The sequence below is a fragment of the Phyllobates terribilis genome, unplaced genomic scaffold (assembly GCF_046119375.1).
Source record: "Phyllobates terribilis strain yellow unplaced genomic scaffold, ASM4611937v1 Scaffold_2__4_contigs__length_985480577, whole genome shotgun sequence".
Lineage (NCBI taxonomy): Eukaryota > Metazoa > Chordata > Amphibia > Anura > Dendrobatidae > Phyllobates > Phyllobates terribilis.
The window spans coordinates 547181861-547253949 of record NW_027362762.1 but is presented as its reverse complement, the minus strand read 5'-3'; the positions used below and the strand labels follow the sequence as shown (position 1 = coordinate 547253949).

At 45.2% G+C, this 72089-nt stretch overlaps 1 protein-coding gene across 4 annotated transcripts; it reads left to right on the top strand.

The window, feature by feature from the left end:
- Positions 1-16323: 16323 nt before the first annotated feature.
- On the top strand, positions 16324-49000 carry EDN2 (endothelin 2). Of its 4 annotated transcripts, XR_012288702.1 has the most exons (6): positions 16324-16471; positions 17977-18124; positions 18522-18641; positions 43896-43994; positions 44365-44912; positions 46084-49000. XR_012288702.1 is itself a non-coding variant. In XM_073666390.1 (5 exons), exons 1-5 carry the CDS (start codon positions 16429-16431, stop codon positions 46187-46189), a joined length of 516 nt encoding a protein of 171 aa, XP_073522491.1. In that variant the 5' UTR covers positions 16324-16428; the 3' UTR covers positions 46190-48987. The 4 variants fall into 4 exon arrangements, 3 of the variants coding, with proteins under 3 accessions (XP_073522491.1, XP_073522493.1, XP_073522492.1); XM_073666390.1 differs by lacking the exon at positions 44365-44912 and having other exon boundaries at positions 46084-48987; XM_073666391.1 differs by lacking the exon at positions 44365-44912 and having other exon boundaries at positions 16376-16471; positions 18001-18124; positions 46084-48991.
- The last annotated feature ends 23089 nt before the right edge of the window (positions 49001-72089 follow it).

Sequence of the window (72089 nt, the reverse complement as noted above, 5' to 3'; positions counted from 1 at the left end):
GCCAAGGGGCATTAAAACCGTCTTGTTAAACAACTCTGAACTCCACAGCTCTTCCAAGGGCCATTGAAATGTTGCTTTTAATTACCTCTAACCTCCACGACTCTTCCAACGGGCATTGCATTTCCTCCTAATTTTAGTCAGCTTTTGATTTTCAATGCATAGGTGAACACTAATGGAGACCCACTCCCCAACAATGGGTAGAAGGCTATTAGTACGCTGTAATCCACGTCTGTTTCAAGGGGCATTGCAGTTCCTCATAATTTTTGGAAAACCTTCCATTCACTGCTTAGGCCAACAGTGTACAGGAGACCCAGTTGCTATAAATGGAAAAAACCGTTTAATTAAGGCCCTCTGACCTCCATGTCACTTCCAAGGGGCATTGGAGTGCCTCAAAATTTTTGGTAGGCATTGCACTCACTGTATGCCCTATAACTGTGTAGCCGAACCGCTCCTTTTAGCACAGAAACATATCCTACAAGACATGTGTGGTTGACTGGCCTGATATTGATGTGAATGGTCCCTGTTCTTCCTTCTCTTTCTCCTTTGCCATCACCTCATCCATCATTCATCACCTGAAGCTTTGTTTTAACGGGAGTCATAGAACTGGGATAGTAGCAGGAAATCATCCAGCAATCCTCGGAGGAGGTAGGATATGCGCCAAAACGCTGACCACCTCAGGCCTAGCCGCTACTACATACATGCGCTTGCATTCCAAGGAACAGAAAGCTAAGAAGATGGATGGCCTCATGATCATGAATAATTTACTCGTTGTGTAGGAGGCTGACCACTGCTGCTGTCTACCTTCTGAACTTTGTGTTGAAGCCTGATAGACCCAGGAACCACAATCCTCTATGTCTGGAGGACGTGTTGCATCCCAGTGTCCAACTGTGTCCCGGCTTCCACAATATTAACCCAGTTTGAAGGCGTCAGTGAGATGGACCATCCCTGGCCACATTCACTTGTCCACGTGTTTGTGGTTAGGCTGTCCTTTCCACTAAATGCACTGGGGAGGGCATAGGTAATGTTTTGGTATGCGCGCTTGTGTATAAGGTGCACCGGGACAAAGAGGGGCGGCTGGGGACCGAGTATGGACACCCGGCCGCCCCCTGGGGATACCAGGCCGCTGACCCAGCCATGACGTGGTGGCCAGATTCCGCCTCCACAGGCCCAATTCAAGTGCAAGCAAGCAAGCAGTATGGTATTGCAGCCTAGGGGTGGGTGGTTGGCAGGCTGCATACTTGCGCTTGCATTGCAAGGAATGGGGGAGGTACAATTGAACACTGCCCTGGGACAAGGACTTGAAAGGGGATAGTTGCAAGTCTGCAATGACAGATGCAGGGCAGGAGGCATCTTCACATGTGCCATGAACAGGGGGTTGGCGTACACACACTACAGTGGAATAGGCTGTCCTTCCCACTAAATGCACTGGGGAGGGTACAGGTAATGTTTTGGTATGCGCGCTTGTATATAAGGCGCATCGGGACAAATAGGGGCGGCTGGGGACTGAGTATGGATACCAGGCCGCCGACGCAGCCATGACATGGTGGCCGGAGTCTGCCTCCACAAGCCTAAAAGGCCTCATTTCAAGTGCAAGCAAGCTAGCAGTATGGTATTGCAGCCTGGGGGTGGGTGGGTGGCTGGCTGCACACTTACGCTTGCATTCCAAGAAAACAAAGCAGATGCTAACTTCTATCATCATCATCAAGTTCCTCACCTTGGCACTCTCACCTCCCCTGATGGAGAGGCCAGGGCCCACCGGAGGAGTCTGGTTGTCTGGTGGGCTTGTCCAATGCTGCCCTAAAGTAGGCCAGGCTAAGAAAAGTGTGGGGAAGGTTACCCGGACAAATAGTGGCGGCTGGGGACTGAGTATGGAGACCTCGCCGCCGACGCAGCCATGAGGTAGTGGCCAGCTTCAGCCTCCTCCAATTCAAGTGCAAGCTAGCAGTATACTATTGCAGCCTGCGAGTGGGTGGGTGGCTGGCTGCATATTTGCGCTTGCATTGCAAGGAATGGGGGAGGTACAATTGAACACTGCCCTGGGACAAGGACTTGGACGGTTGCAAGTCTGCATCTTCTGATGCGGCAAGGATCACTTCTGATGGGCACACTTTTAGGCAGTGACCTGGGTGTCAGAGATGCTTCCAGGGGTCTTCCCCATGCTGTTCCCATGTCTTTTCAGCACTGTCTGCATGTGTCACACAGCACATGGCTAGATAAGGTTGTAAAATGTTAAAATGACATTTCCCGGTGAATGCATTTTTCACGGTTGAAAGCAATACAAAAGTGCAAAAACGCATAAAAAATGCTACTTGTGAACATAGCCCAAGGTGTGGAGGAGTATTTTTGTTTTTGGTTATTTATTTTACCTGATACACAAGTCTTTACCCTGGAAAGGATGTTCCCTAACATATTGCACAGGAAAAACGTTTCAGTTTTGTTTTTGAACGTTTTATTGTGAGCCCGTAAAAGTGGCTTAATACCTCTGACCACGTTGTTGACAGCAGTGACCTGGGGGTCAGAAATGCTTCCAGGGGCGATCCCCATGCTGTCCCCATGTCATTTGAGCACTGTCACTATCGTTTTTGGCACTTTTTAGACTTTCTGCAGACTGCCGGGGGTGCCGCCGCAAAAATGCTCGGGTCTCCCATAGACTAACATTGGGCTCGTTGCTCGGGTCGAGCACCCGAGTATCATGGTGAGATCGGCCCGAGCTTCGAGCACCCGAGCATTTTAGTGCTCGCTCAACACTAAACACCAGCATCCAACACTTTTCCTGGCTCCAGACCAGAAGGGGGAGCTCTAACCCGGTTTCAGGGCCGCTTCCCCTTTAAATTGGGGCCCGGAGGCGGGGGTTAGGGGAGTCAGTTGGATACGGAGGAGATTCAGTTGGAGACGCAGGAGAGTCAGTTGGGGATGGAAGAGAGTGAGTGGAAGATGAGGGAGAACTTGGGGAAGGGAGCTGTCACCAAGCTCGCCCCAGAGAAAAGACCCAGAAACCGGACACCGGAGTCCGTGGTTGCTCGGTACTGATGTCCCGGCAGCTAAATCCGGAGGGCAGGAGACTGCAGGTCTCCTGGCCCCACCAAACACCCGGTGGCTCAGCAGCATACTAGAGCACGGAGCCGCCACGAAGGAGCGACACCTGTAAAAGGCTCGAGCTGACTGCCATACGGGCTAGGATTTAATGATCACTCAGGAAAGAGGGTCGCAGCATAGCTTTAGGCAGCAGGGCCAAAGAGGACAGCGCAGAAGGAAGGCCTACAACCCCACCTGGCGAGGTGGATCCCAAATTGCTTCTAAGCTGCCCGGATCTCCATTACCTTCTGTTACCAGTGCACTGGTCTGCACCATCAAACATCAAGTAAAGGTAGAGGAAGCCACCATTCCTGTGTCGTCTGGTCATTATCTTCACCCTCTGTCCTGCAGCTTAAAATCCACAATCCCCTACATAAACCGTACCGGTAGCCCTGGGGCCCCGATCTTCCCGTGGGGAGCAAATCCATCCCAGCTGTGTCACCAACGGCCCCAGCAGTCTCTTTCAGCAGCGGCGGCCATCTATAGCCACATACCACTGGTGCCATCACAAAACTTTTCCCCTAAATAAACTGTCCTTTTTATTGACCGCCCAAGGCCCCGGACCGGGTCACGCCCCCGTGACTATCCCAAGGAACCAAATGACCCGGTGGCGAGTTGCCCGTGGTCCTAGGGGGCGTGTCAAGTACATCCCTAAGAACATCGTCACATCCGTGAAGCATGATGGGGGAAACATTATATTTTGGGGGTGCTTTTCTGCAAAGGGGACATGGCGACTGCACCGTACTGAATGGAATATGGATGGGGTCATATATCATGAGATTTTGGACAACAACCTTCTTCCATCAGTAAGAGTATTGAAGATGGGTCGTGGTTGGGTCTTCCAGCAAGACAATGACCCAAAACATACAGCCAAGGCAACAAAGGAGTGGCTCAAAAAGAAGCAAAGTAAGGTCATGGAGTGGCCTAGCCAGTCTCCAGACCGTAATCCCATAAAAAACATATGGAGGGAGTTGAAGCTTCGAGTTGCCAAGCGACAGCCTCAAAATCGTAATGATTTAGAGATGATCTGCAAAGAGTAGTGGACCAAAATTCGTCCCGACGTGTGTAAACCTCATCATCAACTACAAAAAATGTCTGACTGCTGTGCTTGCCAACAAGGGTTTTGCCACCAAGTAATAAGTGTTGTTTGCCAGAGGAATCAAATACTTATTTCTCACTGCAAAATGCAAAAAAAAAAATCTAATTTATACAATGTGATTTTCTTGTTTTCTTTTGGATATTCTATCTCTGAATGTTAAAATTAACCTACCCTTAAAATTACACACTGTTCATGTCTTTGTCAGTGGGCAAACTTACAAAAACAGCAAGGGGTCAAATACTTATTTCCCCCACTGTATCTATGTATCTCTCTATCTATATCTATCTATTGATCTATCTATCTACCACATATCTATCTATCTATCTATCTATCTATCTATCTATCTATCTATCTATCTATGTTATCTTCTATCTATCTACCTATCTATATCTATATCTCTCTCTATAATATCTATCTATCCATATCTATCTATAATATCTATCTATCTATCTACAGGTGCTTCTCACAAAATTAGAATATCAAAAAGTTAATTTATTTCAGTTCTTCAATACAAAAAGTGAAACTCATATATTATATAGTCATTACAAACAGAGTGATCTATTTCAAGTGTTTATTTCTGTTAATGTTGATGATTATGGCTTACAGCCATTGAAAACACAAAAGTCATTATCTCAGTAAATTTGAAAAATTAACAAAAAACACCTGCAAAGGCTTCTTATGCGTTTAAAAAGGTCCCTTAGTCTGTTTCAGTAGGCTCCACAATCATGGGGAAGACTGCTGACTTGACAGATGTCCAGAAGGAAGTCACTGACACATTCCACAAGAAGGATAAGCCACAAAAGCTCATTGCTAAAGCAGCTGGCTGTTCATAGAGTGCTGTATCCAAGCATATTAATGGAAAGTTGAGTGGAAGGAAAAAATGTGGTTGAAAAAGGTGCACAAGCAACCGGGATAAACGCAGCCTTGAAAGGATTGTTAAGAAAAGGCCATTAAAAAATTTGGGGGAGATTCACAAGGAGTGGACTGCTGCAGGAGTCATTGCTTCAAGAGCCAACACACACAGACGTATCCAAGACATGGGCTACAAGTGTCGCATTCCTTGTGTGAAGCCACTCATGGCCAATAGACAACGCCAGAAGCGTCTTACCTGGGACAAGGAGAAAAAGACCTGGACTGTTGCTCAGTGGTCCAAGGTGTTGTTTCAGGATGAAAGTAAATTTTGCATTTCATTTGGAAATCAAGGTCCCAGAGTCTGGAGGAAGAGTGGAGAGGCACACAATCCAAGCTGCTTGAGGTCTAGTGTGAAGTTTCCACAATCAGTGATGGTTTGGGGAGCCATGTCATCTGCTGGCGTAGGTCCACTGTGTTTTATCAAGACCAAAGTCAGCGCAGCCGTCTACCAGGAAATTTTAGAGCACTTCATGCTTCCCTCTGCCGAAAAGCTTTTTGGAGATGGAAATTTCATTCTCCAGCAGGACTTGGCACCTGTCCATGTGGCACCCCAGTGGTCTGGTTGCCACAGTGATAGAAATATCACGTCTGGGAGCAAGTGGGAGGTTCCCTGGTCAGGAGTCCTGGAACATGCAATACCTCCTGTCCCAGATCAGATAGGGGAGGAATCTGCCCTATATAAACTGGATCTGGGGCGGGGTTAGTTCAGTTAGAGCCTGGAGTGAAGTTCCAGACACAGGGAAAGCAACAGCTAGGATCTCTGTAGGAGCAGGAGCTGAGTGCCAGGGACTGGAAGCAGATATTGCTCGTCCTGGCTGAAGACACTATGACTGGACACAGGAGTCCGAGGCTGTGAGGACTTATATATCCAGCAGCAGAAACCAGCCGGCGGGGGATTTCAGGTCCTCTGGCCATAGGAAGCCCGGAGGCTCAGTCACAGATAAGGGACCGGTACCGCCATCGAGGAGCGGAAGCTACCAGAGGGTCCAAGTCACCAGCCATAAGGGTGAGCACCACACGGTATACTCAGGGACGTGGGCTACTTCCTCTCGCTTACAGCAAGGTAGCCAGGAAGAGTGCAGATAGACGGGGAGGCCTACAACTCCACCTGGCCAGGGGAACTCCTGTTTGTTCACAGACTGACCAGGCCCCTTATGCTAGTACTCCTGGGAGGGTCTGCCTTATTATCATCAGTAAAGACCCTGAACTGCACTGCAAAGACTCTGAGTCGTTCCTGCTTCACCCGTGCACCATCACTCCCATCATCCACACTCACTGCCCTGAGGCTATACTCCTCCCGTGGGGAGTTGTCCCATCCTCTGCTGCGCACACCACATCAGCCTCAGTGGTCTGCCTCGCAGCGGTGGTACACCCTGACGGCAATCCACGGGTGGCGTAGTCGGACATTAAATCATAAAAACCCTATAAAAGACGGCCACTGGTCTGACCACCCTGAGCCACGGACCGGGTCACCGCCACGGAGACTACAGCCCCCAGAGACCCGGCTCCGGGTAACCCACACACGTGCACACACGGCCCAGGGGGCGCGTCAACTTTTTGGTGTAGTCGGCAGGATTGTGACCAACCTGCCACAAACGGGTATTGCGTGCCTGAAAAAGACTTTGTACTTACCTGAGTGAAGTTTCCCGCCATCCGGAGCCGCTTCCCGCCATCTTCGGTCGTTTCCCGCCGTTTTCCCGCCATCGGACACCATCTTCAGGACGCCGCGCGGGATGAAGAGGGGCGTGGACGTCCAAACCGCGCGAGACCTGAAGCCCCGCCCTATGCACCCACACTGCGCAAGGTCCTGGAAGGAGAGAGAGCGACGTTGACGTCACCAGGACGCAACGCAAGGTCCTCGCCCGGAGCAGCACCGGTGGAGCCGCGGCCTACGGAGGAAGAGCAACAAAAGGTAGGCCACGGTTAACTAGGGGGGCGGAAGATACCAGGAATGGAGGGAGCTCCCACCGCCAGCGCGGCCGCTGCCGCAGTAATGCCATTTACAATGCCTTACATCCCTGGAGCGGCCTGGCTGCCCCAATACTCAGGGGAGTCGCATACCCTAAGCGACTTTAAAAATAAACTGTACAGCCTATTTAAAGTGTACCCCCTGACGGAGGGAGAAAAAGTGAGCATATTGGTAGGCCAGCTAACCGTCGCAGCCCAGCGTGAAGTAAAGTCCTGGTCAGTCAGGGACAAGGAGACTGTGAAGGATATCTTAGCCCGTCTGAAGGACACTTTTGATACCCGTACCTCAGCAGAGATCAAAATGAGATTTTATGGGTGCAAGCAGCGGGCCCAAGACAGTATAAGAGACTATGCTTTAAATTTGCAAGAGGCCCTGGGAGTCATTAAACAGGCAGACCCTGACAGTGTGCGGAATGCAGATGAACTGTTGACTGAGCAATTCATTGAGGGTCTGCTGTCCAACGCCCACCGAACCCAGTTACGTGCAATGGCCTTGCAGAACCCTGGGTTAGACTTTGCAAAGTTCAAAGACAGGGCCATCCGGGTGCTCCGAGAACCGTCACCGGGTAGCGCTGTAACCCACCGGTGCCCTGCTATTACCTATCACCAGGAGGTGGCGCCCTTGTCTGCAGAGCCTGTGGGAGCTGGTGCGCAGGCTTTGGATAAAGACCCGGCTGCAGACCTGCACCATCAGGTCCAAGAACTGACCAAAAGCGTTGCCGCATTAACCAGGACTTTGCAGTCGTTACAGGTATCCTCTCCAGGAAGGATCAAGCTGGCCACCAGTCCGGAGGAAGTCCCGTGGCACCGACAGAGGAGGATCCCATCGTCCAGAGGAAGACCCAGCGACAGATACAACGAGGACGGACAACCCATCTGCCGCCGCTGCAATCAACCCGGACATATGGCAAGGTACTGTCATTTAAACGGGCACAATCTGGGGCAGACGGCCAATCCCCAGGCATAAGATCATCAGGCCCATCGAACTGGCGTGATAAATACGCAGGGGGACGTCCAGTCTTGCCTGTGGTACTGGATGGCATTCCTATGAGTGCCCTACTAGACAGCGGGTCACAGGTAACTACCATCCCTTATGTGCTCTTTAAGCGGTACTGGAATGACTCGGACATAACCCGCTACCCAGATGACGACCTGAGTATCCTCGCCAGCAATGGTCAGCCCGTGCCGCAGGTGGGATTCAAAGAGGTGACCATTAAAATCGGTAAGGTCGAACTAGCGGCACAAGGACTGATTATTGTGGACATTGATTGTCGTGAAAGTAACCCTAAAATAACCTTGGGTACTAACGTTATTGAGAATTGCCTTTCAGAAGTAACTGCCATTTTACAGCAGGTTGCCAAGAACGCCAGCTCCAGCCAGCAGCGGGTCCTGCAAAAGGAGATCCGGGCACTGATGAAACGGCAACAGGTAGAACTGTCGGGTGGTGAGATTGGTAGCGTTAGGATGAGTGACCCGTTCCCTATTGCCATGCCCCCAAAGAGTGAGATGATGATCTGGTACCGGGCAGCTATTGGTCTGAGAGGTAGAGACTACCAAGCAATGGTAGAACCCGTCTACTCAGACAGTAGGCCCACCATTTTGACAGCATGGGGGGTGGTCGATGTACGCCATGGGAGGGTACCCGTCCGCATCATAAATATCGGGGAGAGAGAAGTATACCTGCCCCGGTATGCCACGCTAGCCAAATTGTTCACCATAACCCAAAATTCTGTAAAGGCCGTAGAACCCTTGCCTCCATCTCAATCAGAGGAAGGTAATGGCTCTAAGAAACAAATGGAGGACTGGTGTCAGCAGCTGCATTTAGGTACTGACTCCACTCCCTCACACCAAAAACAGGGAGTCTACCGGGTGGTTCAGGAGTACGAAAGAGTCTTTAGTAAACACCCGCTAGACTTCGGGTGAGTAAAGGGGGTAGAACATCACATCCCCACAGGAGACCATCCACCCATAAAGGAAAGATACCGACCTGTACCCCCTGCACACTATCAACATGCAAAGGGGATGTTGCGAGACATGAAGGAGGCTGGGGTAATCAGGGACAGCTGTAGCCCCTGGGCAGCTCCACTAGTTCTAGTGAAAAAGAAGGACAACACAATGAGAATGTGCGTAGACTACAGAAAGGTCAACCGTATCACACACAAAGATGCGTACCCGTTACCTAGGATAGAAGAATCTTTAGCTGCATTAAAGTCTGCTAACTTCTTCTCCACTTTGGATCTTACTAGCGGGTACTGGCAGGTTCCTGTAGCAGAGGCGGACAAGGAGAAAACTACGTTCACCACCCCGATGGGTCTCAGCGAATTCAACTGTATGCCGTTCGGGCTCTGCAACACACCAGGAACCTTCCAGCGGTTGATGGAATGCTGTCTGGGACACCGGAACTTCGAGACGGTCCTGTTATACCTGGACGATATCATCGTTTATTCCAAAACCTATGAGGACCATCTGAAACACCTGGCAGAGGTGTTTGACGCCCTGGCAAGCTACGGCCTAAAGGTGAAACCCTCCAAGTGTCATCTGCTGAACCCAAAGGTACAGTACCTGGGACACGTGGTGAGTGCTGACGGAGTGGCTCCCGACCCCGATAAGATCACCGTGATTAAGGACTGGCCAAGACCCTCCAACATAAAGGAAGTGCGGCAGTTCCTCGGGTTGGTAGGCTACTACCGAAGATTCATTCCCGGTTTCACTAAAATGGCAGCTCCTATGCAGGACCTCCTGATAGGTCAATCCAGGAAGGCCAAAAACCAGAAGCCACCCTTCAGGTGGGAAAAGCTGGAAGAGGAGTCCTTCCGCCAGCTGAAGATGGCCCTCACGGGGGATGAAATCCTGGCGTACCCTGACTACAGCCAGCCCTTTATCCTCCACACGGACGCGACCAACATCGGGCTAGGAGCCATACTGTCCCAGATCCAGCAGGGGAGAGAACGGGTAATCGCTTATGCCAGCCGAAAACTACGGCCCACAGAGGGAAACCCTGAGAATTATAGCTCATTCAAGCTAGAGTTCCTGGCAGTGGTGTGGGCAGTGACGGAACGTTTCAAGCATTACCTTGCCTCCTCCAAGTTCACCATGTACACGAACAACAACCCGTTGACACATCTGGACACTGCAAAACTTGGTGCCTTGGAGCAGAGATGGATGGCCCGCCTGTCCAACTATGAATTCACCATCAAATACCGGGCGGGGCGCACAAATGCCAACGCAGACGCCCTGTCCAGGATGCCGAACTTACCGGACGGAGGGGAAGATCCAGAGGAACTGGAAGAGATCGAACTCCCTGCGTTCCACCGTCATGGGATTACCCAGTATTCCCACCATGTAAGGGACAGGCACTCTGCTACGTTCACTCCCTTACCCCACTACAGCTGGGCAGAGACTCAAGACAGTGACCCCGCAGTCCATCTGGTGAAGGAAATGCTGACACAGGCTGATGCCCGCCTTGACCCAGATGCCCTGGAGGAGACCAAACAGCTGTGGAAGGAGAAGAGTAAACTGTTTCTCTACAAGGGGAAGCTGTGCCAGAGAACTGTCAACACCCGGACACATGAGCTGACCTGGCAGGTAGTGGTCCCGAGAAGGGACCGGCTATGGTCCTGGAGGCATACCACGACGGAGCAGGGCACTTCGGATGGAAGAAGCTGGAGTTCCCGTTGCGTGACCGGTTCTTCTGGGTAGACATGAGAGGGGCCATTGAGAGAAGGTGCAGAGACTGCGGCCCGTGCAACCTGAGGAGGAAGGACCGTGCCAGCCAAAAGACCACCCTGCAGCCCATCATCACGAAGCAACCACTAGAACTGGTAGCCCTGGACCATGTGAAGCTGGCTCCGAGTAGGTCCGGGTACGTCTACGCCCTCACCATCGTAGATCACTACTCCCGGTTCCTGGTGGTGGTCCCTGTCAAGGACTTAACGGCTCAAACAGCAGCTAGAGCCTTCCAGCAGCACTTCTGCCGTCCACACAGGTATCTGGAGCAAGTGTTGACTGACCAAGGTCCAGCCTTCGAAGCAGAGGTCTTCCAGGAGTTCTGCAACTTGTATGGCTGGCAAGAAGATAAGGACAACGCCTTACCACCCCCAAACCAACGTGCTGTGTGAGAAAATGAACAATATCGTCATTGATCTCCTCAAGACGTTGCCCCTGGAAGAACGCAGCCTGTGGCCGGAGAAGCTGCCAGACCTGATTGACTTGTACAACCATATCCCGGTGAATGCTACAAATTGCACCCCGGCTTACCTGATGCGCGCCAGACCAGGTAAGCTGCCAATTGACCTGGAGATGGGAGTCCTGACACCCGAGGACACCTCACCAGAAGCAGACTGGGACACGGAACGGCAGCAGCAGTACAGGAGACCGTGGAGCGAAGTCTGTCTCAAGCAAGAGGAAGGCAAGAGAGGACTTATAACCAACATGCTCCCGCTGTTCCCCTGGCACCTGGAGAGCAGGTCTTGAAGAGGAAGAGATGGCTCCACAAGTTGGATGACCAGTGGAAGAAGGACCTGTACACCGTACTACCCTCAAGCCATGAGAACCCAAAAGTATGTGTCATCAGTAAGGATGGAGGAGAGACCACGGCCACTGTCTCCAGAGACCACCTGAAGAAGTGTCCCGAGCAGCTACAAGGTGCTGAAGAAGACCAGAATATCCTTCAACCCGCAGAGGAAAAGGAAGAAATGATCAGTACCGTACTCGGAGACTTTCCCCGGTCCTGGACTCAAATCAACAACGCAGTCGTGGTACCCATCCTCACCTTTCTCCAGCCAGCCCCTCGAGGGCCTACAGAAGAACAGGGAGTGTCGGGAGAGCAGCCAGCCCAGGAGGCAGAAGGATCCATACAAGCAGCTCAGGAGAATCAACCCTCTGCTAGTAGTGAGCCTGTCGTGCCCCTAGTAAGCCAAAGAGTACGCAGGAAGCTGCCACGCCTACCCGCAACACCTCCTACACCCTGTAGTGCAGAGCCAGATAGTGGGTTACGTAGGTCCACCAGGAGCACTAGAGGACAGATGCCCGCTCGCTGGAGAATCTAAAATATAATGTGAAGTTGCCTGTAAATTGCCAATGTTGAAATGGTTTATGTTTTTGTTGCCTGTTTATTGATTATGTTTCTCTAGTTACCTGAAGGTTTATTTGGACTGACAGGTTATGGACGCTGAATAACCGGAACTACATTGTAAATAGTTGCACTTGGTGCCTCTTGCGAAGACAGCCACAGTGATAGAAATGGTTGCCACAGTGATAGAAATATCACGTCTGGGAGCAAGTGGGAGGTTCCCTGGTCAGGAGCCCTTGAACATGCAACACCTCCTGTCCCAGACCAGATAGGGGAGGAATCTTCCCTATATAAACTGGATCTGGGGCGGGGTTAGTTCAGTTAGAGCCTGGAGTGAAGTTCCAGACACAGGGAAAGCAACAGCTAGGAGCTCTGTAGGAGCAGGAGCTGAGTGCCAGGGACTGGAAGCAGATATTGCTCGTGCTGGCTGAAGACACTACAACCGGACACAGGAGTCCGAGGCTGTGAGGACTTATATATCCAGCAGCAGAAACCAGCCGGCAGGGGATTTCAGGTCCTCTGACCATAGGAAGCCCGGAGGCTCAGTCACAGACAAGGGACTGGTACCGCCATCGAGGAGCGGAAGCTACCAGAGGGTCCAAGTCACCAGCCATACGGGTGAGCACCACATGGTATACTCAGGGACGTGGGCTATTTCCTCTCGCTTACAGCAAGGTAGCCAGGAAGAGTGCAGATAGACGGGGAGGCCTACAACTCCACCTGGCCAGGGGAACTCCTGTTTGTTCACAGACTGACCAGGCCCCTTATGCTATCCAGTACTCCCGGGAGGGTCTGCCTTATCATCATCAGTAAAGACCCTGAACTGCACTGCAAAGACTCTGAGTCGTTGCTGCTTCACCTGTGAACCATCACTCCCATCATCCACACTCACTGCCCTGAGGCTATACTCCTCCCGTGGGGAGTTGTCCCATCTTCTGCTGCGCACACCACACCAGCCTCAGCGGTCTGCCTCGCAGCGGTGGTACACGCTGACGGCAATCCACGGGTGGCGTAGTCGGACATTAAATCATAAAAACCCTATAAAAGACGGCCACTGGTCTGACCACCCTGAGCCACGGACCGGGTCACCACCACGGAGACTACAACCCCCAGAGACCTGGCTCCGGGTAACCCACACACGTGCACACACGGCCCAGGGGGCGCGTCATCCACACTGCCAAAAGTACCAATACCTGATTTAAAAACAACAGTATCACTGTACTTAATTGGCCAGCAAACTCCCCTGACCTTAACCCAATAGAGAATCTATGGGGTATTGTCAAGAGGAAGATGAGAGACACCAGACCCAACAATGCAGACGAGCTGAAGGCTGCTATCAAAGCAACCTGGGCTTCCATAACACCTCAGCAGTGCCACAGTCTGATCGCCTCCATGCCACGCCGCATTGATTCAGTAATTCATGCAAAAGGAGCCCAGACCCAGTATTGAGTGCGTGTCTCATGCTGCACATAACACATCTGCATCTCTGGCTGCTGTGGGCATAAAAGGGGACAAACTTATGGTGTGGCCCCCATGCTCCCCTGACCTCAACCCCATTGAGAACCTCTGGAGCATCATCAAAAGGAGTGTCTATGATGGTGGGAGGCAGTTCACATCTAAGCAACAGCTCTGGGAGGGTATTCTGTCCTCATGAAAAACAATTGAAGCAGAAACCATCCAAAACCTGACAAATTCAATGAATGAGAGAGTTCAGAAACTCCTTTCGAACAAGGGGTCATATGTGCAAATGTTACATCACCTAGAATAAAGTTTTGAGTTGAAAACTGTGTGATTTCAGTTTGTAATAACCTGCTAATGCTTATAATTTCAAAAATGACCATTTTTTTGCTCTTTATTAAAATGAAAAGGTTGAAAACTCTGCTGTGCATAATAATTTGGAACATGCATTTTGAGTGCAGTTTGAGTATTTTATTTTTTAAAAAATATACTGTTATCATAAGCAGTTTGTACAAAAACCTTTCAATTGTACTCTAATAGTTATTTGACTGGAAAATTACAATGACTGCAATTCATATAGGTAATTTGGGAAAATCTGAGAAAATATTATTCGCATAATAATTTGGAACACAGTGTATACAGTACAGACCAAAAGTTTGGACACACCTTCTCATTTAAAGATTTTTCTTTATTTTCATGACTATGAAAATTGTACATTCACACTGAATGAATCAAAACTATAAATTAACACATGTGGAATTATATACTTAACAAAAAAGTGTGAAACAACTGAAAATATGTCTTATATTCTAGGTTCTTCAAAGTAGCCACCTTTTGCTTTGATGACTGCTTTGCACACTCTTGGCATTCTCTTGATGAGCTTCAAGAGGTAGTCACCGGAAATGGTTTTCACTTCACAGGTGTGCCCTGTCAGGTTTAATAAGTGGGATTTCTTGCCTTATAAATGGGGTTGGGACCATCAGTTGTGTTGTGCAGAAGTCGGGTGGATACACAGCTGATAGTCCTACTGAATAGACTGTTAGAATTTGTATTATGGCAAGAAAAAAGCAGCTAAGTAAAGAAAAACGAGTGGCCATCATTACTTTAAGAAATGAAGGTCAGTCAGTCCGAAGAATTGGGAAAACTTTGAAAGTGCCCCCAAGTGCAGTTGCAAAAACCATCAAGTGCTACAAAGAAACTTGCTCACATGAGGACTGCCCCAGGAAAGGAAGACCAAGAGTCACCTCTGCTTCTGAGGATAAGTTTATCAGAGTCACCAGCCTCAGAAATCGCAGGTTAACAGCAGCTCAGATTAGAGACCAGGTCAATGCCACACAGAGTTCTAGCAGCAGACACATCTCTACAACAACTGTTAAGGGGAGACTTTGTGCAGCAGGCCTTCATGGTAAAATAGCTGCTAGGAAACCATTGCTAAGGACAGGCAACAAGCAGAAGAGACTTGTTTGGGCTAAAGAACACAAGGAATGGACATTAGACCAGTGGAAATATGTGCTTTGGTCTGATTCCAAATTTGAGATCTTTGGTTCCAACCACCGTGTCTTTGTGCGACGCAAAAAAGGTGAACGGATGGACTCTACATGCTTGGTTCCCACCGTGAAGCATGGAGGAGGAGGTGTGATGGTGTGGGGGTGCTTTGCTGGTGACACTGTTGGGGATTTATTCAAAATTGAAGGCATACTGAACCAGCATGGCTACCACAGCATCTTGCAGCGGCATGCTATTCCAACCGGTTTGCATTTAGTTGGACCATCATTTATTTTTCAACAGGACAATGACCCCAAACACACCTCCAGGCTGTGTAAGGGCTATTTGACCAAGAGGGAGAATGATGGGGTGCTATGCCGGATGACCTGGCCTCCAGTCACCAGACCTGAACCCAATCAAGATGGTTTGGGGTGAGCTGGACCGCAGAGTGAAGGCAAAAGGGCCAACAAGTGCTAAGCATCTCTGGGAACTCCTTCAAGATTGTTTGAAGACCATTTCCGGTGACTACCTCTTGAAGCTCATCAAGAGAATGCCAAGAGTGTGCAAAGCAGTCATCAAAGCAAAAGGTGGCTACTTTGAAGAACCTAGAATATAAGACATATTTTCAGTTGTTTCACACTTTTTTGTTAAGTATATAATTCCACATGTGTTAATTCATAGTTTTGATGCCTTCAGTGTGAATGTACAATTTTCATAGTCAGGAAAATACAGAAAAATCTTTAAATGAGAAGGTGTGTTCAAACGTTTGGTCTGTACTGTATATATATATATATATATATATATATATATATATATATATGTATATATATATATATATATATATATATACTATTTATCTATATATATATATATATACATATATATATATACATATAGTTTATCTAGCTATATATATATATATATATATATATATATATATATATATATACAATATTTATCTAGCCATACATATATATATATATATATATATATATATTATCCATGTATCCCTATCTATCTGACTCTCTTACCTACAGTCATGTATATTTTCTAGTTATCATCCATCATGTGTACTTGCTCCCTATAATCCATTCAGCTGTTAAACACTTGCTGTAAGGTCGCTGTAAGGGTTAAGTGGCTCTTATTCTCGGCCTCCTATACTTCCTTCCCTGGACGATTTCTCGGACGATAAGGAGCTGATTTCTCCAGAATAGGAGGGATGTCTGTGGGAGGCAGGCCCTGGCGGTAGGCAGCAACCTGTCGCTCACCTTGTCCACAATGGAGGGGCGTGGACGTCCTGGGGGCTATTTAAGCGCTGGCAGGACAGGCAGACAGCACTTAACACCTGGTGACAGCCGAGATGCTGGGAGCCGGCTGTGCGGCCATGTTCCTCGCTGTGGCAGGTGAGTCGCTGGTGCAGTCCTGCTGGAGTCCTGTGTGTGCAGTCCGGCTGGTGCAGTAGTCCTGCTGGTGGAGTCCTGTGTGTACAGGATGAGTGGCAGAGAACTATTGCCTGGTATTCCCCCAAGGCAGTGTCATTGTGGGAGGTGTCACCTGGACAATGTGTACTCACTGAGTGGTGCCATAGCTGCAGCATGGCATGTACCTGTGGGAAGGTCCAATCCGTGTGTCTGCCTATACAGCAGTTGTAGCTAATGGCACTGCCATGACAAGTAGATCTGAAATCACAGGCTCCCAGGACCATAGATGTAATGTCAATGCCTAGATTGGGCATTTCTTTTGGTAAAGACTTGTAATAAAGATTAGGTTGCAGGCACTGAAAGCTTAGAGATCACTAACTTATTTTACTGGAGGTTTTGGACATTTTCGATTGAGATTGTTTTGCTCCTGGGAGCATGAGAGAGGAGGCTGGATGCTCAGGTCTGGATGGGTTATTTTAAGGACATTTATTAAATTGAATAATTTCTAGCGCATTCAGCTACACACTGTCAGAGATGAAATCCCCACAGATTTTATCCTCTGAACATCATCATAACTTTGCTATCTTCCGGCTCGCCTGTGTGGATATCCCGGATGCCTGGATCCTCAGCATCCCTGACAGGTTCTGTCTGTCCAAATAAACCCAAATAGCACAGAGCAAATGCCTCCGAACAATGACCTGGTGCTGAAGTACGCTGTAATGGTGTGGAATATATCACTGGGGTTACCTATGAAATGTGCCCAAGTAGACTGGGATATAGGATCTCTGCGCCAGCCTCACTGTAGGGCACTGCGGGCACAGACCGAGAGGCCCCTGGGCAAGAACAGTATATAGGCCTTTGCTGTTCGATATCTCTCTATATTGCAGAATTACACCAGCTATAGAGGTGGACATTTGCCCCGTAAGCTCTTGGGCCCCTGTGCGGTTGCACCAAGGATATGTCCGCCCCTGCTGTGGGGTGTTGAGGGGGTGGGGGGTGTTATAGCGAGCTATCCTTGATCAGGGCCATCTGTAATACACACCCTGTGTACCATTCTGAGATGTCTGTACTGCTGTGCTATACTACATACAATACACCCTATTACTGAGGTCGTCCATACAAATAAATTATGTACTTGACACCCACATTGCTTTAAATGACCAAAATTCTTTGTGGGTCTTGACTATGCAATTCTGAATTTATTTTTAAACTTCCCAGTGAAATTAGACCACAAACCCTTCTAATGTGGAGAATTGTAGTTCTACTGTTTTAAGAATCATTTTTATGCAGGCAGCAATGCATTTTCTGAGAAAGTTTTCAACCAATCTATTAATTTTCATGGCTAAATAATGGACAATGCTTGTGAGCATGAACCGCTCTTTACATGGCGTAGAAATAGGACTATCCAGCCTTGTGTTACTGAGCTGCGATGCACTGCTGTCAGCTTTCCCAGCAGATTACTTAACTTGCACTCTTCATTTTTCTAGCTACTGCCACCATTTCTTCCCCAGACATCTCTTCAGCTGTCCCAGCCGGCACTCACATGCGGGTAAAGCGCTGCTCCTGCAATAACTGGATGGACAAGGAATGCATATATTTTTGTCACCTGGATATTATTTGGATAAACACAGGAAGGTGAGTGCTGTATAATGAATTGTAAGCACTGGCGGACACAGACAGAAGAGGTTCCTGTGCAAGAACAGAATATACAGTCTTTCATCATAATGCACAACTCCACCTGCTTTGGAGGTGGAACTGGGCCCTCTGACCTTTTGGGCCCCTGTGCAGATTCACAGGTTGCACCAATGATACGTCTGCCCCTGATTGTAAGCTGGGATGGTAACGTATACTGTAGACTATGACCTGGATCATACTGCTGGTAGTTGTGCTCCTTAGAATGTATTCCTTGTCCTATATGAACTCAGTTCAATCTTCTGCTTTGCAAGGCTTTTGTATGTAAATATATACATATCCCATAACAGTCCAGCTGCTACAAATCCTAAATAATTCATCTGTTTACCTGTTATCACAGCCAAATGCTTCCTTATGGCTTAGGGAACGCAGGAAGACGCAGAAAGAGAGCATCTGCACGGTGTCAGTGTGAGGATGTAAAAGACAGCACCTGCAACAGTTTTTGCCAGAATCCAGTAAGGTAAGGGAGGTTATACTTGTGATTTTCACATCTTGTTTTGTGACATGTGATCATTATTATCCCTTAACAGGCCAAGCTGTTTTGCTGTGAGAATGTTTAGCATGTATATTAATTTGGTTCCTATAGGTAAAGTTTGAGTAAGGTTGGTGTACAGCAGGGTTCCCCAACTCCAGTCCTCAAGGCCCACCAACAGGTCATGTTTTCAGTATTTCCTTAGTATTGCACAGGTGATGTAACTATTGCCTGTGCTGATGATGGAATTATCACCTGTGCAATACTAAGGAAATCCTGAAAACATGACCTGTTGGTGGGCCTTGAGGACTGGAGTTGGGGAACCCTGGTGTACAGGATTGAATGAAAAAACAGGTAGACAGTGGTTTACAGGTCTAAACAAGGTTGCGTATCTCATGCTTTAAACACCTGTTTTTTTGGTATTTGGCTTTGGTATAACTTTCTTGATAGTGAAGTGTGGATTAGATGCATTTTTAGTGAGTTTCCACAGCAGAACTCTATGGGGAAAACCCGCTCGTAAATCTCACAAGAAAAGTTGACACGTTGAGGATCTGAAACACTCACTGCAGGTGCGTGGGCATGAGATTTCTATAAATCCCTTCCACGTTGCTGGAACTGTAAGGCGCGGTGTTTTTGCGCTGCAAAAATATGCCTCATCAAAAACTCATCATGGAAAATTAACCTAATAGTCTTCTTGTATTAACGGTAAATGAGGTTTCCCAACTGGATAATAAATCCTTCATGTTATTTTGTCACTACAGGGTTACATAACATTTATAAGATTTCAACATTTGCCAATCGAGAGTTGACAACATGTTGGGCTGATGTAGGACTATAGAATTCATGCAGGTGACTGATAAACTTAAAGGGGTTGTCCACTAGTAGTACATCTCCTTCTCGCTCTGAATGTTTGGCACTCTGAGTCCTGGGGCTCACTTGAGGTTGTTACGTCACATGAGCACTGCACCCAATCAGAGCCCACTATAGCTCTCACTTCCTCTTGTCCTCTTGATTACTTGTATGTCTGAAGGAGACAGTTACGCCAGCAGTGATTGGGCGCAGGGCTCACGTGGCGTAACAACCTCATGTGAGTTTCAGGAACGCGAGTGCCAATGCCGCTGGAACGACGCTGGCACGGGAGGTGAGTATAGGTGTTTTTATTTCAACGGGGGAAAACATTCAGATTGAGAAGGGGTTGTCATATTAGTAGACAACCCTTTTAATATCATAATTACTGATATCCAGCTAATACATACTTCCACCATGACACTTATACCACTTCTATATTAATGATTTCCGTGGTAACTTAACTAGTGATGAGCGAGCACTCAAATGCTTGGGTACTCATTGCTCGAGTCGAGCAAATTGGAATGCTCGAGTGCTCGGTCCGAGCAACGAGCCCAATGTAAGTCGATGGGAAACTCTTAATAGATTCCTATACTCTTGAGTCACATTAGATGCTATGTTTAATAGTGTGGTAGAGCACCTCAGACAACCTTATTAAAACCAGCAGGAGTACTTATGGAAGATACAACGATCTATCTCATTCTATAATGTGAATATTCTACCCTCAGTAGAAACCTGTAGCCTCACAATTTATGAGAACACTTCACAGTAAAGGCAACAGTAAATACATTTAATGATACAGCTCTGGCAAAAATTAAGAGACCACTGCAAAATTTTCATTTTCTCTGATTTTTCTCTTTATAGGTATATTTTTGAGTAAAATGTACATTGTTGTTTTATTCTATAAACTACTGACAACATGTCTCCGAAATTCAAAGCTAAAAATTTTGTATTTATTTGCAGCAAATGAGAAATCGTCAAAATAATAAAAAAGAAGCAGTGCTTTCAGACCTCAAATAATGCAAAGAAAACAAGTTCTTATTCATTTAGAAACAACAATACTCATGTTTTAACTCTGGAAGAGTTCAAAAATCAAAATTTGGTGGAATAACCATTATTTCTAATCACAGCTTTCATGCGGCGTGGCATGCTTTCCACCAGTCTTTCACACTGCTTTTGGGTGACCTTATGCAACTCCTGGCACAAAAATTTAAGTAGTTGTTCTTTGTTTGATGGCTTGTGACTATCCATCTTCCTCTTGATTACATTCCAAAGGTTTTCAATGGGGTTCAGGTCAGGAGATTGGGCTGGCCATGACAGGGTCTTGATGTGGTGCTTCTTAATCCACACATTGATTGTCCTAGCTGTGTGGCATGGGGCATTTTCCTGCTGGAAAAACCAGTCCCCAGAGTTGGGGAACATTGCCTGAGCAGAAGGAAGCAAGTGTTTCTCAAGGATAACCTTGTATGTGGCTTGATTCATACGTCCTTCGCAAAGATTAACCTGACGAATTCCAGCCTTGCTGAAGTATCCCCAGATCATCACGGATCCTCCACCAAATTTCACAGTGGGTGCAAGACACCGTGGCTTGTATGCCTCTCCAAGTCTCCGTCTAACCATTAGACGACCAGGTGTTGGACAAAGCTGAAAATTAGACTCATCAGAGAAGATTACCTTACTTCGTCCTCTGTGGTCCAATCCTTATGGTCTTTTGCAAACTTCAGCCTGGCTCTCCTTTGCTTCTCATTGATGAAAGGCTTTTTTCTAGCTTTACATGACTTGAGGTCTGCCTCTAGGAGCCTGTTACGAACTGTTCTTGCCGTGCACTTCACCTCAGCTGGCATTTGCCATTCTTTTTGTAGGTCACTTGATGTCATCCTGCGGTTGCTGAGTGACATTTGAATAAGATGACGGTCATCCCGGTCAGTGGAGAGTCGCTTTCGCCCTCTGCCAGTCTGTAGCTTTGTTGTCCCCAATGTCTGCTTCTTGACCTTGTTGTAATGGACTGCTGTCTTCAAAAATTTAAGGATGGAGGCAACATGACGCTCACTGTATCCCTCTGCTGGTAAAGCCAAAATTGAGCCCTTCTTTTCCTCACTCAAGACTTTTCTTTTAAACTCCTTTTGGCATGGTTAAAAGTTATTTTTTCATTCAAATTACTTTTGGGCTATTCCTAGCACTTGTTTTGCTATCCAGCTTGTCCTATTGCAAGAGGATTGTGAAGACCGCAGCAGTGTTTTTCATACTTTCCCTCTTTACATAAGATTTGGTTCAGGTGATCACCTAATCAGAAGTACATTAAGTAGAATGAGGTGTACTTTGGTTGGAATTCAACTGATCCTGGAATGGAATGGCTGTCAGACATGTAGAGATGGTGATTTTTAAAAAAACTGTGCAGTGGTCTCAATTTTTGCCAGAGCTGTATATGCCTATGACTCTACATAGAAAGGGTATATTAATAGACGTTGATGAAGAAGGTAACCAAAACCTACAAAATAAGGGATTTGCCATATAAATACCATGTTCTCAGTCTATCTGGCTCAAGTATGCAGGTTAATCAGACTGATTCAAGAATAAATATATAGTCATGGGTATAATGCAGATAATTCCTTCAGTTATAGAAACCCTAGATGACTTATCTTGCAGTTATGGAGTGGTCATCCCATGATGTAGGTGTTTGTTGTGCTCCCTCAGCAGGCGCCATTTCATCTTGCCCATGGCCTCACGGGGGTTGCAGTCATAGACGGGAAATGATGGAGGCGTGCACTAGTGTTTTTGTAGATTCGTGGTTGAGGAATGTGCAGATACAGGAGATTTTTTTTACTTGGAGTCAGCATCTTCCTCACCCTGATCCTTCGTCCTCCCACCATTCCGAGTGCCATAAGACAACTGATCCCACACTTGGACACTCCGAAGAGCTGTTTTGTTCACATTTCCATTTATAGATCCTGACTGCTCGGTCTGCTCTGAAGTGGAAAGAACTTGGATATGTGGTTTGAAGGAGAGATTAGAGTCCAGGGTTACCCCAAGAGCTGTTCACTTTTCCATTGATAGATTCGGGCCTCTCACCCAGCCAGCTTCAAGCAGGGTAACAGAAGATCACATGTAGCGATGTGAAATGGGGAAACCTTCAAAAGAATTCTGAATACTCAGTGCGAGAGGTATATACCGTATGGGAATAAAAGGGCCAGAAATAAGAGGAAACCAATATGGTTGAACAAGAACGTAAAAGGGGCGTTAAATAGCAAAAAAGAGGCATTCAAGAGATTAAGGCTGAGTTCACACGATGCGTTTTTCATGCGTTTCCGCGGCGTTTTTGCAGTTGCGGAAACGCCGCGGAAACGCATGAAAAACGCATGGTAGAAGGGCAGCAATGTTCCCCAATTGAAATCCGCATGTGCTGTGCCCAATCCGCAGCATGTCAATTAATTTTGTGGAAACGCTGCTCTTTTGCCGCCATTGACTTGCATTAGACCGCATGGAATCCGCATCACTGTATATGTTGATACGTTTTTAATGCGGTCTAATGTGCGGATGGTACCCGGGTGTGGATGAGAGGACTCTCATCCAGACTCGGGTACCATTAAAAAAAAAAGAATAAAATAAAAAATATATATATTCTCACCTTCTGACGGCCCGCGCAGCGCTCCTGCTTGGTTCCCCGCACTTCGCGGTTGAATGAAGAAGGACCTTCGCTGACGTCAGAGTCATGTGACGGGTCACGTGACGCTGACGTCGGAAGATCCTAAAGTCTTCACTGCCGGCAGCCGGGACCGAGCGAAGCAGGACACCGGGGGCCATCAGAGGGTAAAGTATATATTTATTTTTTATTTTTTGACATTCACACACTATATAAATCCATGCCGGTTGCATGGATTTATATAGTGTGAAGTTGACAAGCACCTTCCAAGTGATGCTAAAATTTCTTGGGAAGCGCTTGTCAACCCGCATGCGGAAATGAAAATGAAGACCGCTTCATTTCCACATGTCCCTGGCAGGAAACCGCATGTACAATCCGCATGCGTTTTTTCCTGCCAGAGAGATGCAGAAACGCTCAGGAAAAAATCCTGAGCATTTCTGCATCGTGTGCACATACCCTAAAACAGGAAAACAGTAAGGAGGCACTAATGTGTTACAAGGAAAAAACGAGAATCTGTAAAAAACAAATAAAAATAGCGAAGGAGGAAACAGAGAAACGTATTACTAGGGAAAGTAGATCAAATCCCAAACTGTTCTTTACGTATATAAATAGTAAAAGGATTAAATCGGATAATATTGGACTGATAAAAAGTGAGGAAGGCAAAATCATAGAGAAAGATGAGGATAAAGCTAATCTATTAAAAAATTTTTTTTCGACAACTTTCACAAAGGAAATAGAACTAACAGGCGAAATGAGAAGTGACAAGCTTAATCCTCCACTAAGTATGACTAATCTAACCCAAGTTGAGGTACAGAAACGCCTCAGTAACATTAAAATAAACAAATCACCAGGACCTGATGGCATACACCCACGGGTACTAAGGGAACTAAGTAATGTGATAGACAGACCGTTATATCTTATATTTAAGGACTCTGTTGTGACTGGGTCTGTACCACTTGATTGGCGACAGGCGAATGTAGTGCCAATATTCAAAAAGGTAGCAAAAAGTGACGCCGGAAACTATCGGCCGGTGAGTCTGACGTCCGTTGTGGGCAAAATTTTTGAAAGCTTCATTAAAGAGGCAATTACGGAGCATCTTAATGCTAATAATCTTTTAATCCCGAACCAACATGGATTCATGAGGAATCGCTCCTGCCAAACAAACCTGATTGACTTCTACGAGGAGGTTAGCTCTCGAGTAGATCAGGGGGAACCAGTGGATGTCGTGTATCTCGACTTCTCAAAAGCGTTCGATAGCGTGCCACATAATAGGTTGGTATACAAAATGAGAATGATGGGGCTGGGGGAAAATGTCTGCAAGTGGGTAGCTAACTGGCTAAAGGATAGAAGGCAGAGGGTGGTTATAAATGGAATATTCTCAGATTGGGTAAACGTCACTAGTGGGGTACCACAGGGGTCTGTACTAGGCCCAATGTTATTTAATATCTTTATTAACGACATAGTCAACGGGATAAATAGTAAAATATCAATATTTGCAGATGACACAAAGTTATGTAAAACAATTAATACAAAAGAGGACAGTGCAGACCTACAGAGGGATTTGGATAAGCTGGGTAGGTGGAGCATTAAATGGCAAATGAGGTTTAACGAGGAGAAATGTAAGGTCATACATATGGGAAGGAAAAATGGAAGTCACCAGTACTCACTGAATGGGAAATCATTGGGGAATTCAGAGATGGAGAAGGACTTGGGCATCTTGATTGATGGCAAATTAAATTGGAGTGCCCAAAGTCAGGCCGCTGCTGTAAGGGCAAACAGGGTAATGGGATGTATCAGAAGAGGTATACTGCAAAAGATGAGAACATTGTTCTTCCACTGTACAAAGCACTGGTCAGACCACACTTGGAATACTGTGCTCAGTTATGGGCCCCAATATATAGATATAAATGAGCTTGAAAAGGTACAAAGGAGGGCAACAAAATTAATAAAGGGAATGGAGGGACTGCAATACCCAGAGAGGTTGGCAAAACTAGGACTATTCAGCCTGGAAAAGAGAAGGTTGAGGGGGGACATAATAAATGTGTACAAATATGTTAGGGGACAGTATAGAGATCTTGCCCGGGATTTGTTCAAAAGGAGGGATATTACGGTAACAAGAGGGCATTCACTAAGACTGGAAGAGAAAAGGTTTCAGCACCAGCATGGGTTCTTTACGGTAAGAGCAGTGAGAATATGGAATTCACTGCGTGAGGAGACGGTAATGTCAGATTCACTACACCAGTTCAAGCGGGGACTGGATGCATTTCTAGATACCAGGCAGATTTCAGCATATGCTATAAAATAAAATGGTAGGTTGATACAGGGATTTATTCTGACTGCTGGTTTCAGAGTCGGGAGGGAATTTTTCCTCCGGTGAAGATTGGCTAAATCATTTGGGGTTTTTGCCCTCCTCTGGATCAACTTTAGCAATTACAGAACTAACAGGTCGAACTTGATGGACGCAAGTCTTTATTCGGCTTTACAAACTGTTACCCAGCCAGCTTCAAGCAGGGTAACAGAAGATCACATGTAGCGATTTGAGCAACCATGGTCACCCGAAGGTGGGAAAGTCCAATTACTGTCGCAAGAGGTGGAGAATGATGTGACACAATGGACAAAGTTAGGAGGAGGATCATGGTGCGGAAGTGGAAGATGAAGCGGTGGACGATTAAGTCACTGACCCAGCCTGGCAATGGGACATGCAGAGCGAGGACAGCAGCACACAGGGGGAGGGAGACTTAGCACCACAACAGGCAGGAACATGCAGTGTGGTGGCCACAGATTCAAGGCGGGCAACTGTTCCCTGGAACATCAACACGACGGAAGTTGCCAGTACAACTGTTAGGTCTTCCCAAATCTGGTTATTTTTTTAAAGCCTGTTTAGATAACCCCAAAAAGGCCATTTGCAACATGTGCCAGGCCAGGATCAGCAAGAGCACCAAAACTACCAGCATGCTCTGGCACATAACAGCAAAGCACCAAACTAGCTGGGCCGAATGTCAAGTTCTAGAAACAGTGCCTGCGGGTGACACCAATGCCCCTTCTGCTGTTGTGTGTGCACCTCAATCCCCTGTCCATGACGCATGCAAAGATACCGCCTGCCCTGCACCTATCATTGCAGACTTGCAACTATCACTGTCCACGTCCTTGTCCCAGCGCAGCATTCAGTTGTCCCTACCCCAGTCCTTGGAATGCCAGTGCAAGTATGCACCGACCCACAGGCCGCAATACTAAATTGCCATATTTCTGGACTGCTTGCACTTGAAATGCTAACTTTTAGGCTTGTGGAGGCAGAAGCTTTTCACAACCTCATGGCGGCGGCCAGGGTTCTATACTCGGTCCTCAGCCGCCACTATTTCTCTGGGGACCGTCCCCGCCAGTGCCCTCCCCAGTACACTTAGTGGGAAGGACCACCTAACCACAAACACGTGGACAAGTGAATGTGGCCAGGGACGGTACATCTCACTGACGCATTCCACTTGGTTAATATTGTGGAAGCCAGGACCCTGGGACAGAATACGTCCTCCCGACACAGAGGATTGCGGGTCCTGGATCAATCAGGGTTGTCCCCACATTCTACAGCTCCTGCACCGCCTCCATCTCCATCACTTTATTCATTTTTTTTTTTTTCAGGAGATATTCCACATTATGTACTTAAACTTCATGGGTGCCAATAACAATAAGCAGGACTGTATGCTTAGGAAACAAACTGCACACCATTGAAGAGTTGTTGAAAGCTGTATCAGAGAACCTGGTGGTGGCTCTGAAGCTAGGTAAGCTCGCACACATACCATGCCTGGCCCATGTGCTCAACTTAGTGCTTCAGTGGTTTCTCAAAACTTACCCAGATCTGCCACAGCGGCTTGTGAAAGTACACCGCGTGTACCAATTTCAGAAAGTCAGCTACAGCTTCCACCGCCCTGGCAAGGCTTTAGCAGCGTTTGCAGCTTCCAGCTCACCGACTGGTGTGCGATGTGACCGCACGTTGGAAATCAACGTTGCAGATATTTGGAATGATTTTGAGCAGCAGAAAGCAGTTCAGTACCAGCTTCAACACGCCCGTTGGCATTCAGGTCAGCCTCCGCACATAAGAGCTGATGAGTGGGCATGGATGTCTGACATCTGTGTCGTCCTCCAAAACTTTGAGGACTCCACCAAGATGGTGAGCGGCGATGATGCCATAATTAGCATCACCATCCCGCTTCTGTCTACTGAAATGCTCACTGCTCCCAATTAAAGAGGAAGCATTGCAGGCGGAGCAAGTAACTATACAGGGTGATGCTACTCAGCCCAGCCTCATCTCATCTCAACACGGATTGGGTGATAGGAGGAGGAAGAGAACATGGGCAGTCATCCTCTTGGTAAGAACAGGGAAGTCTTGGCTGTTGGCTGTCTGGCATACATGACCAACTTTGTTCCGCTGACTTTACCGTGACCATCGCGTTGTGCGCATTTTGGGCATTACAGAAAACTGGCATGGCACGAGAGAATGCTTTGAGACAGATGTGAGGTTCTGATTAAGGAGGATTAAGGTCAGTCTTTGATCAGTTTCAGAATGGAGGGCACGGGAGGGGTGGTGATACACAGAAATGAGGGATGAGATATAGTGCGGTGTAGAACTGTGGACAGCTTGGTGGGTGAGAGAAATGAGTTTGTATTGTATTCTGTAGTGATTGTTTAACCTAACCAGTGTAATCACTGGCACAGGGTAGAGGCGTTTGAAGCGGCTTGATAGAAATACGACCCTGGCATGAACTGTCTCTCTACGCCGCTAGCGTTTTGTCAGATGGTTTTTAGTGCCGCCGAGGGCATTATAACTGATGGGCGCATCCGCCTGTCAACTGAAAATGCTGACAGGCTGACTTATCAAAATAAACAAGGGCTGTATTGGGCCAGACTTCTTAACACCACCAGATGATAACATCAAACATAAACTCAAATCCAGTGGTTATTTTCTTGAGGTCTATTTCCATGCACCCCTTCACACCCAGACATGGGTATACGCTTCATGCATTCAGAAGGGATTGGAGAGGAGACAGTTTGTTTGGAGGGAGACCGATTTTTAGAAGAGTTGCAGTAGTGAATAAGAGCGACAGTAAGAGTTTTTGCAGTATCAAAGGTCGAATTGTGGAGATGTTTTTTTAAGGTACAGGTGACTTGAGCAAGTGAGTGATTTTCCACGTTGAATAAAGGAAAGTTGTGTGTCAAAAATGACTACAAGACAGCAGGTGTGCCGAGTGGGAGTTATGGTGGCACCACCTAAAGGAAATTGCTAAGTCAGGTATAGTTAAGTTAGTAGAGGGAGGAAACCGAAGGAGTTAATTTTTGGAGATTTCAGTTCAGGCCCTTGTTGAAGAATTTAAAAAAATTCCCATCTGACAATGCTGGCGGCAGAGGTCAGACCGCTCATTGGTCAATCAAGGAGTACAGGCGAGGGAGACACAAACCTGATGCGGCAGAGGCAGGGGAACGCTGTCAAAGGTCTGGGACAGTCTTCTCAGACCCTCCCAGCACCCAGGCCCTGATACACGGGGTACTCTGACAAGCAGGGAAAAGTTTTAGAAGATGCTGAAGGACTACCTTGGCGACCATACCAGTTTCCTACATGATTCCTCTGCCTTACAACTGTTGGGTATCCAAGCTGCAAATGTGGCATGAACTGTCTCTCTACGCCGCTAGCGTTTTGTCAGATGGTTTTTAGTGCCGCCGGGGGCATTATAACTGATGGGCGCATTCGCCTGTCAACTGAAAATGCTGACAGGCTGACTTATCAAAATGAACAAGGGCTGTATTGGGCCAGACTTCTTAACACCACCAGATGATAGCATCAAACAAACTCAAATCCAGTGGTTATTTTTGAGGTCTATTTCCATGCACCCCTTCACACCCAGACATGGGTATATGCTTAATGAATTCTTCTATTTTATATCGCCCTCCTTCTCCTAATCCTCCACCACCATATCGCCAGGGTGACCATCATGCCATGCCCACATAATTTTTTTAAGGGTGTTTCTGATTAGAGACGAGCGAATATTTCAATATTCGTTTCGGATTACGATCGCCGTTTTTGCAATATTCGCCAATGTAGTTGCCGAACATTGCCGAACGCCATTGGATTCAATGGGGTCAAAACAAAATGCATACACAACACCTTCAAATGGGACCAAAAGCTGCCAAAACACATCAATTTAGGGGCAGACACCAGGAAAATGCCATCAATTGACCCAGAGTACAAGTAGTATAATAATTAATTATAGTGCTATTTATTCCATGGCGGTTCACATGTGAAAAAGGTCACCGACTGGTACAAGAGGAGAGAAGACCCTGCCTGTGAGGGCACACAAACAGTCTATAAGGGATGGGTGAGGGTACAGCTGGTCGTGCAGCGGTATGGTGGTGCGAGGGTTACTGCAGGTTTTAGGCTTGTCTTCAGCTTCCTTTTAAATTTTTCAACAGTAAGCAAGAGTCTGATCTCGTTGGGGTACAGAGTTCCATAGTAGGGGGGATGCACGGGAGAAATCTTGTATGCGATTGTGGGAAAAGGAGATAAGAGCGGAGTAGAGAAGGAGATCTTGTGAGGATCGGAGGTGGCGTGCAGGTAAGTACCGGAAGACTGGGTCACAGATATATGAAGGAGACAGGTTGTGGATGGCTGTTATGCACACGCCCGGACTGACTGGCGTGTGCGGGTGTTGTGGTTCCACTGGACCATGGACTGGAGAGTGCCTGGAGGGGCGTGACTAAGTATCTGGCCGATCCGACCAAGGTGGCACGACGGCATACGACGCCAGTGCACCAGGGAGAAACCGGGCAGAGGGACCAGGTGCTACTCCAGGTCAAACTCCGGACACGGGGGTTGACCCACACTGGGATTACTGGAACAGGCAGGTTAGGCTGGCACAGACTGGTGGATATAAGCAAACACGGCAGGTATGCAGATGGGTGGATACAGGCGAGTATGCAGGCAGGGAGGTACTGGCCGTAAGGACGAGCTGGAGCACAGAAAGGTTAAGACCCAGTACAGACTGGGTCACAGAACCGCAGATGCGGTAGACAACCACAGCAGAGAGGGAACGCCCGAAGCGGTGGGCAAGAACAGAGCAGGACGGGGCTGCAGGAGCAGCGAGCACAAGCAGGGCAGGACAGGACTGCCGGAGCAGCGGGCAGAAGCAGGGCAGGACAGGACTGCCGGAGCAGCGGGCAGAAGCAGGGCAGGACAGGACTGCCGGAGCAGCGGGCAGAAGCAGGGCAGGACAGGACTGCCGGAGCAGCGGGCAGAAGCAGGGCAGGACAGGACTGCCGGAGCAGCGGGCAGAAGCAGGGCAGGACAGGACAGCCGGAGCAGCGGGCAGAAGCAGGGCAGGACAGGACTGCCGGAGCAGCGGGCAGAAGCAGGGCAGGACAGGACTGCCGGAGCAGCGGGCAGAAGCAGGGCAGGACAGGACTGCCGGAGCAGCGGGCAGAAGCAGGGCAGGACAGGACTGCCGGAGCAGCGGGCAGAAGCAGGGCAGGACAGGACTGCCGGAGCAGCGGGCAGAAGCAGGGCAGGACAGGACTGCCGGAGCAGCGGGCAGAAGCAGGGCAGGACAGGACTGCCGGAGCAGTGAGCAAAAGGGACAGAGCGGAGCAAGGCTGCGGAGCAGTGAGCAAGGAGTCAGAGCAGGCTAGAACCGCCGAAGCGGTAAGCAAAGGAGTCAGAGCAGACTAGAACCGCCGGAGCGGTGAGCAAAGGAGTCAGAGCAGGCTAGAACCACCGGAGCGGTGAGCAAAGGAGTCAGAGCAGGCTAGGCTGAGTAGGGGGGACAGGGCTCTGTTCACACGGAACAGACAGGAAGGGAAAGGCAGAGCCAGACACCCACAGGGTACTTGCAGAGAAGTAGCGAGTGGACCACAAACTCACAAACGGGAGTACAGAGACAACAAGCAGGAGTTATGTACGAGTTCAGACTCTGCAGAAAAAGGAAGGGAACGGACATAGAGGCAAAACAGGTAAAGGATAGGAGAGAGTTCAGACTGGAACTGAGTGTACGGAGGAGACCGACACTGCAGCGGAATACAGGAGCGGGTCTGGGAATACGGCCCCCAGAGAGGCAGGACGAACAGGCAAGGAGCGTGTTCAGACAGGACAGACAAGATACAGGAGCGGGTCTAGGTAATCGGCCCCTAGAAGGCGGGAGGAACAGGCTAGGAGCGTGTTCAGACAGGTCAGACAAGATACAGGAACGGGTCTAGGTAATCGGCCCCTAGAAGGCAGGAGGAACAGGCTAGGAGCGTGTTCAGACAGGCCTGGAAATACAGCCTCCAGGATAGGCAGACAAGAGAACACAGAACGGGACCTGGCACCTTCAGAGTGCAAGCACACACTGAATGAAACACTATGCTCAGGCGCCATCTTGAGGAAGAAGGTGGTATAAATACCCAAAGATGGACAGCAATAGGCTGAAGGTGCAACAGGGGCGTGTCCGCAGCAGGTACAAGAAACAGGAAGTTCAGCGGGCGTCGCCCTATGCAGCCAAAACAGACAAACAGACAGCAAGGAGGGAAGCCAGAGAGACATTCTGGACAGGAGATCAAGTGCGCGCTCTTGCACAGTGGGAGATGGACCACTATGCAAGGACGCCGCCAGGTATGTTACAATGGCTTTGCATGTCATGGTTAGGGTTTTGAACTGGAGTCTCTGGGCAATGGGGACCAGTGAAGGGATCTTATAGATTGCAATCTTATAGAGTCCACAGTAAAAGAGCAGCCATAGTGTCCTTCCCCCACAATATTCTTAGCCAGGGCTGCTTCTCGGCAGTGATGGATGAGCCCACCAGAGAACCGGAGACTCCTCCGGTGGGCCCTGGCTTCTCCTTCAGGAGAGTTTATAGTGCCGAGGTGAGGTTGTGATGATGAAAGAGGCCACCATTTCCTTAGCTTGATGCTGGTACTTTTCTGTGGGAATCAGCTTGGCTCCTACCAGCCTGGAATATTTCCAGTGAACAATGGCACGACGTCATGTTGTTGGCAGTGCCCCCGCTACCAGCAGCGAAGCTATCCACAATTTTCTCGGGAATTTTATTTGGTAGACTGAGTGGCTGCTCAAATACATTAGTTTCTCACAAAGAAGCTGAAGATACTGAGTGGCAGTAGGTGCAAGTTTCACCAGCATGTTAGATATCAGAGGGAGAACAGAGGGCAGCACAGTGGCTCAGTGGGTAGCACTGAAGCCTTGCAGCGCTGGGGTCCTGGGTTCAAATTCCACCAAGGACAACATCTGCAAGGATTTTGTATGTTCCCCCTGTGTTTGCGTGGGTTTTCTCCTCAATAAAAAAAAGCAGCCATAGTGTCCAGGAACCTTCACACAGACTTTAAGCCAGGGCCGCTTCTCAGCAGGATTGGATGGGCCTCTGGTGGGCCCTGGCCTCTCCTTCTGGAGAGTTCATAGCACAAACCTTGCAACTGCTATGGGGCTCTTGAGAAAGGTGGCCCCTCAGAATCAAATCCTCTGGTGGGCCCAATGTTATCAGTCTGACACTGCTTCTCAGTGAGTTATATTTCACCACAGCCATATTCTTTAGCTCTGTCAAAGGACTGGCATAGAGGGAAACTGTATCTACTCTTGCTGTCATTTCTCCCAGGAAGGCCTCTGATGCAGCTTATTGCATAAGCAATGGCAGCCTATCCAACATTAGCTCACACTTCTCGATGGTGCTTTGACATACAAAGATCTTTCTTTGTGTCTTGAATTTCATGACTACAGAGTTGGGCAATGGCCTGATCTGCAATGCGTTTTGAGAAATAACATGCATAAGCACTTCCAATCCACAGTGAAATAGCAGCCATAGTGTCCGGGAACCTTCACACAGACTTTTCTTAGCCAGGGCTGCTTCTTGGAGAGAGTTGTATTTCACCACAGCCATATTCTTTAGGTCGCATGAAAGTACTGGCATAGAGGGAAACCGTATCTACTCCAGCTGTCATTTCTCCACCAGGTTCCGGCCATTGTCACACAAGACCATACCTGGCTGTATGTTCAGAGGTGAGAACCACAGATCTGCCTGCTGTTACAGCATTCAACAACTCTGCAGCGTTGTGCGGTTTGTCACCTAAGCAAAAGCATATTTTCAGCACAGCCTTTTGCCGCTTGGCCAAGGCAGTGCTGCAGTTCTTCCAGCTTGCGACTGATGTGGTCATTTTGGAGATGGAGGTGCAGGAGCTGAACAATGTGATTACATTGAGGTTACATTGGCAAGATCCTACGGTGTTAATTTTTTTTTTATGCCTCTTCAAATGTGTATTGGAGTGTCCTAATTTTTGGCAGCCCTTGAAATTGCTGCATATGCAATAATAGTATAGGAGACCCACTCCTTAATAACGGGAAGGACAATTCAAATAGAATCCATATTCTAGAATATTAACTGTTTTATCTGAAATTCGTTTACGAGTGAGGTATCTCAGTATGGATAGCTTATTACACTGATCAAGCCAGGTATTATTTATTGCCTTATACTGTGTGCTGCCCCCAAAAAATTAATCTATTCTATTCCCTATCGATAACGCTGTTAGATGCATTTACAATAGGGACAGGTGCTGCTAGGTGGTATCAGCTCCAGATGAGTGTTCATTCTGGTTGCATAAATGTCTTCCACAGTCCATAACTTTTTTTTTAGTATTTCTTTGGTCTTATAAGTCGTTACCCTTGAAAGAATGTTTCTTCACATTTTTCCATTTTAGCTTGGTTTTTGTATGTTTTATTATCAGTCCGTAAAAGTGGCGTAATACTGTGACAACATTGTTCACAGATATGCTATTTGTCAGCAACCAACTGTGAATAGGTTTGAACGCACAACTGCAATACTTTAAATGGAGTGTAATATTTTGTTACACGCACACTGCTAGGTTCAGATAGGGGCGAGACCGGTTACATGCATTCTTTGGAATCCCAGGGAACCGTTACTCAGGGCGACTATAGACCATGTGCTGCAGCTTCTCTCAGGCACACAGGGGTATTAACCCTCAGGCACATACACGTAGATTTTCACTTGCTGCCCAGACACACTTGACAAGAGTCCTCATAAGCGGCAGAACCGTAGCATTTAATAAGAAGCCGCACAGCCAGTGCAAGCTAAGTCTTGTGAGCAACCGGCTCCAGTGACAAACAGTACAGTTTCCTTAGCAGCACAGCAGTTCAATCTTCCCAGTAGTACAGGACAGCATAGTTCTAGTACAAAGGCACATTAATGAACACAACATTCTTTACAGCACTGTGAGATGGGGGGTGGAGAGGGTTTGCTGAGGGATATGATCCCTGTGGCACCATTTCTTCCAGTCCTTATCTTTCTGCCTGACAATACTCTGCACTGCTAGTTCAGGAACTCTACCTGACCTGTGCTTAGCTTCACTGCTGACTTGAATCCTTTTCACTTGCAGGGGCACTTCTGTGAGATACAGAACGCACACCACCTTTCTCTTCGGCTCCAGCCAAGCAGTAAACAACTTCCCCACAATCCCCCTGGGGCTCTGCTAAAACACTCCCCTTCTCCTGTGACTGTTCACCCCTCTAGTTGCTGGATGCTTCTGGAGCACACTACTTCCTGTGCTTGTGTTACTTCTAATAGTTGCTGAATGCTTTTAAAGCAACAGCACTACTTCTGGATGTCACAGTATGCAACAGCACTACTTCTGCATGTCACAATTTGACACGCTCACAAAAATTGCTGGAGTATTAGGGCAGTCATATGGGATCACGTCTGATTGCCACGGTTTCAGGCAGTCACCTAAAAGTATGGTATTTGTCCAAGTGTCAATTGGATCAACAAAACACAGCTGTTTGACTTTAAATGGAGTGGAATATTTGGCACTTTCCACAAAATTTTTTTATTATGGCAGTCATATGGGATCATGTCTGATCATTGGAAAAAGTTTCTCTGCTTCCACAATACAGTGATGTGAATAAAATCAAAAAAATCTGACTGTATTCTGCGAACAAGCAAATGGAGCAGTAAAATGGTGTACTCTGGTTTGCTTTTTAAGCAAATAATCAGGATTAAGATAAAAAATAACCCTGGCCCCTGATATCTGGGGCTATGTCTATGTATATATTGTATATGTGTGGTAGTGGTACTCCAGGAGTGTGTGTGTGTGTGTGTGTGTGTATATATACAGTACAGACCAAAAGTTTGGACACACCTCATTTAAAGATTTTTCTGTATTTTCCTGACTTTGAAAATTCTACATTCACACTGAAGGCATCAAAACTATGAATTAACACATGTGGAATTATATACTTAACAAAAAAGTGTGAAACAACTGAAAATATGTCTTATATTCTAGGTTCTTCAAAGTAGCCACCTTTTGCTTTGATGACTGCTTTGCACACTCTTGGCATTCTCTTGATGAGCTTCAAGAGGTAGTCACCGGAAATGGTCTTCCAACAATCTTGAAGGAGTTCCCAGAGATGCTTAGCACTTGTTGGCCCTTTTGCCTTCACTCTGCGGTCCAGCTCACCCCAAACCATCTCGATTGGGTTCAGGTCTGGTGACTGTGGAGGACATGTCATCTGGTGTAGCGCCCCATCACTCTCCCTCTTGGTCAAATAGCCCTTACACAGCCTGGAGGTGTGTTTAGGGTCATTGTCCTGTTGAAAAATAAATGATGGTCCAACTAAACGCAAACCGGATGGAATAGCATGCCGCTGCAAGATGCTGTGGTAGCCATGCTGGTTCAGTATGCCTTCAATTTTGAAAAAATCCCAAACAGTGTCACTAGCAAAGCACCCCCACACCATCACACCTCCTTCTCCATGCTTCACAGTGGGAACCAGGCATGTAGAGTCCATCCGTTCACCTTTTCTGCGTCGCACAAAGACACGCTGGTTGGAACCAAAGATCTCAAATTTGGATTCATCAGACTAAAGCACAGATTTCCACTGGTCTAATGTCCATTCCTTGTGTTCTTTAGCCCAAACAAGTCTCTTCTGCTTGTTGCCTGTCCTTAGCAGTGGTTTCCTAGCAGCTATTTTACCATGAAGGCCTGCTGCACAAAGTCTCCTCTTAACAGTTGTTGTAGAGATGTGTCTGCTGCTAGAACTCTGTGTGGCATTGACCTGGTCTCTAATCTGAGCTGCTGTTAACCTGCGATTTCTGAGGCTGGTGACTCGGATAAACTTATCCTCAGAAGCAGAGGTGACTCTTGGTCTTCCTTTCCTGGGGCGGTCCTCATGTGAGCCAGTTTCTTTGTAGCGCTTGATGGTTTTTGCAACTGCACTTGGGGACACTTTCAAAGTTTTCCCAATTTGTCGCACTGACTGACCTTCATTTCTTAAAGTAATGATGGCCACTTGTTTTTCTTTACTTAGCTGCTTTTTTCTTGCCATAATACAAATTCTAACAGTCTATTCAGTAGGACTATCAGCTGTGTATCCACCAGACTTCTGCACAACACAACTGATGGTCCCAACCCCATTTATAAGGCAAGAAATCCCACTTATTAAACCTGACAGGGTACACCTGTGAAGTGAAAACAATTTCCGGTGACTACCTCTTGAAGCTCATCAAGAGAATGCCAAGAGTGTGCAAAGCAGTCATCAAAGCAAAAGGTGGCTACTTTGAAGAACCTAGAATATCAGACATATTTTCAGTTGTTTCACACTTTTTTGCTAAGTATATAATTCCACATGTGTTAATTCATAGTTTTGATGCCTTCAGTGTGAATGTACAATTTTCATAATCATGAAAATACATAAAAATCTTTAAATGAGAAGGTGTGTCCAAACTTTTGATCTGTACTGTATATATATATAATCCATTTTTCCATATTTACTCCTGGAGTACCACTACCTATATCTAACTTACACCGCCAATTCTGTCCCTCACACAGCAGCAGCTCGCCCTACTCTGCCTGTTTCCGGGGTACACTGTGATGAGCATGGCGGCGCCATGTCTTATATAGACCCGATGACCCTATGCGGCCAGCCACTGTAATGCCACAACCAACATGGCTACGGAATTACAGTGCGTGGCAGACAATCCTTGCATGTTCATTGGCTCTCTAAAGAGCGCCAAACATGCTGGGCGGGGACCCAAGCTCCCGTCCGAGCAACTCGGAAATGCTCGTCGAGCAGGGTGATGCTCTGGCGAGGACAGAGCAGTGGCAAGAACGCTCACTCATCACTAAACTTATCCCCTTCACGTGATGGTCAATTTTAGTTTTTTGTTTTAGTTTTTTTTCTCCCTTCTTCCAAGAGTCATAACTTTTTACTTTTCTGTCCCCATAGCCAGGTGAGGGTTTGTTTTTTGTGGGATGAATCGTACTTTTGAATGACTTCATTTATTTTATCAGGTGATGCATGAGAAAGCAGGAAAAAATCCTAGTGTTGAAATTGCAATTCCACAATTGTTTTATTTTATGTACCATATATTCATTTTACAATAACACCGACCAGTCAGTATGATTCTCCAGGTCAGTATGATTGTGCAGATACCAAACAAGTTTAGTTTTTTTTTAAGTGGTGACAAAAATTAGGAACATTGTATAAAAAACAAAAAACAAAATCTTGCGTGTCACCATTTTCCGAGACACATAACGTTTTCATTTTTTGAGATATGGTGCTATGTGAGGGCTTATTTGTGCCCTGAGCTGACATTTTTACTAATACCATGTTGATTTTTTTGCATCAGTACTGCTATGTATAGTGATAATCACTACAGTGAAAATCACGCTGACTTTTGCAGGAGAACCATGACAAATACAGAGGTAGACCCCCGGCTGTCATGGCAACCCGTGATCATTTCAGTGTGTATTAAATGCCACTGTCAGAGACTGACAGCGGCATTTAGCAGGTTAACAGCCGCAGGAAGAGCTCTGCTCCATTCGCGGCTGTTAGAGGCAAATGATGGTTGAATAAATCGGCCATCATCTTCCGGAAAAGATGAAGGCTTAGCGTGCGTGCCCATATCAAAGTCAGGTAGCTTCTCTGCCTTTTGGCTAAGATCAAGTGTAGTATCTTTCGAAAAGGCAGCTAAGGCCGTCGGCTGCCCTAGTAGATTGATACATCATGCACACTGGGGTTTAGGCGCTTGTTAGTACGCCAGGTGGCTAATATAGTCATCTGGTGGAAAGCATGGCCCCCCAGGATCGACGCCATTGGGCCGGGGAAGATCGAAAGCCCGAAGTGTGAAGTGCCCCGGGAGTGGTGACCCTGGTGTTCCTTAACTCACTGGGATTGGGAACCCCACTTGAGTTCTTGGCACATTTGCACAAGCAATTCAATTTTTCTTTCTTCACACACACCCTTATTCCGGGCCTTCTGGCCTTAGGATGGGGAATTTTTCTATTCCCGGTCGAAGGTCCGGGCAGTATTATACTGTGAAATCTTCACTATTTAATCTATTTGGTCACTGTGTGTCCACTTATTCACATGTGTCCACTTCCTTACTAGGATTTTGTCGGGATGCAGTTCCCTAACGGGTTCCTCTCTTGGCAGGTCTAGGGGGGGAGGGTGTGGCCATCAGGTTCCGCTCCCCCCTGAACCCCCCCCCCCTGGCTCTCCTCTTTCGGGAGGAGAGCATTGTTGGCTCCCCTCTTCCGGCAGGGGAGCACAGTCTTTGGCTCCCAGTGCCTTGCTCGGGTGAGAACTCGAGCAGGTGCTGGGGGTAAGATTGGGTCGCCTCTGGCTTCGGCTAGAGGTGGCTATTTGTCCCTGTTCCTCGCTGTGGCCTTCTGGCTCAGAGGGACGGGGAATGGTTTGGGGGACCCTTCTCCTTTTGGAGAGGGTTTCAAGATGACCAGCATCCTAGTGCACTTTTTTTGTGGCACTTGTCACTTTTTTAAGCGCACTCGGGTTTAGTACACGAATTCGGGCTTTCAAAAAAAAAAGGAACCATACAGGGTGATTACACACAGCCGAGCCTCATCTCATCCCAACGTGGATTGGGTGACTATGAGGAAGAGGAGGAAGAGCTAGTTTCTTGCGCTATAGACGGTACTACCTGCACAACTGTCTTATCGTCTGTTCAGTGTGAATGGCCTGAGGACAGGGAGGAGGAGGAGAGCATGATCAGTCGTCCTCTTGGTGAGGACACGGAAGTCTTGCCTGTTAGCAGTCTGGCACACATGGCTGAGTTTGTTACGCTGCCTTTCCCATGACCCTCGCGTTCTCCAAATTTTGGGTGACAGTCATTACTGGTTGGTGACACTTCTAGACCCACGCTACAAGGAGAACTTTCTATCTCTTATTTCTGAGGCGGACAGGTCTACTAAAATGGGGTAGTACCAGAAGGCCCTTGTTGCGGAATTATTAAAAAAATTCCCATCTGAAAACGCTGGCGGCAGAGGTCACAGTTCGTTGGACAACCAAGGAGTACAGGCGAGAGAGACACAACTACAATCCAGCAGAGGCAAGGGAACACTGTCAAAGTTCTGGGGCAGTTTTCTCAGACCCTCCCATCTTACAGGCCCTGAGTACCTTGCCGACCGTACCAACGTCCTCTGTGATTCCTCTGTGCCTTATAATTACTGGGTATCCAAGCTGGACACGTGGAATGAACTGGCTCTCTACATCTTGGAGGTCCTGGCCTGCCCTGCCGCTAGAGTTTTATCAGAGCAGGTTTTTAGTGCCGCCGGTGGAATTATAACCAATAGGCGCATCCGCCTGTCAACTGAAAATGCTGACAGGCTGACTCTTATAAAAATGAACGAGTGGCCATCATTACTTTAAGAAATGAAGGTCAGTCAGTGCGAAAAATTGGGAAAACTTTGAAAAGTGTTCCCAAGTGCAGTTGCAAAAACCATCAAGCACTACAAAGAAACTGGCTCACATGAGGACCGTCCCAGGAAAGGAAGACCAAGAGTCACCTCTGCTTCTGAGGATGAGTTTCTCCGAGTCACCAGCCTCAGAAATTGCAGGTTAACAGCAGCTCAGATTAGAGACCAGGTCAATGCCACACAGAGTTCTAGCAGCAGACACATCTCTACAACAACTGTTAAGAGGAGACTTTGTGCAGCAGGCCTTCATGGTAAAATAGCTGCTAGGAAACCACTGCTAAGGACAGGCAACAAGCAGAAGAGACTTGTTTGGGCTAAAGAACACAAGGAATGGACATTAGACCAGTGGAAATCTGTGCTTTAGTCTGATGAATCCAAATTTGAGAGCTTTGGTTCCAACCAGCGTGTCTTTGTGCGACGCAGAAAAGGTGAACGGATGGACTCTACATGCCTGGTTCCCACCATGAAGCATGGAGTAGGAGGTGTGATGGTGTGGGGGTGCTTTTCTGGTGACACTGTTCAGGATTTATTCAAAATTGAAGGCATACTGAACCAGCATGGCTACCACAGCATCTTGCAGCGGCATGCTATTCCATCCGGTTTGCGTTTAGTTGGACCATCATTTATTTTTCAACAGGACAATGACCCCAAACACACCTCCAGGCTGTGTAAGGGCTATTTGACCAAGAAAAAGAGTGATGGGGTGCTACGCCAGATGACCTTGCCTCCACAGTCACCAGACCTGAACCCAATCGAGATGGTTTAGGGTGAGCTGGACCGCAGAGTGAAGGCAAAAGGGCCAACAAGTGCTAAGCATCTCTGGGAACTCCTTCAAGATTGTTGGAAGACCATTTCCGGTAACTTCCTCTTGAAGCTAATCAAGAGAATGCCAAGAGTGTGCAAAGCAGTCATCAAAGCAAAAGGTGGCTACTTTGAAGAACCTAGAATATAAGACATATTTTCAGTTGTTTCACACTTTTTTGTTAAGTATATAATTCCACATGTGTTCATAGTTTTGATGCCTTCAGTGTGAATGTACAATTTTCATAGTCATTAAAATACAGAAAAATCTTTAAATGAGATAAAAAAAAATATATATATACACATATATAAATAATATATATATATATATATATATATATATATATATATATATATATATATATATATATATATATATATATATATATATATATATATATATATATATATATATATATATATATATATATATATATATATATATATATATATATATATATATATATATATATGTGTGTGTGTTTGTTGATTTTAGTTAAAATTTTGAGTGGTCAGTTTTACTCTAATTTTATTCCTGCTGCTTCAAGGAGCATTCTAGTGTTTTCTTTTTTTTTTTTTTTAAATCTGCTACTCTGCATTACCCAGTGAGCAACACCCCATTGGCAAAGACCAAACAAATTAGCACTAAATAAAAATGCCCATATCTCTGGAAATGTGTGGTGGATTTGAAGACAAAAAAAAAACAAAAAACCAAAACTGGAATACTCAGTGGAGCAGAGAATATAAAGTGAGAGCAAAAACTGGCAACTCTTTTCCTAGTGACAGGTCCTCTTTAAAAAAAAAAAAAAAAAGTTGTCTGCTATAAAAAATACTCACTCACTTGCAAATACCAAATCAGGTTTCCCCTTTAGCTATAAGTAACTAATGATAGAGCTAGGGTAGCAGTGGGATACCCTGCAAAAGTTTTCTAAGGGACGCCTCTCACACGTTTTAGAGGTGGAGGGCTGATTACTATATATCCCCACATACCTGTTGGGATACATGCAGGATCATCCGGTATCGTGTATGTGTGCTGGTATTAGAAAAGAACATGTGCATGATACATGCCAATCAACAGATGTGGGCTAGTGACATTATTGGCACCACTCACGTATACAGACGTGACCAATGCTAAACAACTTCTTTAGTTATGCTACAAGCTTTAAAAACATGTCAGCTTTCTTTCTAAAGGAATACAGTAACAGCCCAAGGTTGTGTCTGGTATTGTAGGTTAACCCTGTTCATGTCCTATACCACACACACTCTTGGATAGTTGTTCTGTTTGTAGAACATAGTAGACACTTTTTTCTAATCCTTTACAAACAATCCCTTTAAGTAGGCAATGAATACAGAGATTGGGGACAGACTGACAGTGTATTTTAAACTCAATGGAAGGGGTTACATTGGCTGGAAGACGCCCTACATTCTGAATGTATTTGAAAGAAATTGAACTAAACAATTTGTACTCTGATCTGTATGTAATGTTACAATTCTTCAACAGTGAAGATATGAGGGATTCGTGGAAGCTAATAGATGAATTATGATTATATCTTAAATATATCAACCCAATAAAACATAGATTTACTTAATGTTCTCCAGGCAACCATGCAGCCTATTTTAGGCCTTGATGGCTCAGTGATTTATGACACTGACATCTACTATATATTTAAAAAAATATAATAAATACATGATACACATTTGGTTCTGTATTTTAAGAAAAACATTTTTTTTCCCATTAGCATAGCCACATGAGGGCTTGTGTCTTTGACAACTTTTCTAATTTTCTAATGGATACATAAAATGTATATTTAGAGTGGAATAGAAAAAGAAGCCATTTTGTCGTTGGGTATTTATTTTTACCATGTTTACTACACTGGAGAAAATAAATTTTTAACCTTATTGTGGTGATAAATTTATATTGTATTTTTATTAAGTTGTTTTGTTTATTTTTACATCATTCTGTTCATAGCTTTTTCAACCAATCTAAGTTTGTATAGGCTTGATTTTGCAGGACAAGTCCTGTCAAAAACTTTTATCTACCATCCCTCCACCTCCCCCAAGAAAGTTAGTCTTATACCTTCTGCATGCTAAGTAACATGAAGATTTGTCCTGCATCTTAATAAAACCACGCTACTATACAGTGACTGTTTTAGGTATCAATGCTTTAGGTCTTTTGCAGATGTTTCCACTTTTTTTTTTATTTTTGTGCCGTATGTCATAACTAAAGTAACCAGAATGTTCATTCCTTACGTAATATGTTATCTGAAAGACACAAAATTAGTCTCTGCTCTGCACTTTCCTTGAAGGGAATCTGTCAGTAGGATCAACCCTACTAAGCCATCTACAGTGGTGGCCAAAAGTATTGGCACCCCTGCAATTCTGTCAGATAATACTCAGTTTCCTCCTGAAAATGATGTCTCTCACTGGTAACTCCCTGTTTTATTAAAAAAAAAAGCTCTGGAGACCAATTCTCATGCAGATCAGCCCAAAGATCTTAACAGCTCATTTATATATAAGAATGTGGATTTCTCTGAAATAAGATATCAAGGTATCATCTCATTCAGCTTTCTATTATCTGTATATCACTGCAGATTGCTTGGGAAGGTTGATCCTACTGACAGCTTCTTAACTTTCACAACTTATTTCAACATAAGAAATCTTTTCCAGCATTTCTTTCAACGTTGAGGCTTATGTCTATAACAGAAGTTAAAAGTTGGGATAGGTAGAGCAATGATTAATGTTGAAGCGCATATTCTAAGTTTGAACATTTAAAGTTAGCAATAATTGTGTGGATCTGTAAAAAAAAAAAAATTGCGTGTCAACAGGACAGGCCTTCTAGTTAGGGCATCTTGCGGATACAAACATTACCACATGTCTTGGTGAAAGCCTCCTTAGAATTGTTGGATCGCAAACTAGCGGAAAGCATTTTAGATTTTACTCCACTCCATTTAAAAAACAGAAAAATCTTTCAGTTGGTACGGATCCATCTTTTTTTGTCTGGATGGCGTCAGTGAAAAATGACCAGAATGCCAGCCATCTTATATTGCTCCAATAAAAAACATGTAATAAAGCGATAAAAGAAAATGCATTTAACCCTGTCATTGCGTTAGTACAGGCAAATCATTCTGAATCTTAGTTTACAATTCAGCTTTGTTTTTTTGTAATGTATCCAGCCTTTAGCAAGACTAAAATACTTTTGCTTTCTTTAGAGCCATTGCTGATAGTAAACCAAGATCCAGTAAGGAAATGATTCCAGTAAACAACTTCCTAAACATGAAGTCTCAAGTCCGTCTTTTGCGTGTTCTTCGGTAAGATAAAGTACAAGAATATTATTACTACTATTCACTGAATTGGAATTAGGCTCTGAATGTAGAATACCTGTCATATGAGGAGAAATGGCATCTGCTTATCTGTGTGAAAGTAATAACCATGTAACCATACAATACTATCAAACCTGACTAGTAAAGTTCACAATCATGTACAACGAAATCCTTGGCATGGATTAACTTCACCAGATATACTAAAGAGATTCTCTACTTTTATTTTGACTGTAGAACGCTTTGACAAACAGAGCTGTGTGCCATTAGTACAGTACTTTGGTACTTTATAGCATTATTAGGCATGGTAAGGCTCTGTTCACATCGGCAATCTTATTTCCATATTTCTATTGTGTTATAGGAACAGAAATACCTTATGGTGCCCGGAATTTTACCTTACAAAAAAGCACAACATATTATGCTTTTGTTTGAACAAAGTCTTCAATGCAGATGTGAACAAGGCCTAAGTCCTCACTGATCTCACAAGCGGCAAAGGACTGCACTGCTATCTGAATAGATTAATATACTACGTATTTCCATCAACCAAAGCCATATTCTATGGATATCATACAGAAGGGCATTACGACATCTCTAAATAGCTATTCCTAATCTTGCTATCAGTTTTCTTTGCATAAACTCTTTATTCAAATGGAAATACTGTAGCGCTGCCAGTGGAACAGTGGAAGTTCTAATTCTGTCGCTTTATATATTTGGGAACTGATATTAAAAATACTCAGGCAAAAATTAAATAAACTTTCAACTTAAAAGTAACTTTCGGTGACACGCATGTACATTTTATTAATCTGCATGCTTTCATCATGAAGATCCGCCATAGTCCTCTACTAGACCATGGCTGAAGTCTGGGCTGGCACAACAAGACTAGTGAAGGTCACAGGTGTCCGCTACCAGGTAGACAGCATAGAAAATAATGCACTTATCACTTTCTGTGTTTCCACTCATTGGCTCTTTCCAGTGCTCCAACTTTCTCATGTCATGGCAGCATAAATGATATAGAGGTTAGATTCTCCCTTTAAAGTGCTTAACTGCTTACATTAAAAGTGTTTTTGTGAGTTAAAAATTCTAGGAATTGCTTTTTAAACATGTTCCCAGTGAAAATTAAGATATTTGAATACTTTTCTGCCTGTTGTAGACTTTTTTTGGACACCTGGGACTACGGCTGTTTTTTAGTACTTGTCAGTATTTTCCTGCTTTGCATTATTCTAACTCCCTTTTTCTAGCTATCTCCACCTGGAACATCTCCAAGCTCTATCAACACCAACCAGTACATCTAGCTACATCCATACATACATCACACACAGGCCTTTTCAAGTTATTTGGCTGATCGTGCATGCAGTTTACTTTTTATAAGCATGCAGTATGGTAAAGCAGCAGTATCTGAATCTGTGCATGAATAAATATACTGAAAGGGTAAATAAGTGACATTTCTGGACGTTAAACCTCCAGAAAACTCCTTTAAGTGCAAATTAATCATTTTTTTTAAGCTACTTTAAACCCAGTTTTGTTTTGTTCTTTACATTCATCTTAGAACTATATACCATAGTTCTATCTAAAATGGTTAATATCGTTGGAAAAGGCAAGTTACATAAGAGGCTGTCTGCTTCTGTTTACTCATGTCGCCTCACCTAAATCTTAACTTTTACCTTCTGTTCCTCCCAGTTTATAGGCACTGGAAGGACACAAATTGCTCTATAAAAATTACATAGATAAGAGGTATAAACAAATGTGAAATTGAATTCCTCTGCAGTAGATTTCAAGGACTTCAGTAATGGTGAGGATAGCTAAGCAACTTTTGTACTGAGCCATTAGGCTAAGGATATTCAACCACTGCTTGGCGAACAAATACATTTTATGTAATACTTTCTTTAAAGGTCATCTCCATAACTAAATTAGTAGGGGCAATAAAATATATCACAATTATTGAAAATTATGCTACTAAATTGTAATGACTAATGCTAGAATGTACATAGAAACAACTCTGTAGCTAATGTACTTCTTTATATGTATAGATGTTTGTAGAACCACATACAGAGATCTTATAATATTCATTCTTCTTCCTCAGGGATGTTGCTGCATTCAACTCACAAGTTGTGTACACCAGAAAACACTTCTCAGCCACTGCTTTTAAGCTGCCTTCAGACTCTACAATGTGTAAAATAAAAAGCTAAGCAAGGGAGAGGTACTAAAAGCTAGACAAAAGATGGCTTGATAGAGAAGGGGGAGTCTTGCCTGGCTTACTGTGCTACATAGTGGCATCTCTATCACTCAGGGAGTCTTCATGCAGGAGACCAACTTAGGCTGTTCAGCCATTTGGGAAGGGGAAGAGCAGATCAAAGATTTCCAGTAAGCGGAAAACAATTTGAACCTAAACTGAAGAATTCTACTAAAGAATTGCATATATGCACTGTTTAGAAGGCGTAAAGAAGACAGAAACTTATGGAATCCAAGCTGATTGGAGCCTTTATTGTACACTGAGCAGAAAAAAAGGACAAGAAAGATTGTGTTGGGTATTCTTGAGCATAACGAAAGCAATGCCCCTCAAAGAACTATTGTAGAATTATTGACAGTGGGATAGTCCTATATAAAGAGTGAAGTCCACCTCATGAGGGTAATATGTTTCTGAACCCAATGAGTGACTGCATCTCTCCTATGCTTTACTACACTGCTGCTACCTGTAATTTGGGATTTCTATTTTTGTTTGAACTTTGTACTACAGACTAGTTGTTTCTCTGGCCAGATCTTTAAAGTATATTTAACCCTCGGTTTTAGAGAAAATTATCCTGGCTTCAATTATGCAGCCAAGTGCTGATTCATGACAGCCTGAATCAGGTGACAGGTTCCCTTTAAACTTTGAAAATAATTAGTATTTTATAAAAAGTATTTGAACAAATTGTATAGAAGTATCGTTCTTGAGAGACTTATTTTTCAATGGCAGCTGCATGTAGTTTGCATGTGTGAATAGGTTTCCTCTAGTTACTAGACTTTCCTCTAGTTACTAGACTTTCCTCAAACAGATGAAGTTTCATTGACTTCACTGTCTTGTGATTACACCAGTGTGCATGGGTCTTAAAAAGGGTTATTAAATTGAAGGGACAGGAAATAATATGTATGGTGAAAATCTCTGTATAGTACAGTGGATTGCATTTGGATTACATAAGAAATGCAATATATTACACACATCCATCCACCTGGAATGTTTCTAACCATAATTGGTAATGTAAGAAAACTATAGTGTAAATGTAGAACATAATTGGATAACTTATGAGTGTGTGGTCCAGTTTTATGTACAGATAGTAGATTCTTCATCTATTACTGTAACATAATAATACCACACCTACGTTAGTAGCCTGAAATTAAAGTATAAAGCCAATATGCACAATAGAATGAAAAATGCCTATACAAAAAAATATGCAAAGCTCAACAAGTAAATAAAAAAATATTTTATTGTCTACAGTTAACATTTTTTGGTAGACATACAAAGTTGGAACTATAAAATAATACAATAGATGGGCAATGGCACCACACTCCTAGATTTTTTTTTTTAAAGGATCAAAGTCATTGATAACAAGCATTGAAGACAGATACCCAAAGGAGCCTATGATGCGCGTTTCACATCAAGCTATATCCAGGGGCCACCCATTGAGTAAGCTTGATGCGGAATATGTTTTTGGTGCATTCCTTATAAGTGAAGTCTTATTAGTGCCACTGTGTATTAATCCAGTTATGTGATACCTCCCTTCATTTTTTTTCTGATTACCAACACTGCTTTCAAACCTTGATTACTCTTAGCTCTTTCTTTCTGAGTATCTGTCTTCACTGCTTAGGAAACAATGACTATGACACTTTATTATCTTGCTTTACACATCTGGTAGTGTGATGCCACTACTCATCTAATTTATTGTATTTTATATGTTCAATTTTTTATGTCTAATATTGTTTTTTAAATATTGTCAATCTATAATATAACGAGAGATGCGTGTCTGTCTGAAGCCTTTATAGACTGTGCATGCGCGACGCGCAGTCTGGCTCCAGACAGAAGCATTCATCCAGCCGTTACAGGTAAGATGAGTGTGTATGTCACCAAAGATCACAGTATGTGTAGACACTGAACGCATACATCGATCTCCGGCACCATACTTACATACTTACCTGACCGGGAGGAGCGTTGCCGCGGCGCCTTTCTTCGTCGGAGACTGGGGCAGGAGTGAGGCGTCGGATCGGCGCATAGCGCTATCCGGCGCCATTTTACTGAAGAAACATTTGCAGTGTGTCTTCAGCAAAATCGTTATGGGCACGCGCATACTCCGGCGCCACACTCCTCCCCCGGCCTCCGGTAGAACGGGACGCAGCGCCGGAGCACAGGGAACAAAGGTGAGTATAAGTGTTTATTTTTTTGTATGTGTACAGCGTGAAAGGGATGAGGGGGCCACACATGCCAGGATTGGAAGGTGAGGGGGCCACACATGCCAGGATTGGAAGGTGAGGGGGCCACACATGCCAGGATTGGGAGGTGAGGGGGCCACACATGCCAGGATTGGGAGGTGAGGGGGCCACACATACCAGGATTGTGGGGTAAGGAGTACCATGCATACCAGGATAGGGATGAGGGGTGCCATACATACCAGAATTGGGATGAGGGGTTCCATGCATACCAGGATGAGGGGTACCATGCATACCAGGATAGGGATGAGGGGTGCCATGCATACCAGGATGGGGATGAGGGGTGCCATGCATACCAGGATGAGGGGTGCCACGCCTACCGGGATTGGGGGTGAGGGGTGCCACACCTACCGGGATTGGGGGTGAGGGGTGCCATGCATACCAGGATGGGGATGAGGGGGTGCCATGCATACCAGGATGGGGGTGAGGGGTGCCACACCTATTGGGGTTGAGGGGTGCCATGCATACCAGGATGGGGATAAGGGGGTGCCATGCATACCAGGATGGGGGTGAGGGGTGCCATGCATACCAGGATGGGGATGAGGGTTGCCATGCCTACCGGGATTGGGGGTGAGGGTTGCCATGCCTACCGGGATTGGGGGTGAGGGGTGCCATGCCTACCGGGATTGGGGGTGAGGGGTGCCATGCCTACCGGGATTGGGGGTGAGGGGTGCCATGCATACCAGGATGGGGGTAGGGGTGCCATGCATACCAGGATGGGGGTGAGGGGTGCCACACCTACCAGGATTTGGGGTGAGGAGTGAGGACAGGATGGGGGCAGCACATACCAGCATGGGAGACCATATACCAATAAAAATGCTCGCCACCCGGGAGTAGAACGAGTTCAATAGCTAGTAAAATATATTTTTATTTACTTGTTGAGCTTTGCACATTTTTTGTATAGGTATATGTAGCATAATAATGTTTTACTTAAGTGATTGAGTAAAACAAAGCTTCTGCATTATTACAGTGTAGCTGGGGTCAGAGAGCGTTTTCTAGCTGCACACCTATCTGAAAGTCACACCTACGTCACCTTATGAACCTGGGATTGTTGATAAGATAACTTGAAGTATATGAAGTGACATCTCTGTCTGTAATTTATGTCAAATGAATTATTTTCTGCTTGAAAGTTAATCTTCTCTACACTGTACTTATTAGTAAATGATGATTCCCTGTACTGTATGAATAAAGTATAGAAATGTATCCATAAAAAATGTATGATAAAATGTTGCTGTGTGTGTAATATTATTATGGTTACTCCTAATTTTTAAAAAAAAATGTTTATATTACCCCTTCCATTTGTTTCTTATTCCTACTCTTCTCCCCTAGTCCTGTTTTCTCTTCAGCTTACTTCTCCTATCCTACCTTCCTTTCCTTTTCCCCTCGGGTAATTGTTATAATACTTATTGTTATGTTGTATTGAGGTATACATTACCTGATAGGGAATATCATTTTCTTGTATATAGTTTTAAAAATTGTAATAAATTATTTAAACAAAAGCTGTATGATAAAAAGAATGGAATTTGAATTCTCCAGTAAGCAGTATGCTTGTTAATGGAGCATTTAAATTGTATCTCCTGGCTCTTTTTATACTTTTGTATATCTCACAGTAACAAAAGTAAAATAAAAAAGCTGAACAAACAATTCTTTATTGGCATATGAGCTTACACTGAAGAGGTAGTGTATGTTTTTTCGCTCTCCTTTTTATAATGTGGATTGAGATATGAACATATGCAAAAAAAAATGTCATTTTTTTTTTATACTATACTTCTTATGAAACTGGATTTAAACAATAGGCCATTTTCTAACATTCCCTTTTAACCCCTTTTTGACAATACAATAAATACAATATAGGTATACCTCATATGGGCATTGAGTTGTATAAAGTGGGCGCAGAAGCTGAGGTCACTCTATAGACGGTTGGTGCTGGTTTTGTTATACCTTCAGCATGCACCTGCCTCTAACAAAATCAACTGGATTTGGCTTTCTGATTTCTTTTATTTAACCACCTAAAGCAGGGGTGGGGAACCTCAGGCTCACGAGCCATTTACGGTCCTCGATGACCTACAGTGCTTGTCCGGTAACTATATTTTGCCGGCCGCCAGCCCTTTAATTTCTTCCTGCTATGGGAGCACGAACATGCAGCATTAACTGCTGAACGCTGAGGCACGTGCAGTTAAAGGTTATGTCCTGACACCAGTACCAGTGTCAGGATGTACTTTGTGGGCGGAGTTGGTGCATGATTTGTACAGCCCCTGAAGGATGTTATAAATACTCAAATGGCCCTTAGCTGAAAAAAGTTCCCCACCCCTGACCTAAAGGTCACCAGAAAAAAAGCTATTAACTTGCAGATATGGGGTTTATCTTCAGGTTAATAGCATTATTTACCTGCCCGCACTTTGATGAAAACTGCAGGAAGAAAATTAACTTTATTTTCCCCGGCAGCATTCGGGTTTCAGTCACCGTTCAGAGTATACAGAGCCCCCAAACCTTACGGACTCTTGCCACCTGGACTGAAACTGGAACGCTGCCAGGGAGGAATAAAGTTCACAGCATTCGGCTAAGTGCGGGCACTGGCAGGTTAATAACGTTTAACCCCATATCTGCAAGTTAAGTGTTTTTTCCTGGTGACAAGTTCCCTTTAAATGCCACTGTACAATGATTCAGAGGCAAACACCATAAAGAAAAAAAATCAAATAGCCAGAATACCCATTTTTTAGGTTACCGTACCAGTCTCCCCTCCACAAAGAAAATGGAAAAAAAAAGTCAAAACAGTTTTTCCAAAATAGTATAAAAAACAACAACTTGCCTTGTGAAAGAAAAATTCAAGCATTCACACAGCTCAATAGATGTACAAAGAAAAATATGGATTCTCAAGAGATAGTGACACAAACCAATTTTTTCTTTTACATGCGCAAAATTCACTATACAGATGTCTGGCTCAGTCTCCACCAAGCCGGGGCGTAATGGCGGTCAACTGTCATGGTGGTCTTGCCTGCCAACAGGCCGTCCTCACTGGAATATAATGGGGAAAGTTGTGGAAGGGATGCAAGATCATACATAGACATCTCTCCTCTGATCCCTAACTGACGTCGTCTGGCTGTTGGGCACTTTTTGAACTGCCCAGGACACTAAGTCCCATGCAGCTGCACAGATTTTGCTGGCGTCCCGACAGCGACCACAGCAAAGGCACTGGCTGGCCTCCGTGATCTCCAGCACCACCCAATCTCAGGGGCATAGGGTTGCTTCTTCTGGGCTAAGTAGTTCTCCTGCAGGGACTGCTACCCACCAGACTTCACAATAACATTAATTACATGCGTGTGTAAAAATGGCTGAAGAGCTTGCTTCTCACACCATCAGAGTTCACAGATTTTTGTGACACTTGTCTTTGCAGGGCGCTACACATACATTATATATACCGTATGTAGAGAGATGACTAGATAAACAAGTCCATTTGTCCTGCCCTAGTCCAGTATCCAGTCCCTAGTCCAAATGAAGAAGTGAAAGCCTGTTATTGCAGAGGACCAGACTGGATGCTGGACTAGGGCAGCATGAATCGACTGCTCGTGTATCTATAATATAACCGGGGATGTGTGTCTCTGTCCGAAGCCTCGATAGACTGAGCATGCTCAGTATGGTGCCATGACGACAATATGTCCAGGACAAGAGAGAGAGAGGAAGAGAGACACATTCGTGAGTACACTCCTATATTATCAGTACATTATATACACAGCAGTCAGCATAAGTGAGTACACCCCCCTGCATTATCAGTACATTATACATACAACGCTCAGCAAAAGGGAGTACACCCCCCTGTATTCTCAGTACGTTATACATACAGCGCTCAGCATAAGTGAGTACACCCCCCTGTATTCTCAGTACGTTATACATACAGCGCTCAGCATAAGTGAGTACACCCCCCTGTATTCTCAGTATGTTATACATACAGCGCTCAGCATAAGTGAGTACACCCCCCTGTATTCTCAGTACGTTATACATACAGCGCTCAGCATAAGTGAGTACACCCCCCTGTATTCTCAGTACGTTATACATACAGCGCTCAGCATAAGTGAGTACACCCCCCTGTATTCTCAGTATGTTATACATACAGCGCTCAGCATAAGTGAGTACACCCCCCTGTATTCTCAGTACGTTATACATACAGCGCTCAGCGTAAGTGAGTACACCCCCCTGTATTCTCAGTACGTTATACATACAGCGCTCAGCGTAAGTGAGTACACCCCCCTGTATTCTCAGTACGTTATACATACAGCTCTCAGCATAAGTGAGTACACCCCCCTGTATTCTCAGTACGTTATACAGTGCCTACAAGTAGTATTCAACCCCCTGCAGATTTAGCTGGTTGACACATGCGGAATTAACTTGGCATTGTGACATTTGTACTGTAGATCAGCCTGGAAGTGGGAAATGCACTGCAGCAAATTTTTTTTTTTTTTTAAAAACGTAAAAAGTTAATTCAGAGTGTCATTTATTATTCAACCCCTCAAACCACAAGAATTCTGTTTGGTCCCCCTAAAGTATTAAGAAGTAGTTCAGGCACCAAGAATAATGAGCTTCACATGTGTGGATTAAAGATCTCTTTTGCCAGCCTTTTCTGACTATTTAAGACCCTCCCCAAACTTGTGAACAGCACTCAGACATGGTCAACATGGGAAAGACAAAGGAGCATTCCAAGGCCATCAGAGACAAGATCTTGGAGGGTCACAAGGCTGGCAAGGGGTACAAAACCCTTTCCAAGGAGTTGGGCCTACCTATCTCCACTGTTGGGAGCATCATCCGTAAGTGGAAGGCTTATGGAACTACTGTTAGCCTTCCACGGCTAGGACAGCCTTTGAAAGTGTCCTCCCGTGCCGAGGCCAGGCTTGTCCGAAGAGTCAAGGCTAACCCAAGGACAACAAGGAAGGAGCTCCGGGAAGATCTCATGGCAGTGGGGACATTGGTTTCAGTCACTACCATAAGTAACGTACTCCACCGCAATGGTCTCCGTTCCAGACGAGCCTGTAAGGTACCTTTACTTTCAAAGCGTCATGTCAAGGCTCTTCTACAGTTTGCTCATGATCACTTGGAGGACTCTGAGACAGACTGGTTCAAGGTTCTATGGTCTGATGAGACCAAGATCGAGATATTTGGTGCCAACCACACACGTGACGTTTGGAGACTGGATGGCACTGCATACGACCCCAAGAATACCATCCCTACAGTCAAGCATGGTGGTGGCAGCATCATGCTGTGGGGCTGTTTCTCTGCTAAGGGGCCTGGCCATCTGGTCCGCATCCATGGGAAGATGGATAGCACGGCCTACCTGGAGATTTTGGCCAAGAACCTCCGCTCCTCCATCAAGGATCTTAAGATGGGTCGTAATTTCATCTTCCAACAAGACAACGACCCAAAGCACACAGCCAAGAAAACCAAGGCCTGGTTCAATAAGGAAAAAGTCAAGGTGTTGGAGTGGCCTAGTCAGTCTCCTGACCTTAACCCAATTGAAAACTAGTGGAAGGAGCTCAAGAATAAAGTCCACATGAGACACTCAAAGAACCTAGATAACTTGGAGAAGATCTGCATGGACGAGTGGGCCAAGATAACTCCACAGACCTGTGCCGGCCTGATCAGGTCTTATAAAAGACGATTATTAGCTGTAATTGCAAACAAGGGTTATTCCACAAAATATTAAACATAGGGGTTGTATAATAATTGACCCACACTTTTATGTTTAAAATTTAATAAAATTCAACTGAGCAACATAACTTTTTGGTTTGTAAGATTTATGCTTCTGTTCATAAAACCTACTCTCGTTTGCAGTTTGAAGGCTCTAACTTATTTGCATCTTATCAAACCAGCTAAATCTGCAGGGGGTTGAATACTACTTGTAGGCACTGTACATACAGCGCTCAGCGTAAGTGAGTACACCCCTCTGTATTTTCAGTACGTTATACATACAGCTCTCAGCATAAGTGAGTACACTCCCTGTATTCTCAGTATGTTATACATACAGTGCTCAGCATAAGTGAGTACACCCCCCTGTATTCTCAGTACGTTATACATACAGCGCTCAGCGTAAGTGAGTACACCCCCCCTGTATTCTCAGTACGTTATACATACAGCGTTCAGCATAAGTGAGTACACCCCCTGTATTCTCAGTATGTTATACATACAGCGCTCAGCATAAGTGAGTACACCCCCCTGTATTCTCAGTACGTTATACATACAGCGCTCAGCATAAGTGAGTACACCCCCCCTGTATTCTCAGTACGTTATACATACAGCGCTCAGCATAAGTGAGTACACCCCCTTGTATTCTCAGTACATTATACATACAGTGCTCAGCATAAGTGAGTACACCCCCCTGCATTCTCAGTACGTTATACATAGAGCGCTCAGCGTAAGTGAGTACACCCCCCTGTATTCTCAGTACGTTATGTACAGTGTTCAGCGTAAGTGAGTACACCCCCTGTATTCTCAGTACGTTATACATACAGCGCTCAGCGTAAGTGAGTACACCCCCCCTGTATTCTCAGTACGTTATACATACAGCGCTCAGCATAAGTGAGTACACCCCCTGTATTCTCAGTATGTTATACATACAGCGCTCAGCATAAGTGAGTACTCCCCCCTGTATTCTCAGTACGTTATACATACAGCGCTCAGCATAAGTGAGTACACCCCCCCTGTATTCTCAGTACGTTATACATACAGCGCTCAGCATAAGTGAGTACACCCCCTTGTATTCTCAGTACATTATACATACAGTGCTCAGCATAAGTGAGTACACCCCCCTGCATTCTCAGTACGTTATACATAGAGCGCTCAGCATAAGTGAGTACACCCCCTGAATTCTCAGTACGTTATGTACAGTGTTCAGCGTAAGTGAGTACACCCCCTGTATTCTCAGTACATCTTATATATGCTGGACGGGATGGGTGGCGCCTGCACAGTGAGGCACCACAGTCAGCACGTGTGCATACCACACTGCGGCGCCATTTTATTGAAGACACTGTTTATGCAAATTCGCAGACATCTTTAAACCAAATGGCGCAGGATAATTTAATAAAATTAAAAATGTACCAATAAAAATGCTCGCCACCCGGGCGTAGAACGGGTTCAATAGCTAGTATATATATATATATATATATATATATATATATATATATATATATATATATAGTGCTTCTCAATAAATTAGAATATTATCCAAAAGTTAAATTATTTCAGTTCTTCAATACAAAAAGTGAAACTCATATATTATATAGTCATTACAAACAGAGTGATCTATTTCAAATTATTATTTCTGTTAATGTTGATGATTATGGCTTACAGCCAATGAAAACACAAGTCATTATCTCAGTAAATTAGAATAATTAACAAGAAACACCTGCAAAGGCTTCCGATGCATTTAAAAAGGTCCCTTAGTCTGTTTCAGTAGGCTCCACAATCATGGGGAAGACTGCTGACTTGACAGATGTCCAGAAGGCAGTCATTGACACACTCCACAAGGAGGTTAAGCCACAAAAGGTCATTGCTAAAGAAGCTGGCTGTTCACAGAGTGCTGTATCCAACCATATTAATGGAAAGTTGAGTGGAAGGAAAAAGTGTGGTAAAAAAAGGTGCACAAGCAACTGGGATAACCGCAGCCTTGAAAGGATTGTTAAGAAAAGGCCATTCAAAAATTTGGCAGAGATTCATAAAGAGTGGACTGCTGCTGGAGTCATTGCTTCAAGAGCCACCACACACAGACATATCCAGTACATGAGCTACAAGTGTCGCATTCCTTGTGTCAAGCCACTCATGACAAATAGACAATTCCAGAAGCGTTTTACCTGGGCCAAGGAGAAAAAGACCTGGACTGTGTGTTGCTCAGTGGTCCAAGGTGTTGTTTTCAGATGAAAGTAAATTTTGCATTTCATTTGGAAATCAAGGCCCCAGAGTCTGGAGGAAGAGTGGAGAGGCACACAATCCAAGCTGCTTGAGGTCTGGTGTGAAGTTTCCACAATCAGTGATGGTTTGGGGAGCCATTTCATCTGCTGGTGTAGGTCCACTTTGTTTTATCAAGACCAAAGTCAATGCAGCCGTCTACCAGGAAATTTTAGAGCACTTCATGCTTCCCTCTGCTGACAAGCTTTTTGGAGATGGAAATTTCTTTCTCCAGCAGGACTTGGCAACTGTCCACACTGCCAAAAGTACCAATACCTGGTTTAAAAACAACAGTATCACTGTGCTTGATTGGCCAGCAAACTCGCCTGACCTTAACCCCATAGAGAATCTATGGGGTATTGTCAAAAGGAATATGAGAGACACCAGACCCAACAATGCAGACAAGTTGAAAGCTGCTATCAAAGCAACCTGGGCTTCCATAACACTCCAGCAGTGCCACAGGCTGATCGCCTCCATGCCACGCCGCATTGATGCAGTAATTGATGCAAAAGGAGCCCTGACCAAGTATTGAGTGCATTTACTGAATATACATTTCAGTAGGCCAACATTTCGGATTTTAAAAACATTTTTCAAGCTGTTGTTATAAAGTATTCTAATTTACTGAGATAATGACTTGTGTTTTCATTGGCTGTAAGCCATAATCATCAACATTAACAGAAATAAACACTTGAAATAGATCGCTCTGTTTGTAATGACTCTATATAATATATGAGTTTAACTTTTTGTATTGAAGAACTAAAATAAATTAACTTTTGGATGATATTCTAATTTATTGAGAAACCCAAAAGCAGAAAAAGAAAAATCTGCACCAAACTCCCACAATCGCTGGTATATAATTACCTGCCACACAGTATATAGCAAACCGGTACTCCGGGATCACGGGTGCAAACCTGAAGTTGCCAGACAAGTCCTTGAAAAAAGAAGAAAAAGGTTGCACTCACCGTCCGTTTAAAAGTCCTTTATTTCATTGCAACTAGTGATGGGCGAGCACTAAAATGCTCGGGTGCTCGATGCTAGGGTCGAACACATTGGAATACTTGGGTGCTCGACTCGAGTAACGAGCCCAATGTAAGTCTATGGGAAACTCGAGCATTTTTCAGGCGGCTCCCCCCGGCGTTGTGCAGCGGGCCTAAAAATTATCCAAATCGATGGGAACAGTGCTCAAATGACATGAGAACAGCATGGGGAAGATCCCTGGAAGCATTTCTGACTCCCAGATCACTTCTGTCAACAACGTTGTCAGAGGTATTACGCCACTTTTACGGACTCCTCACAATAAAACATACAAAAATGAAACCAAAATGGATTTTCCTGGGAAATATGGTAAGGAACATCCTTTCCAGGGTAATGACTTGTATATAAAGCAAAATAAATAACAAAAACAAAAATGTTCCTCTACACCTTGAGCTATGTTCACACGTAGCATTTTTTGATGCGTTTTTGCACTTTTGCATTGCTTTCAACCGTGGCAAATGCATTCACCAGGAAATGCCATTTTAACATTTTACAACCTTATCTGGCCATGTGGTGTGTGAGATATCATCAGACACATCGTGTTTCATTTATGATGGAGGGACTCTGAAAGTCACAAAGCCTATTTTAATAGGGTCATCAGGCGGCCTTTACTACTCTTAAAGGGCCAGCAGTCGGCCATCACTATTCTTAGAGAGCCACCAGCCGGCTATGTTTTATTGTTCCCATTACTAAAGAGTGGGTCTCCTATACTGTTATTGCATATGCAGTGAGTGGCAGGGCTGCCCTAAATTTGGACGCACCCCAATACCACTTTGAAAATTCGGACGCACCCCAATATGCCTTTGAAAAGACTTAGAGGAAGGCCTCCTGAAAACAATGTCCCATTATTAGGAAGTAGGTCTCCCATTGTGTTTGCCTATGCAGTGAATGCAAGGGCTGACAAAAATTGGGAGGCACTCCAATGCCATGGAGACATGGAGTAGGGCTTCATAAAAAAATGTTCCCATTAGAAAGGAGCGGGTCTCCTATACTTGTAATGCCCATGCACTAAGTGTATGGGCTGACAAACATTTACCCTGGGGGTATACATGAACATACTGTATAAAAATTTTTTTTTACGGGCATCATAAACACCCTTTAAAAAAAGCATGTGGGTTTTGCATCACGGACCACGGTCACCCTGGTGATATGGTGGTGGAGGATGAGGATGAGGAGAAGGAGGAGGACAAGAGCAAATAGCCAAAATAAGGAAGCGTATACACATGTGTGGGTGTGAAGAGGTGCATGGGAATACTCCTCCCAAAAAAAGACACTGGATTTGAGTTTATGTTAAGCTGCTATCATTCGGTAGTGTTGAGAAGTCTGGCCCAATCCAGCCCTTGTTCATTTTTATAAGAGTCAGCCTGTTAGCATTTTCAGTTGACAGGCGGATGCGCTTATCAGTTATAATTTCACCGGCGGCACTAAAATCCCGCTCTGATAAAACGCTGGAGGCAGGGCAGACCAGGACCTCCAAGGCGTAGAGATACCCAATAATTATAAGGCACAGAGAAATCACGGAGGACGTTGGTACGGTCAGCAAGATACTCCCTCAGCATCTTCCCAAACTTTGCTCTCCTTGTGAGAGTGCCCTGCGCCTCAGGGTTTGTGCGATGGGAAGTGCTGAGAAAATTCTCCCAGAACTTTGACAGTGTTCCCTTGCCTCTGCTGGATTGAAGTTGTGTCTCTCTCGCCTGTAATTCTTGGCTGTCCAATGAACTGTAACCTCTGCCGCCAGCGTTTTCAGATGGGAATTTTTTAAATAGTTCCGCAACAAGGGCCTTCTGGGACTGCCCATTTTTGTAGACCTGTCCGCCTCAGGAATAAGAGATAGAAAGTTCTCCTTGTAGCGTGGGTCTAGAAGTTTCACCAACCAGTAATGACTGTCACCCAAAATTTTGAGAACGCGAGGGTCATGGGAAAGGCAGCATAACATAAACTCAGCCATGCGTGCCAGACTGCTAACAGGCAAGACTTCTGTGTCCTCACCAAGAGGATGACTGACCATGCTCTCCTCCTCCTCCTCTCTGTCCTCAGGCCATACACGCTGAACAGACAGTATGACAGTTGTGTAGGTAATACCGTCTATAGCGCATGAAACTAGCTCCTTTTCTTCCTCCTCCTCCTCCTCTTCCTCATTGTCACCCAATCCACGTTGGGATGAGATGAGGCTGGGCTGTGTTTAATCACCCTGTATGGTTCCTTGCTCATCTCATCGTGCTCCGCCTGCAATGCATCCTCTTTGATTGTGAGCAGAGAGCATTTCAGAAGAAAGAGAAGCAGGATGGTGATGCTAAATCACCAAATCATGGGGACATCACACACCACTCGGTGAGCTGGAAGCTGCAAACGCTGCTGAAACATGGCAAGGGCGGCGGAAGCTGTAGGTGACTTTCTAAAATGGGCATACAGGCGGCGTCCTTTAACAAGGAGATCCGGCAGCTCTGGGTAGGATTTGATAAACCGCTGAACCACGAGGTTAAGCACATGGGCCAGGCATGGTACATGTGTGAGCTCGCCTCGCTTCAGAGCTGCCACCAGGTTCCGGCCATTGTCACACACCACCATGCCTGGCTGTACGTTCAGCGGTGTGAGCCACAGATCTGCCTGCTCTTTCAGAGCTGTACACAACTCTTCAGCATTGTGCTGCTTGTCACCTAAGCATAATAGCTTCAGCACAGCCTGTTGCCCCTTGGCAGAGGCTGAAGAGGAGGAGGAGGCTGAGGAGGATGAGGTGCAGGAGCTGTAGACTGTGGGGGCAACCCTGACTGACCTAGGGCACACAATCCTTGGCATCGGGAGGACATGTTCCGTCCCAAGGTCCGACTGGGTCCCGGCTTCCACTATGTTAACCCAGTGTGCCATCAGCGAGATGCCCACAAGCACTTTTTCACGTGTCCGTGGTTAGGTGAACTTTCCTGGTAACTGCATTGATGAGGGCACGGCTAATGTTTTGGGACATGTGCTTGTGTAATGCGGGGACGGCACACCGGGAGAAACAGTGGCGGCTGGGGACCAAGTACCGAGTGACGGCCGCCGCCATCAGGTTGCGGAATGCTTCCATCTCCATGAGCCTAAAAGGCAACATTTTCGAGTCATGAAATGTGGGTATTTAGTAGTGTGGCCTGTGGGGCGTTGGCTGCGTATTTGCGCTTGCTTGCGTTTCAAGGGGCATGGACAACTGAACGCTTCCCTGGGACAAGGACATGGATGTGCTTCCTGATGCTGCTACTTGAGAGTTTGCAACGGCAGGTGCAGGGCTGGAGTCATCTTCGCATGCATCATGGACAGGGGATTGGCTTGCATGCACAACAGCGTACGAAGCAGTTGTGCCACCCGCAGACACTGTTCCTGGACCCTGGGGTTCGGCCCACAAAGTCGGGTGCTTTCCTGCCATGTGCCTGATCATGATGATGCTGGCCTGTCAGGTGGTGCAAATGGCCTTTTTGGGCTTATCGGCACAGTCTTTAAAAAACAACCAGACTCGGGAAGACCTAACAGTTGTACTGGCAACTTCCTTCGTGTTGGTGTTACGGGGAATGGTTGCCTGCCTTCTGTCTGCGGCCACCACACTGCTCCCTCCTGCCTGTTTGGGTGCTCTGCCTCCCTCCCCCTGTGTGCTGCTGTCCTCGCTCTGCATGTCCTCCTGCCAGGTTGGGTCAGTTACTATATCATCCACCACCTCGTCTTCCACTTCCACACCCTGGTCCTCCTCCTGACTTTCTGGCAATTGTGTCTCATCATCGTCCACCTCTTGTGACACTTTCCCACCGTTGCCTTCTTGTCACCGTGGCTTCTCAAATATTTGGGCATCGCTACATGCGATCTCCTCTTGCCCCGCTTCAAGTGGACCAGGCAAGAGGCCCGAATCTATAAATGGAAAAGTGAACAGCTCTTCAGAGTGTCCAAGTGTGGGATCAGATGTCTCCGGGCACTCTGCATGGTGGGAGGAAGGAGGATCAGGATGAGGAATATGCAGTCCAGACTCACGGCTACTGAGACTTTACCGTGTGGAAGACAGGGTGGTGGTGGTGGTGGCGGCAAAGTGACTGGAAGCATTATCTCCTATTCAACCAACAACCCTTTGACACTGCTCTAGGTTCAATAGTGGGATGCTGCGGTCCCCTAGTAATTGGGACAGGAAGGTCGGGCGAGAAGGTGTGGGTGTTTGTTATGGCACAATTTCAGCTTGCCCACCGCCTCGGCCTTTGCGTGCACCATCACCATCACGTCCAGTTCCCCGTCCCTTGCCACGCGCCTTGCCCATTTTAACTGGAGGACAATATCTTCCACGCTCTCTACAAATGGCTGAGTTTGGAGCAAAGTTATATGTAATCCGTGTGATGGAGAAACCACAGTTTTAAATACCTGGCCTGTAGGTAACTATTTTGAACAGCAAACCAGTGACAAAAACTTTGCTGACACACTGAAAAAAAATTTGAATGGAGGCCAAAAATGGCAGTATTTTCAGCGCAATTATATGTGATCCGTGTGACGGACAAACCACAGTTTTAAATAGCTGGATTTTTAGCGCTGTAATATGGAAAGGACCTGGCTGTATTCATCAGTGCCAACAAGCAAATGGCGCAGAAAACGGTGTTCTCTGGAGACCTGGGCCTTTGTCTAGAAATATCTAACAGCAGCCGAAGGCAGAATTGGAATGGAGCCTCTTGTGCTATATGCACTACAGTCTGCATTATACTGATATCACTGCAGATGGATTAGTCCTCAGAAGGACTGTTTGTTAAGATGGATATGTGTAATGTACTTGTTTTCTCCCTACACTACCTAATACACAACCAAATCTCTCCCTAGCTCAGCAGCACCTCTCCCTACACTGCCTGATTGCGGAGCAGACTGACGAGCACAGCGGTGCCAGGTCTGATGACGCCTAGCGGGCAGCCAATCACTGTAATGCCACAACCAACTTGGCTGCGGCATTACAGTGAGTGGCAGGCTCTAAAGAGCTCCAAACATGCAGGGAGGGGACCTGAGCATCCGCCCGAGCATCTCGCATGTCATCGACGAGCTCCGAGCATCTCAAGTACTGAGATGCTCGGGCGAGTACCGAGTACTTGCGAGTATGCTCGCTCATCACTAATTGCAACTAAAAGCATACAGGCAGGGGAACGAAGTGGATCAAAGTCAGACGACGGCCGTTTCGCGCTCTCTGCACTTCAACGGGTTCTAAGGTTTCTTACACGGATATATACTATTATTTATAAATTACAGGTGGCACAGTATAATAAGGGCAACATTGGCCACTGCTTGTGCCCCAAGGCTCTGGGGGGCCTTTGCTAGAAATCTCCTATTATGAACCAAAGTGACACTGTAGGAGCAGTGTGGCAGAGCCGGATGCCAGAGATGGTTTTCTGCAGCTCTACTGCCTGCCATATGCATATCTTCTGCAAGTCACACTAGTCCATTTGTAGGTTTATCTACCAAGTGCCTCCAGTTTCTCAGGTACATGGTTATCACTGTATAAATTCATCATCAGCAAAGCATACTTTTGTATTAACGTTCCAAAATTACAGTCATGGTTCTATTTTTCAAAAACGCAAGAGATACCAATTTCAATTGATTTGGAGATACAACCGGAATTGTTGTGTAGGATCAAACAGGCAATAATGTGCCCGCAATATTTATTACCGTATACTGAAATAAGACCTCTTGAATCACAGCATACATCACTTCAGAGATGACTCAACAGGTTTCACCTTCTGTCTTCATCAGGAATGACACCCTCCCAAATGAAAAAAAAAAGTGTAATTACTCGGATAAAAATAGTTGAACTTTAAGATTTTGGTTGAAACAATGTGTTGATCAACTTTCATTTAAACGTCATTTTTTTGTGTACAATAAAACCAGATTGATTTTGATTGCTGTTTTTTTATCCAATTTTCATCTTTATTTTTTGGCGTGGGCCCAAGTGTCCAATTTTGCGACCAGTGTAGCAACCTTGGAAAAATTAAGGCTTACAAGTTTTTTCCTAAGCATAGACAGTGAAAAATGGACTTAACACAAACGCGATATAGATCACGTCTGTGTACTGTCCATTTTTTTTTGGATGCATTGATTTGAATGGGCAAATGTAATGAATCAGATCAAAATTTGAGACTTCTCATTGTTTATTTTTGGACCTTTGGTCTGCAAAAGTGAATGGACATGTCATCATTCCAATAGACTACAATGGATATGTGTTCTTATGTGTTTCATTTTAATTTGGGGATGGGGGAATAGGGCGGAGAAATACAGAACATGGATGTGTGAATAAGGACTAATGAGTATGACCACCATTAATAAAGAAGGCAATTGTAGTGATTTGTTATTAATTAAAAGGTGGACCCCTTCTGCTCTTTGTAGCAACATTTTTACCATTCCCTCCTATTTAAATTTTTAGTCTTTGAAGCTTTTTTTTTTTCTTTAAATTATCTCTTAAACAAATAGTTTTGAGTTTTTAACAAACAAGTTTTAAAACAGCAAATATCCATCATGTAGTGGGGGTATAAAGATGAAAAAGGTGGAATGAGGTGGAATGAAAGGGAGGGAGTAAAGGGATCTATAATGATTTAATATACAACAAATTAAAATAAGGAAGCAAGGGTGTGGGAAAAGTGGTAAGGGAAGGAAGGAAGTGAAAGGGAATAAAGAACAAGGGAAGGGGTGAATAATTGCAATTATGGTCAAAAAATTAATTGACCTATAACTATATACAGAGAAAAACAATTGCCTGAAAAGTTGGTAACAAATAATGTATGTAAGGAAATTGCAGCTAGCTGAAAGGTAAACGGCTAAGAGTAAGCAGTGGGTAACAATATATTCAAGTCGGGGAGGAAGGTATCTTTTTATTCCAAAGAGACTAAAGCTTATCATATTTCAGGATGTCCCCAGTTTTCAGAGCAACATTATGTTCATACATGTTGTGTGTTGCAACTCTTTCAATAATGTCTTCAATAGAAGAGATATGTTTACGTTTCCAAAAGATGGCAATATCGGAGGTAGTGATTAGCATGTGAGAAACAATATATTGGTCTTCTTTCAAAAGTTTATCAATTCCCAATGCGAGTAATGCTAAATGAGGTGTGAGCGTAATATGACTGCCAATGATGTCGTAAATGAGTAGTTCAACTTTCCTCCAAAGGTTGAGGATGCTACTAGAGACTCAGAAAATGTACTTTAAAGGGAATCTGTCACGTTATTTCAAGTATCTAAACTGTCCCCAGTGCGTTGTTAGTGATGCAATGTGCATCACTAACACGTTATTTTAATGAAAAATTAAGCTGTAATGATGTCCAAAAAGCACTTTATATAGTTATGTCATGTGCTTCATTATCTGTTCAGTCACGAGCGTCGCCACCAACTCATTTTGATTGATCTCCCTGGTTGTGCCGACATCACTAAAATCCTGTGTGGCACTTGGATCCATGCTTGCACAGTGTGTAGCACGGAGCCGGCAATGCTTGTGCAGTGTTGTTTGGTGGCGCTTGCGCGGCTCCCCACTTGACGCTATGCAAGCATGGCCGGCTCCACTCTACACACTGTGTAAGTATAGCTCCAAGTGCCACACTGCGCAATCGCGGCCGGCACGACCCTACATACTGTGCAAGCGCGGCTCCAACCGCCACACTGTGCAAGCACGGGATTCTAGTGATGTCGGCGCAACCAGGGAAGTCAATCAAATTGAGTGGGCGGTGATGCTCGTGACTGAACAGAAAATGAAGCACACCTCTATGACTAAATGAGCAGGTATGACATAACTATATAAAGTGCTTTTTGGACATCATTACAGCGCCGATTTTAATGAAAAAAATGTGTTAGTGATGCACATTGCATCACTAACAGCGCACTGGGGACAGTTTAGATGCTTGAAATGATGTGACAGGTTACCTTTAACCACTTTACGACCAATGACGGACATAGTGCGTCCGGAGCGGGTGTCAGTTCTAGCATCCTGAAGTGCTATGTCCATCATGGATTTAAACTGTCACTGTGTGTAAACACACAGTAACAGTTTTTTGCAGACAGCTGTCACTGACAGCTGAGCGGCACGGGAAGAGGTGCGGGAACTGATGCCATCGGTCCCGGCACTTTCATCGCTTTGATCGGTCAATCAATCTGACTGATTAATCACAGCATGATTGTGCAGGAGGTTCTGGTATTTCAGCATCTCCAGCACAATCACAGCAGGAGCTTGGTACAGCTAACAGTCGAGGTCCTGCAGTAACCACCCCTGGCTCCATCTCTCACCCCCATCGACACCCCCGATTGCAGTGCATGATGTAAAAACAAAAATAAACCAAAAAAAGTACACACATTCAGTATCACCATGTCCAGAATGACCTGACCTATAAAACTGTACTACTAGTTAACCCCTACCGTGAACACCATAAAAAATAAAAATAAAAAATGGGCAAAAAACTATGGTTTTTCATCATACCGCTGCAAAAAAGTGAAATAAAACGTGATAAAAACACCAATGTAAATAAAAATGATATAGTTAAAAACATCATCTTGTCCTGCAAAAAACAAGCCACCATACAGCTTCATCAGTGAAAAATAAAAAAGCTATAGCTCTCAGAATATAGTGATGCAAAAACAATATTTTTTCTATAAAATTGTTTTTGTTGTGTAGAAGCGACAAAAATAAAAAAAATGATATAAATTGGATATCAGTTAATCGTACTGAACCAAATAATAAAGCTGCCTTATCAATTTTACCACATGGTGAACGATATAAACCCCTCCAAAAAAAACATTTCCTGAATTGTTGGTCTTTGTTCATTCTGCCTCCAAAAAATTGGAACATAAAGCGATCAAAAAATGTTATGTGTCCGAAAATGGTACCAATAAAAACATCAACACGTACCACAAAAAAACAAGCCCTCATATGACTCTGTCGGCAGAAATATGGAAAAATTATAGCTCTCAAAATATTGTGATGTAAAAACTTTATTTAGCAAAAAAAGTGTCTTTTAGTGTGTGATAGCAGCCAAACATAAAAAACTATATAAATCTGGAACCGTTGCAATTGCACAAACCCAAAGAATACGATTGTTTAATCACTTATACTGCATGAGGAACGACGTAAAAAATAAAACCAATTATTGACCTGCAATTTGGTGATCACAGAAAGGCTCGGCTCACATTTATTCTGCGCTGAGCGCTTACACTGGGATTTCCATGTAAATCTCTGAAATACGTGATTCAGATGGAACCCCCAGTAGAAGTTTCCCTATAATGTGGCAGATAGAGACACTGTGGATACCATCTGGCCTATGTGTCACGGGTGTGTCAGAGTTGACAGACAGTCGCCCTGCAGTAGTTTGCAGGAGATCTCCACGATTGGCAATGCAGACAGCTGCCTAGATAGGAGGCTGTGTTTAGGACCCAGCGACAACCTCCCTTATACCTGGTGTGTCTAGGTGGGCGTTGCCAGTTATACTCATTTCTACTTGGAACTTGGCTGAAGCAGCATCACGTCCTCTCTGGAGTCTTGAGGCCGTGTGCTCTGTTGGAGTTCTTCTAAAGCTAAGTTATTATTCCCCTGTATTGTCTTCCCCTTTTGTCTTTAGAGTGCTAGCGGAGGTTGACTAGTGCTCATCTCCTTCCACCCCCAGCTACAGCCTTACACCAGGGATAGTAGGGCAAGGCACGTGATTGACGACAGCTGCGGAGGTTGTATAGGGACGTTAGGGGGAGACAGGGTGACGCTAGTCCAGATTAGGAGGTCACCTCTTTCCTCTTTCCCTAGTGTCTGGGCTCCATTTCCCTTTTCCCTCTGTGTTGCACTCACACCTGGCGTGACTCTCTGTGTTGCACTCACACTTGGTGTTACCCTATGATTCAGTGGTGTCTGTTTTTTTAGGTGTGCATAAAAGCGCAGTCAGCCACCGTTTTTTGCACCTCTGAAAAGCTGGATACCGTGAAATAGAGGCCAGATGGAGTCCAGATTAACTCTGTTGCCTCATTATAGTGAATGGATCCTTCGGGGTTTTTCTCCAAATCACATATTTTGTAGATTTAGATGGAAACACTGATGTAAGTGCTCAGCGTAGAGCACAGGATAAATGGGAACTGATTCAAAATGTTCTGTACTCCAAAATGCCACCAATGAAATCTTTTACTCAATCCATGAAAAAGCAAATCCCCATTCAAGTACGTCATCTGTCAACAGAAATATAGGAGGCATCCACATTACTGGTAGCACAAAAGGCTATGGAAAAGTGACGTGGCTCCCACCAAAAGAAATCCAGCGAAATCTGTGCTCCCAAATCTGAATGCCTCCTCCTCCTGAGTCCCACAGCATGCCTAAACCGCAGTTACATAGTAACATAGTAACATGGTTTTTAAGGTTGAAGGAAGACTAAGTCCATCTAGTTCAATCCATAGCCTAACATGTTGATCCAGAGGAAGGCAAAAAAAAACAAGTGGCATATAGAGAGATCCCATCAAATAATACTAAGATAACATCACCCATGATGAAAATTTTCTCTAATTTACAAAAAAAATCTGTAGTTTCCTGTATGTAAGAACATATGTCCCTAGCTAAATGGCTTGGGCCAAGTCAAAAAGATACCCACATTATTGAAGATGAAACCAATCCTGGATACAATAGAACATCTGGGTGAGTGTGTAAGGGACTTAAGTATCTTAGGCAACATGTAGGGAACTTGAGTAATCGGGTTGTCAATCAAAAGAAAACCATGTAAAGATTTATCACTAATACTAATGTGAAGGTCTGCGCCTTTTCAGTTTTACATAATTTTTAAGGTTGAAGGAAGACTAAGTCCATCTAGTTCATCCCATAGCCTAACATGTTGATCCAGAGGAAGGCAAAAAAAAGCATGTCACAAACACTAAGCTCCACATTGGGGAAAAAAATTTCTTCCTGACTCCACATACGGCAAACAGACTAGTTCCCTGGATCAACGCCCTATCAAGGAATCTGGTATATATAACATGTAATATTATACTTTTCAAGAAAGGCATCCTTGCCCTTCTTAAATTTTAGTAGTGAATCACTCATTACAACTTCATGCAGCAGAGAGTTCCATAGTCTCACTGCTCTTACAGTAAAGAATCCGTGTCTGTGATTATGATTAAACCTTCTTTCCTCCAGACGTAGAAGATGCCCCCTTGTTCCCGTCTCAGGCCTCAGAGTAAAAATATCAGTAGAAAGGTCTTTGTACTGTCCCCTCATATACTTGTACATAGTAATAAGATCACCCCTAAGCCTTCGTTTTTCCACAGTAAATAACCCCAAGTGTAATAATAACCTGTCTTGGTATTGCAGACCCCCCAGTCCTCTAATAACCTTGGTCACTCTTCTCTGCACCCGCTCTAGTTCAACTATGTCTTTCTTATACACCGGAGACCAGAACTGTACATAGTATTCTAAGTGTGGTCGCACTAGTGACTTGTATAGAGGTAAAATTATGTTCTCCTTGTGAGCATCTATGCCTCTTTTAATGCATCCCATAATTTTATTTGCCTTTGCAGCAGCGGCCTGACACTGGCCACTAAACGTGAGCTTGTCATCCACCAATACACCCAGGTCTTTTTCAGTGACAGTTTTGCCCAGTGTTTTACAATTAAACATATAATTATACATTTTATTTCCTCTACCCAAGTGCATTACCTTACATTTATCCCCATTAAAGCTCATTTGCCATTTATTAGCCCAAGCTTCTAGTTTACATAGATCCTCTTGTAATATAAAATTGTCCTCCTCTGTACTGATTACCCTGCAGAGTTTAGTGTCATCTGCAAATGTTGAAATACTGTATGCCCCCTACAAGGTCATTCATAAATATGTTAAAAAGAAGCGGGCCCAATACTGACCCCTATGGTACCCCACTGTTAACTGAGACCCAGTCTGAGTGTGTTCCATTAATAACCACCCTTTGTTTCCTATCACTGAGCCAGTTCTTAACCCACATACATATATTTTCCCCTATCCCCATTGTTCTCATTTTATGTATCAACCTTTTGTGTGGAACCGTATCAAAAGCTTTTGAAAAGTCCATATACACAACATCCACTGCATTTCCTTGGTCCAGTCCGGAACTTGCCTCCTGATAAAAACTGATCAGATTAGTTTGACAGGAACGGTCCCTCGTAAACCCATGTTGATATTGGGTCATGAGGTTAATTTTCTTCAGATACTCTAGTATAGCATCTCTTAGGAAACCCTCCAGGATTTTACCCACAGTAGAGGTTAAGCTTACTGGCCTATAATTTCCAAGTTCGGTTTATGTCCCCTTTTTGAACATTGGCACCACATTTGCTATACGCCAGTCCTGTGGTACAGACCCTGTTATTATGAAATATTTAAAGATTAAAAATAATGGTCTATCTATGACGTTACTTAATTCCTGCAGTACTCGCGGGTGTTTCCCATCTGGGCCCAGGGATTTGTCAACTTTAGTGATTTTTAGACCCCTTCCTGCTGGGTTAAGCAAGTGACATTTAATGGAGAATTTTTGACATCACTAATCATGTTTTCTGTCATGCGATTTTCTTGTGTAAATACTGTTGAAAAAAAATCATTTAGCATATTGGCTTTTTCCTCATCCTCATCCACCATTTCACCCAGACTATTTTTAAGGGGGCCAGCACTATCATTTTTTAGTTTTTTACTATTTATGTAGTTAAAGAATATTTTGGGATTATTTTTACTTTCTCTGGCAGTGAGTCTCTCTGTCTCAATCTTTGCTGCCTTGATTTGGTTTTTACAGAATTTATTTAATTTTCTGTATTTATTTAATGCCTCATCACTAGTGTTGAGCCACCCCCGTAGTGTTCGAGTTCGGTTCGGTTCGTCGAACACCCGTGTGTTCGCCGAACTGTTCGTCGAACTGTTCGTCGAACACCTTCGAACACCGTTAAAACCAATGGCAGGCAAACAAAAACACATAGAAACACATAGAAAACACCTTCAAAGGTGTCCAAAAGCTGACAAACTGCTCAGAAGACACAACTAACACATGGAAAAGTGACAAGTACATATAGTCATGCGAAAAGAAAAGAGGTGGAGGAGTAAAAGGAGGGGGAGACACAGATATAGGCATGTCATGCCCTTCTAAAATCCAAAAAGTGAGAAGCCGACACGTTCAGTCCGCTCCTGCCCGTGCCACCTCCGCGTCGCCGGGTTTGTGCCAGAGTCGCGGTGAACCCTGACGGCCAGCCCCCCTCTCCCAATACTGGTGCCTGTCCGCTGGTGGGTCGAGCGAGCCCCCCTGTGGTGCAGCTCTAAGCTTTTTAATTTAAATTGTCTCTCTAATTTGAATGAATACACTTTAAATCCATTTACAAGGATCTATTGGAGGGCAAGTCTCATGCCAGCAGCCGCGTAATTCCAGCTCCAGTAGCGTCCACTAAAGCTGCTGCAGTTAAAAAGCTTTTATAAGGATCGAGCTCGGCTGTCCACCGCAAGGCATCCTACTGCCAGTCCCAGCCCCTATGCCTTGGGGTGCCTCCTGATGCTCTTCACTGAGTATCCCGTGGTCCCGAAGCATTTCCTTTGAAAAAATTAAGTGTCCAAACTACAGGTGGTGTAGCTTGCTTAACAGCCGGGATAATCCGCTGACTACCAGACACTGCTACTAGGCACAAAGTATTTCCTGGGCTAGATGCAGTTAAAAATTTGTAATTAGATACTCTCGTTGGATGCTGAGAAAGCATTCCATAGAGTCTCCTGGCACGCCATATATGATTCTCTTAAAAAGCTTGGGGTAGGGGTCTAGGGGACCCTTTTATAACCAAAATCACTGCCCTGTATCGCAATACGTCACCTAGGCTGAAGATAAATGGAACTGTAGCACCCTGAGGGCTCGGTTGCTACAGAGGTATTGCACCTCACCCAGAGGTGTGATATCTCACTCTCAGGTAAGGATGTAGTGTGGATCATGACCCGACACCTGCATGCATTACACCACATTGCCGTGGGGCAGGGCGACCAATATGCCCCTGAGATGGGCACGACAGTCCCTGTCCCTGGCTGGAGTGGGGGGAGGGAACACTGAGGAAGGGGAACCCTGTAGTGCAGGAGCAGGGAGGAAGCAGTTCCTGGGTGCATTGAGAAGGGAGTATAAAAGGTGGGCACCATCTTAGTTCAGTGCAGAGAAGTCTAAGCAGAAGTGGCAGGGAGCAGGGGCTCTGCATGAGCTCTGCTCCGGAGGCGGGCCTAGTAACAGAGGCCCAGGCCTGGAAGAGGGAGAAGGAAGGAAGAGGAGTGGAGAAGGCTCCAGGAACGAGGAACGAAGGGATCCCAGGGGTGCGGACGGGCGAGTCGCCACCGCACGCCCGAATCCACCTGCGTGGAGGGGTCAGGCCAAAGGGGGAGACCGGTCCCTGAAACTAGTGGAGGCAGGAAACGAACCTCAGCTAGAAACAGGAGGCTGTGACATTTTATGTGGTGCAGCCCCTCGCTACACCCGCTAGGAAGGCACCACATAGGGTCAGGGAAACAGGCGCCAAGTTTACCAAGAGGAGGCCCGAGGCAGCCGGACAGAAGGGTTGGTAAGAAAGGCCAGACAAAGGACACACAAAGGGGGTCCTGTGAAGCGCTCCAAAGTTATCTGGGAGTTGTCTGAGCCCCTCACCTGGTGAGCACAGTACGACGTGGGCAGCCGTTACCTGCAGACGTGGTCTGGATAATAAGAA

What these genes read in the sequence shown, in the direction of transcription:
- EDN2 (XM_073666390.1), top strand. Translation starts at nt 16,429, where the DNA reads ATGCTGGGAGCCGGCTGTGCGGCCATGTTCCTCGCTGTGGCAG. An exon ending in CATGTTCCTCGCTGTGGCAG is followed by an intron (nt 16,472 to 17,976) that starts GTGAGTCGCTGG and finishes TCATTTTTCTAG; the next exon opens with CTACTGCCACCATTTCTTCC. An exon ending in TTTTGCCAGAATCCAGTAAG is followed by an intron (nt 18,642 to 43,895) that starts GTAAGGGAGGTT and finishes TGCTTTCTTTAG; the next exon opens with AGCCATTGCTGATAGTAAAC.